This window comes from Notechis scutatus, chromosome 5, assembly GCF_049901735.1.
Source record: "Notechis scutatus isolate UNSWTSFEM ecotype Mainland chromosome 5, rNotScu1.2, whole genome shotgun sequence".
NCBI lineage: Eukaryota > Metazoa > Chordata > Lepidosauria > Squamata > Elapidae > Notechis > Notechis scutatus.
Window position 1 is genome coordinate 56,235,162 of NC_142013.1, and position 65,422 is coordinate 56,300,583.

General features: G+C 37.8%; 1 long non-coding RNA gene across 1 annotated transcript; it reads right to left on the reverse strand.

The window, feature by feature from the left end:
- Positions 1-29,577: 29,577 nt before the first annotated feature.
- On the reverse strand, positions 29,578-46,751 carry LOC148130486 (uncharacterized). Its single transcript, XR_015749943.1, has 2 exons — positions 46,327-46,751; positions 29,578-32,371 (listed from the first exon to the last, which is right to left on the reverse strand). It is a non-coding gene; the product is annotated as an uncharacterized LOC148130486 (long non-coding RNA).
- Between the last annotated feature and the right edge of the window lie 18,671 nt (positions 46,752-65,422).

Here is a 65,422-nt window from a genome sequence, read left to right on the forward strand (position 1 = left end):
CTAAATACCTGTTAGGTTGCAGTATTCCCAGGGAATGCCCTGCAGCTGCCCATTTTGGGGGGAGGAGAAGGCTTTGTTCCTGCAATCAGGTTTTTCCTTGTGATGTCTTTCTCCTGCTGTTTCCCCCTGACTTGGAAACATTAGGGTCTCCTTTGTTCAATCTACCCATGGGTTCCACCTTTTTAGCCATGATAGTCCTAAAACCAGGGGCCATTCCATGCCTGGAACCACAATAAAAGCAATAGTCTCAAAGTGGCTGTCTATGGCAAGTTCTAGGGGCTCCATGGCTAATGTGGCTGGGACTCCTCCCACGGTGGATCCATTGAGCTGACAAAATGCTATGGGGTTTTTTAACTGTCTCAGACAGGTCCTCAGATTTCTCATTAAGATTGGACTTATTAAGCACCAGGTGTATCCCAAGTCTAATAAGGCTGTCCCATGCTTGGGATTAGCAGTTCTATAGGCACAGTGAGGGGCTCGATCATCCCACTTAGCAAGGGGTCATCATCGTAGTCGCTGTTTGACAGACTCAGCTCTTCTTCTCATGGGGTCGGAATTCCATGTCCTTGCTTGGGGGAGGAATGAAACCTCACGACCTTGCCATTCTTTAGGGCAGTGTCCCTGGGTGCTGCAGGAAGTTTTTATAACTTTCCTCCAGACTGCTGTCTCCCTTTTTGGTCAGGGTCTTTGCACAGCATTTCACCGTACAGTGGCCTTTCTTCCAGCACTCAAAGCACATGGTTGAGCATGGAAAATTTGTACCCCTGCCCCTCATAAAGGACATGCTGGCCCACTTTTCAATTCAAACTGGTTCTCACTATCACACGGACAGGAATGTCTCTATTCTTCCCACTCCATCTGTTTTTTTAAATCAATGACACAGATTCTCTCCTCTTGGTCTAAATTGGATGTCGGCAACCTGTGGCTCCAGAGCCACATGCAGCTCTTTCATCCCTCTGCTACAGCTTCTGTTGTGGCAGACGGATGAAAGAGCTGTCACCCTATCATGGCGGTGGGGATGGCCGGAGTCTTAATCCAGGAGCGAAGTGCCCCTGCACTTAGTGAAACAGCATTCCACCTTCATCGCAGTGCATTTGCTGTTGCTGCCTTCAGCACACTTCACAATTTAACACACTCCACAATGGGGAACCCGCTACGACACAGAGCATCAGTGGCGACTCACTCTCCCAGATTTCAGTTGCTTTTCCTTCAGAGCCAACGGTGTTGTGATGCCCCGCCTCCCCACCAGCCAGCTGGTCTTCGGCAAGCTGTTCCTGGGCTCATTGGCCTCCGGATGTCAGATTCCCACCACCCAGCACCAGTTCAGGGGTTTCTTTCCCCCCAGGGGAGGAAGGGGGGAAGAGACAGAGAGAGAGAGAGAGAGAGAGAGACTGAGGGAGAGAAAGAGAGAAAGGGAGGGAGGGAAAGGGAGAGATGGTTTCCTCTTTTAAATTATACTTCAGTAACAAAGGGATCAGTGGCCAATTTAAAAAAAATCACATTTGGAGACCTGTACTATCTGTAAGTAAGGACCTATGGATGTGATGGATGATTGAGGATACCAATTCTAGTAGATAGGAAATTGCAGAATCTTGGATAATTCCAAATAGCTCCTAAGTCAAGATTCAGCATGATGGCTACCACAGTCTTAGATGGCAAAAATCTCAACAGATCACTAAATCCTGAGACTTGATTGATAGGAGTAATGAAATGATCAGTTTGGCAATTTCATTCATTTAAAAATCATTTATTTGTTTGTTTGTTTGTTTGGAATGCCTGTGAAATAAAAAGATTAAATCTAATATATGAAAAGACTTTTAGACAAAGAGTTCAGAAACTCAGCTCCTAAGGTCAGGCTATCTCTTCTATCCACTTCCTCTGGATATTAGGCCTCATTCTCTTCAGAGGAAGACCAGGATAAGAAATAGGCTATTTTAGAAGCAGAGTGGCCAAATCTCTGTACTAAGATTGAAAAGTTTGATTGTGACTCTGAAGCTAAGGATTTGGATCAGGAATTAAAAGTAAATCTGTTAGCCATAGCAGTAGTCTGGCTAAAGAGTAATCTCCTAACAAAGTTTGGAGAATTGAAGTTTTGCATGATGGGGGCTCACAAAAATCAAACCACTGAACTTTTGCTGCCACTGACAAAATCTGCCCCTGAACTTTTCATGAGATGGGCACTCTGGGATGCTCACAAAAGGGGCAGAATCTGATTAGAGGAAGTAGCCTGAAAGCTAACAAGAAGCTAATCTATAAGGGCTTAGAAGTTGGACTCAGAGTTGACTCAGTTTAAATTGGAATCAGCTATTGGTAAACTCACACAGTGATCATAGCAAAGGGGCTAGGCTGCTAAACTAACTTTCATGCTCTTGCTGTTAGCGTATGGACAACCCATTCTGAATGAACTGCAGTTTCCAAGTAGCCTTGAAAGACAGACCTAAATAGTGTTACAGTTATCTAACTGTGTGATGATAAGGGCACAAGTCATTTCCATTTGACTTACTAGTTTAAGAAGGGCAATTATTGGCAGACTCACCGCTGGGCAAAGGCTGCCCTGATCCCGGACTCTGTCTGTTGCTTAGTGAAGAGCTGTGAAGAGCAAACCACCAAGTTATAGACTTGCTTCTTCAAAGGGACTGTGATGTTGTCCAGATTCTCCTGACAGTTTCATACGTATGTTAACTGAATGCCGTTAGCTATTTTAAGATAGATAGTATAACACACACATTCGCCAAAGAGGCATTAATCATGTACTGAACCCAGTCACATACCCATATCCCTTGGCTTCCCAAGCAAATTAAATATGGCATGAATCCAGCCCACAGGAGGCAGAGGACATGTCACAGAGGACATTATTAGATGACATGGCAGGAAGTTGCTTCAATCATTTAGTTAGATCAGCTCAACACAGAACAAATATGAAATATTTTAACTCTAATGGATCTTACAAACATGTCTCAGTGACTAGTGAACCATCCCAATTGGTTTCCCCTAATTGGATAATCTGTCCCAGATGAGAATTTGTAAATGCAATAAGAATAAAAGATCTGACTGCTTCATCATTCTTATCAGCACAATAGAGATCTAAATATGAACATGGTAAGTCACATTCACTCTTCTTTTTCTACTACTCTAGGCAACTTGAATTCAATTGAAAAATTGAAAAATGAATTCAACCCCCAAAGCTCCTTTCAGAACTTACGATCAGAGAGAGGGCAACATCACATTCTCCACTTAGTCATTGCTAAATTCCAGAGCAGGGCAAAACTGCCCATCAGATCAATAGGAAAATTCCCAAGCCTCTTCAGAAACTTACAGTGTCTATTATGTACCATACAAGGGTAGATCATCATCCTCACCAGCCCAACATTCTTGGAAAGGTCAATATTGCAGATATTCTATACAGGTAGTTCTTGACTACCTGTATAGTGACCATTCAAAGTTACAGTAGAACTGAAAAAGTGACCTATGACAGTTTTCACACTTATGACTACTGTGGCATCCCCATGGTCAGGTGATCAAAATTCAGGTGCTGGGCAACTGACTCATATTTATGACAGTTGCTATGTCCTGGGATTATGTGGTCCCCTTTTGCAAACTTCTGACAAGTAAAGTCAATGGAGAAGCCAGGTTCACTTAACACCTGCAATGATTCACTTAACAAATATGGCAAGAAAGGTTGTAAAATTGGGCAAAACTCACTTAACACTGTCCCATTTAGCAACAGAAATTTTGGGCTCAATTGTGATCATAAATTGAGAACTACCTGTATTTTGATCAGTAAGTCATTGAACATAGTAAAAGCAGTTCAGTTTAGTTCAGTGTCCTTCATCATATCGCACCCATTTGCTCTAAGAAAAAGACCAGATCTGACATGTAAATGTCAGTCCTAAGATCACCTGGGATAAACCTCCATGGTTGCCATGGAGGTCATGAATGTCCAAATCCAGGATATGGAGATGCTATTGCTGACATTCTTTCACCTCCACTCCTTCTTCAGCTGCACATTCCACACTGTATGTAGGCACTTATATCTAGTCATCTATGCACCAATACACCTGGTCACTGCCAAGTTTTCTTCAATAATTATCACAAACCTCCCTTCTTACTGCCTTTTAACTGCTGAACCACCTGAAACCCTAGACACCTTATCTATCATTATACAACCAGATTTCAGTAAAGCATGCCAGATTTGCATTCTCATCCATGAAATCATGGATAGATTCAGTCTTATTATGCACAGACCAGGCACTAATAACAACCTGGGGCCAAGATGCCCAGGTTGTTATCTGGCCTCCCAGATCTAGGCTAGTGGAATGAACTTGGGGACAAGAAGAACCAAAGAGCTCGTCTCTTCTCCTTAAATAGCCTATCCTGTGCCTCGCCTTATACTTTTTTCTATCCATAACTGTGGAAGTTTCCTTCATAGCAGCAACATCTCCTGAGGTTTTTCATCTGTTGTCTTAACTGGACTTTTCATCATATTGAAACCACCAACACTACACAGCTAAATGATCAGCCCAGCTACCATAATGATATACTTTATCAACCAACCACTACCATCCAATTTCCTCAAAGGGTTATTCCTCCAGAAGTGCTAGGTCCCACCAGCGCTCGGTTGAAGAAGCCAATTCTTCCATTCCCTTCTGAAAAGCAAAGGTCTTCATTGACAAAGCAGGTAAAGTGAATCTGGTTGATGTTCCCCATTTGTTTCCTCATGATATTTTCACAATCCATCCAATGGATTAAAATGCTTTAAACATTTCAGTTGAAAGTATGGCTGATCTCTGCTAATTGAACTCTTGTGAGCAAGGATAGTAGCTAATTATGGATGGGTATAGGTTTTAAGCTAACTAATACGGTAAATCCTCTGACTGAGAAGGCAAATAGTATAGTTTCATTCCTAGTCCTTTGGTGTCTGATTCTGTTTTGATAAAAGAAACAGGATTACGGAATGCACTATTTGGTTCACTGATCATTGGCAAACGTTACCTCCTAATAAAGTTTTCTTCAACCCTCAGGTCATTACAGTGCAGGCCAGTCAGTGGCATAGCAAGATTACGTAAAGTTTCTTCTGAGAAATCTAGTTTCTAAGAAAGAGGAAGCAATGCATGATAAACTCTCCCTCTCTTTTTTTTCTCTCTGCACTAAAGCTGACGGAGTGCACAGTGTCCAGAAAAGATCAGCTGCCATCCCTTCAACCTTTATGCTCCCAATCCTTCACAGTACAAGGGGTTGATGTTAATCTAAAGTGGGTTGTTTACGCAGTATTTCCAACCGGACATACCTGTGTTATGTTGCTTAAAAGGGGAGGGATATACTAGGAGAAAGAGTAAAAGCACAGACTGTGAACACACGACAAGCAAAGTCTCAATTGCTCATATAGGTCTTGTGTGTGTGTGTGTGTGTGTGTGTGTGTGTGTGTGTGTGTGTGACTTATAGTGAATGGTAGATTGTGAAATGATGACAGGGAGAAGCACGATGATATCAAAGGATGCATTGCTTCTTAATGTTTTGCCAGTTTTGACTGACAAGACCATAGAGAATCAAAACTGATGACTGTGATGACTTCAAACCTGCTGCTGGCTAGAAAAGCATATAATTTGCTAACTGCAGATAAGATCTAAAAAACATTACTGAATCCAGCCGTAATGTTCTTACTAGTAGACAAATTATGAAAAAGGTCAACTTGAAATGTTCCGTGCTAAGATTTCAGACCTGGGCAAATGGCAATTTGTGTAGTTAATATACCTCATGGGTGTTTGTAACCTTCCAAATCTCTGACTATTATTTTGGTAGATCTGGAACTACTCATAAAACATGAAAATGCTCCAAGATTATTTATCCTTATATTTATCTTTGTATATGCTAAGACTTTAACTAAACTGTGAAATCTATGCAGCTGTTTTTCCTCTCTCTTTTTAGGGGGTGTTTGCTAATACTAAACATGGCAACAGGCTGATTGTCCTGATCACTGGACAACCTAAAGGCCAAGATATTCCACTACTTGTATTTGCATGTTACTGATAGTATGAGGGAAGAGCAGAGGTGGTATTCAGCAGGTTCTGACCAGTTCTGGAGAACCGGTAGCGGAAATTTTGAGTAGTTCAGAGAACTGGCAAATACCACCTCTGACTGGAGATTTTACAGTATCCTTTCCCTGCCACGCCCACCAAGCCACGCCCACAGAACCGGTAGTAAAAAAATTGAATCTCACCACTGGGGAAGAGGATATTTTTGTAAGGTAGTTTCTTGCATTCTGTGTCTAAATTATATAACCCACTGAACTATTACTAGGATGTAAAAGAGGTAATCCTGTTATATAGAAGGAAATTCTAATTGTGCATTTAAAGGCATAAGACTTAGAAAAGTACATTTGTTTTAGATCTGTTTGGACACATTTCTGTAATTTCTTCAAAATAATGGTAATTTCTATCCTCTTTTATACACACACACACACACACACACACACACACATTTGAATTTTCTTTGTTGTCTTATATTATGCTCTTGTGTTATATTCTTCATATTCCTTGAAAGCTATTTTATAGGATGTTATTATGTCACTTTCCTATGCTACCTAGGAATAAAGCCTCAAGTGCTTATACTGTGTGGTCATTGCTTCCAAATCCAAGTGAACCTGTCTTCCAACTCCGTTGTACTGAGGACAGAGCAACATAGCAAGAACATAGACACGTGTACATATCAGACTAGTGTAGCATTCCAGATTTCAATAAAATTAATATCTGCACCAAGTCTCAAAATGTTGCACCATGCTAGACCTTAGAATCATCAAATCCAGAGATTTGATAAAATCTATAACTGTTTTTTGCAGAAGTCTGTTCTCTGAGCTTGCTGTTTAGCTCCTGGACTTTTCATTACCAAACTAGGTAACAACTTCAACATGGTTTTGGATGAGGTGTCTTGTTTGTTTATATAGGTTCTGGGTAGTCAGTTGGTCTTGTGACTAGTTGAATCACCATCCACCCAAGACCTATATAAATGAACAAGACACTTCATCCAAAACCTATGCTGAAGATATTACTTAGTTTGGTAACAAAACGTCTGGGAGCTAAACAGCAAGCTCAGAGAACAGACTCCTGACAAAAGTTATAACCCAAGTTACAGATATTCTCAACAATTTTTAATCTATACCTGCTTTCCAGATTTGTGTAGTTAATGTACCTCATGGATGACTGATCTGCCTACAAAAATTAGCATGCGGGTCTTTGGTGAAAGTCAACCCAAAACTTCCATGAATCATGAGAGATTTGTTCTAGAGATAGTTGTTTTGAGTAAATACATATAAACAGAATTTTAAATTACTAAAGTTATCAAATCTTACTGATTGGTTTCTTTAATCTCCTACTACAGGGTTTTGAAATTCTAATGGATGACAAATATTTGCTGTTAAACATTATTATATTGAAAGAGTTTCTGAAGTAAGAGCATTTCTAATTCCTTACTTTAAAAACAAAGGGCCACACTTTTCCTTATTTCTTTGCCATATTAAAAAGTTATTTTATCAACTGAGGCTCTGTACAGTAAACAATACAATGTGCATAAAATTAAAACATAATATAAAGTCCAAACAAATAAAAATAAAAATGAAATCACCAGGACAATTAGGGATCAAATGCTCTTTGGAATAACAAAAAATTACTTCTCATGATATAAGGATAAGGCTTCCCTACTACCAGTTATTTACCCCACTATATCTAGTCTACAATATTGTAAGACAAACCAGATGGCAACCTTGAATTATTTTTTCAAACCTATGTAACATCCTTTTGAATTCTGTTGGAATAATCACAGAATAATTTATATTTGAGTTATTTGACAATAATTCCATTATCAGAGACTGCCACAACACTTCAGTGCATTATATTTCATGCATATCCTGACTTTCTCCCATCATAAAGAGATATGGTCTTATAAGTAACCTTCCAGCCAAACCCAAGAAAACTTTTAAGGTTGGCCACTAGCAGCTGAAAGCATACTGATATACACCACATTCTGCACCAGTTGTAGCTCCCAAATGGTCTTCAAGGACAGCCCCTTGTAGTATACACATTACAATATTTCAGTCTAGAATTCACTATATATGAGAGACAATGGAATGAGCAAATGGGAATGGACAAACCTGCAAACCGCATCAAATCGAAAGATGACAAGTCCCTGTAACCAGGTGATTCCAAACCCCAAAGTCAATTAGTCTTGCTAGATTTCAGCTGAAGCTTGGTGTGCCCTTCCAAGACCTTTGTCAAACCTTAAGGTAGACTAGGAAAGCAATGTAATATGTCAATGGTTTATTGGAAAGCTATAGTAACAGAATCTTGCAAGTCTGAGTGGCAGCTTTATTGAGTACTTATTGAGTACTGTACAAATATAGAGTTCTTCCATGTCTGTACTGGGACAATGAAGACCCCTTCATATATGGAAGAATCTGTTGTATATCCATGTCAGTCTGTTGGTTTACCCAGCCACTGAATGCTATTTCCACAGGAATCATAGGAAGAATTCATTCAGTTCTGCAATCTCTCTTCATCAGTGCATGAAAAAGTTTTGTAAACCTCCAACTATGTATAAGAATCAACCTATGCCCACGCATGCTCATGTGTACTTGTATGTATAAAAGTAAATCCTGAATGTTGGATTGAATCAAGTATAATTTACACTTTTGTTTTAAAAGCTTCAGTAAAATGTAATGCATAAAGAAAATGGACATTACACTGATAGTCTATTTAACTCCTACAATTTCAATACTCCATCAATTGATAAGAGACAATCTTTTAAAAAATGAAAAAGTTGTTAAATTATGCTTAGTCGTTTTGATTCAGGTCTCCATAGGATTTGGAGCATGGTGACATTTTCTGCTTTGCTTTCACTGTTTTCCCCATGGAACTCTCTGCAAATATGAGATAAACAAATGACCCCTGATCTATACAGTCTCACTATTTTAGAATCAATGGTGGAACTGTCCTGAATTTTGTCTTACAGTATTGTACAGAAATATGCAATTTCCTCTTTCTGTTGATTAAATTATAGATGGAAGAACAAATGGAACAAATGATTCTTTATTCTCCGGCTATTGCCTATTATTTAGTCTTCATCATCAGCTTTACCCAGAATTTATGTTTTCATTCTATCTTTGATTTTTTTAAAAATCTGCAAATTCTTTAGATAATTCTCAGCCAACTCTTCATTATAGATTAGGCAACATAAAAAATATAAACCAGCTAAGAGGAATGCTTTCAGGGATGATTCAGTAACCCTTCCCAACCCCTTGACTTTTTAAGTATAAGTACTAATAAGCTGTAAGTCAACAGAAGAATGAAAGATTAAAATAATAAAATAAATCACCTTGTTCAGAGAGAACAATATTGTTGCATATAAATACAACCATGGTTGTGAAGAAAGTTAGCACCCACCACTCTTAGAAGAATGAAATGTTTTAGGAAATATTAAAAAGGCAGAATATTATATTATCCCTAAAGGAGAAACATGTTTCTAAAGACAGAAACTCAGCCCCAGCTCCCTGCCACCAGCAGATATTTTGGTGCCAACTTATCTAACCCTAACCCTATCGCAATCACAGCTGGACCTTGCTTCCTCTGTGTGTTCTACCAAGAGAGCCTAGAAAGTATAAGAGGTCAGGCCAGAGCACAGGACCTTGTGTTAGGGAAAGGAGAAAATGGAGGGGAAAAGTGAACAAGAGAGTTGAACTGGGGCAACTAGCTGGGAAGTCACTGAGCAAAGCCCTAAAATAGGAGGGGTCCTTACCTCTGGGAAGCAACACCAGCTCCCTACTCCTAGCAGATATTTTGGTGCTAGCTTATCTAACACTAACACTAACACTAACCCATCTTATCTACAAGACAAAATACCTTCACCCTTAGGACATAATAGGATTAGCCTTCTACCCACCCACAGCAGAGCTACCACATGGCAGCTGGGGATATTACATCACCCAGCACAGTTCAACCAAGTTTATCTCAGACAAACTAGGATTTGCACATGACCCCTACAGCAGCCAATAGCATATCTGCCCTTGTCACAGGAAGAGGAAGCTCTAGGGCCGTGATGGCGAACTTATGGCACACATGCCACAGGTGGCACACATAGCCATTTGTGCCGGCACGCAAACTGCAGGCAAACTTACTTCACTGCACATGTGCGTGCCTCACACTGATTTTCTTGCGGATTTGAGGCCTTTTTCTGCCTCCCAAAGGCTTGAGGAAAGCTTCTGCAGGCTTCTGCAGGCCAAAAACTAGCCCAGTTTCATCACTTCCTGTTTTTCCAAAAAATACCGGAAGTGACGGAATGGGGCTAGTTTTCCACCTGCAAAGCCTGCTGAAGCCTTCCTCAAGCCTTTGGGAGACCGAAAAAGGCCTCAAACCGGCCTAAAATCAGCTGTGAGGCACAGTGCAGGTAAGAGGGTGGGGGGGGTGTGTGCGGGGGGATTGCATGCACATGCGTAGGGGCATGGGGGGCACGTATTGCCTTCTGAGTGCTGGCACATGAGCATAAGCGTGCAAGTGCGCACACAATTTTTGGCACAGGAGCCCAAAAAGGTTAGCCACCACTGCTCTAGGGCAAGGCCCAAGAGAGGGTATAAATATATATCTCTCCTCCATATAGTCAGCTACCCAGGACTTCAAACTCATGTGGTCCTGTTCACCATTAAACCATCCTTCCAAGCAGTCTCCATGTTTCCAATGTCTTGGAACTGAACCTAGATGGACATTTCTTCCAACAATTGCAAACAGCAGAAATATAATAAAAAGAATCCATAACCACCTTTTTTTTGTAGACTGTATTCTCTAGCCCATGATTACTTGGTACAGGAGACAAGGGCAGACTGCAGATAACTCTTAGATACCCTGTGATTTATAGTGATAATTAAATGTGCTGAGTATCTCTTTTTGATTTGTGTATCTTTCTTATGCCCTCTGTGTGAGATCCAGTTCTCTATCATTGAAAGTAACATATCAGCAGTACACAGTCTGTACTGTAAATGTCATTCTGAAATTTGAATAGTGAGATCAGCACATTCTCTACTAAGACTACTTGAGCTCATTAAAAAAATGAAAAATACCTCACTTAGATCCAAGGGAAACAATTTATCCACTGTTTTGAACACTTCTTTGTTCTCTGTGTATTCCCAGCAGAAAAATCTGGTCATAACACTTTGGGTTTCATTTGAAGTCCTTAATCATGCTCCGAGTGCTAAAGTTAAAGGCAACTACACCACCACTCACAAGATGACCAGTGATATGAAAAAGAAACCTTGTAAACATTGGTGCATTTAGTCTAGAGAAGACTACAGGGAGGGCCCATGATTATATTCAATAGGTTTCTTCTAGATTTAGTAAGTTGCATATCCATTCATTATTAGAGGAGAGCAAAGGTCTGCTCTCGTGAAGGGACTAGACCAAAAAATGAATGGGTTGCAAACTATTTCTGCTTGTGTTTTTATCATAACACATATAGTACCTAATAGCAGAAGATACTTCTGCTGGCAACAACAGAATTCAAAACTTGAATGAGTCAAAATAGCAGCAGCCATATAGCCCACTATAAAGCTGGATGATATAAGAACCAATCCATCTTTCCCATCCTATATATTACAACCCCTCAATGACGACACCACCCAAGGGGAAAGGTAGCAATGCACAAGCATCATTCAGAGCCACAAATTTACAATCAGTTTGCTTATTTATTCCTTTTTTAAGTTTTATTTGCTTTATTAGTAAAATATATAAAAATTCCATTTCAATCAACAGTGTGTTGTCTGGGTACAATTGTTTTTAGGCTATAGTAATCAGGGTGTTTACAAAAACATTTATCACAATAACATTAGTATTGTAAAACAATAATATTTAGTTTGTCCATTTTAACAGCTTTCCATTTTAACATTTATCCTTTTTATGTCCCTATCTTTCTAACTTCTGTTTTTATTGTCTAGACATTGATAAAATAAGTCCCATGTCAAAAAGTATTTAGTTTCTTCTTTGTCCTTAATAGTAAGCATTAGGCTATCCATTTCTGCACATTCTAATATTTTCTTAATTACATTCTCATCTGTCGGGATCTCATCACATTTCCATTATTGAGCATATACAATTCTAGCTGCAGTTAGTGCATGTAAAATCAAATATATAGTCTCTTTATCATATTTTTCCTGCAGAATGCCCAATAAAAATATTTCAGGTTTCATTATTTCTGGTTTCATGTTGCTGTTTTATCATTTTATTAAAGCCAACATCTTTAACACATTCTTCGGCTCAGTATTTGTAAACAGCAATGGATCATGCCCAGTATTTCCTAGCCGTACCACAGATAACAACAATGATCTAATACATATCGATTTTACAGAAGACAATGTTGAAAAAGCACTACGCAATCTAAAACCATCTCTATCTATTGCACCGGATGGAATATGTGCCTACTTCTTAAAAAAGCTATCCACTGCCATAGCCAAACCTCTAAGCATAATCTTTGAAAAATCTTTCAGGGGGGTTTCCGGTTTGTCGGCTTCGCGAGCGGCAGGGATTTGCGAAGCTGCGCGATCCCTGCCGTGCTAGCCGTTTTTGGGGCTCCGACCCAGACGGGGCATGGAGCTAGGCTGCCCTGCAGGGGCAGCTGAAGGTAGGGGGATCCGGAGAAGGGTTTGGGGTGTTGCAGACCCCCCCGGCCGGCAGAACCCCCTTTTCCCAGGACGGTGTAGCGGCGGGTCCGTAATGGCCGCCACAAAGAAGCTGGCAGCCGGGTAAGAATGCGCAGGAGGAAGTGGAGAAAGTGCTTGAGAGGAGAAAGTTTTTCTTGGTTCCCAGGACTCTAAGACATATTTAACAAAATTCCTGAAAAGTATGACTTTCTGAATGATACCTTCGAGAAGAGGAAAAAGCGGCAGTTTAATGGTGCTGAAAGGATAGCTTACCCTTTTTTTTTACGGAATAAAAAGTGAATATTAAGAAACCTGTTTTTTTAGGTGAAAACTGGCTTTAAGCGATGAGTGGGAAAAGAGAGGACTAAAAAAAAAAAATTTGTATGCTAAGACTTTGTTGGAGGAGATGCCTTAAGGATTGAAAGACTAAAATATATTGCAATAAGATTTTAAGAAACAGATTTGGACTTTCTTTTTCTCTAATTGATACTACCCTAGGAGGAGAGAGTGGGAACTCTGTCTTGGTTTGGACTGACTGATAACTTTGGGATTGTCTTATTTTTCCTTTGGAATATTCTGGCTGTTGTAAGAGAAAAGAAAAGAAAAGATTTATAATGGCTTCTTCTATCGAGGAACTGAGAAAAGATTATGAGCAAGATGAGCAACAAAATGGTAAAGCTGGTTTGAAAGAAGCCTGCCTTTTTTTGGAAATGGCGTTTATTAACTATCAACAAACATTGCAACAGATGAAGACAGCAGAAGAAGAACAAAGAGAGGAAGCCATCTTTAATAAATCTCAGAACTCACCAAGAGGGAAGGAAGAGGGAAAAGAAGAGAAATAAAGGACTTAAGATTTAAAAACATTTAAGAAAGTGAAAAACAAGGTGCAAAATCAATATAAGGATGGTAAACAAAAGGGAAGAGGAATACGACAGAGAAGGGAAGCCAGTAAGGCAGAGGCTAGAAGAAGGGGGCTAGAAAGGTTTGTTGGGGGAAGAAAGAAAGGGAAAAGGTGGAGAAAAGCTACAAAGTTTTGAAATTAAATGGGAAAAAAGAAATTTTTTTAGGGATAAAGGATAAGTATAATTTCTTCAAAGAGATTTTGCAAGGTACATAAGATGATATTGTAGTATTGTATTAGAAATAGAAAATTTAAATGGTTTGAGAGTTGATAAGAGATTAAAATGTTGAAATGTTAATAATGATTGGTTTGAAAATATAATATGAGGGGAGATTTAGAATATTAAACTTTAATTAAAGAGTTTAATAAGATTATGGTATTGATGTTATTATAAAATTTTTATTATAGTATTTTGTTTTTAATATTTAGATCTATTGTTTAACTATGTATTTAATTGTTTTAGATGTATTATTCAGTTAGAATGTACCAAGCAAAATCGGATTGGGTATTTTAAAGATTAATTTGATTAATTTAGTGGGGAGATAGAAAGGCATCATACTCTGATTAGTGATTTCAGGAGAAATTTCTTTCTTTTTAAAAGGAATGAGACAAAGGTACAATAGAGAATGGACAAAAGATATAAATATAATGACTCAAATTAAGATGATTAATTAAGATAGAATTAAGAAGAGTGAAATATCTGGAGAAGTTAATATGGAAGACTTAGAATGGTAAATAAAATAAGTAATGATATGTAAGATGAGCATGAATATAATTGAAGTCCATGAAAAGAGAGATACCTGGGTCTAAGTTACTTTCCAAAAATATCTTTTTTATGTTTTGTGTGTTGTGTGTATATGGTTTTTTTGGGGGGGGAGAATTAATAAAACCTTGTAGAAATATAGAATGAGAATAAGGGTAACTAAGTCAGAAAGAAATAGATGAAATAATAATAATAAAATTGAATAAGAGTAAAGAGAAATAAAGGGAAATTGGATAAGAGGTTTTTGTATGTTTATGTGGAAATGGTTTAAAACAGAATTATAGTTTATCTGACTTGTTAAATTTATAATGAAAAAAGGTTTAAACATGTAATGGATAATGATGACTTGTGTGTTTTGAAAATTAATAAAACTTGTTTTTTTTAAAAAAAAGAAAAATCTTTCAGGACCAGCTCCTTGCCTAACCTATGGTCACAAGCCACAGTCATCCCCATCTTCAAAAAGGGAGACCCAAGCCTAGTTGAAAATTACAGACCAATCTCCTTATGCTGCGTCACCTGTAAAGTCATGGAATCAATTATTAACCAATCCATCATCCTCCACTTAGAGACAAACAACCTACTCTCCAATAAACAATTTGGTTTCAGAAAAAAACTATCCTGTAATCTGCAACTCTTACACTGCAAAAACATATGGACGACACAACTCGACCAGGGCAAAGCAATAGATGCAATCTACATAGACTTCTGTAAAGCCTTTGATTCAGTGGTACACGACAAACTACTCCTAAAAATAAAATCCTATGGTATCTCTGGACAACTGAATAACTGGATAGAAGCATTCCTGGCAAACAGACAACAAATGGTCAAAATTGGGAGCGTCCTATCAAATTCTGTACCTGTCAATAGTGGTGTCCCCAAGGCAGTGTTCTAGGACCAACTCTCTTCATACTCTACATAAATGACCTCTGTGATCATATTAAGAGCAATTGCGTTCTTTTCGCTGATGATGTAAAGCTGTTCAATACCACAGACAATACTGCTACCCTACAAAAGATCTTGACTATGTATCAGAATGGTCAAACAAATGGCAACTTCAAATCTCAACAAATAAATGCTCTGTCTTACATATTGGCAAAAAAATCAGAAAATAAAATACAAGCTGAATAGTCAAGATCTTGTTGATGACCCAAGCTCTGTAAAGGACCTTGGAATACTCACCTCTAATGATCTAAGTGCTAGAGCACACTGCAACTACATAGCCAAAAAGGCATTAAGAGTTGTTAACCTAATCCTACGTAGCTTTTTCTCTGGTAATATCACACTACTAACCAGAGCATACAAAACATTTGCTAGACCAATACTCGAATACAGTTCATCAGTCTGGAACCCACATTACGTATCTGATATTAGCACAATTGAGAAAGTCCAGAAATATTTCACAAGAAGAGTTCTCCACTCCTCTACTCGTTGTAGAATACCTTATGCCACCAGACTTGAAATTCTAGAACTAGAAAACCTTGAATTACGCCGTCTTCGGTCTGATTTAAGCATGGTATATAAAATCATACATTGCAATGTCCTACCTGTCAATGAATACTTCAGCTTCAACCATAACAACACAAGAGCACACAATAGATACAAACTCAAAGTTAACCGCACCAAACTTGATTGCAGGAAATACGACTTCAGCAATAGAGTGGTCAATGTCTGGAATACTCTACCCGACTCTGTAGTTTCTTCCCCAAACCCCAAAAACTTTAACCTTAGACTGTCTACTATTGACCTCACCCCTTTTCTAAGAGGTCTGTAGGGGGCGTGCATAAGCGCACCAACGTGCCTACCATCCCTGTCCTATTGTTTCTCTTATTCTTCTTTTATTTTTCTTATATGTACCCATTTCATGTATTCACAACTATGTATACACTTATACTTATTATCTTGTAAACAATTGGCAAATCAAATAAATAAATAAATAAAATAAATAAATAAATAAATAAATATTTTTCCAACCAGGTATGTATTTTCATCCAATATTTTTTGGCTTTTGGACTTGTCTACCACATATGGTAATATGAACCAGGTGTTTGATTACATTTCCAACATTTAGTAGATCTATCCTTATACATTTTCGCCAATCCTGTTGGTGCAAAAAAAAGCCATCTATAGAATATTTATAAAATTATCTTTATATGCAGTTGACATAGTCAGTTTTATTTCTATACCACAGTTTCTGCCATTTGTCTAATTCTATTGCATATTCAAAAATTTTAGCCTGAACAATCATGTCTCCTTTACCTGCTCACTTTTAAGTTTAATACCTAATAAATAACAATATATTTTCTTTATCAATTTTTCATCCATTCCAGTTAATATCTGGTCCAATTCTGTTAATTCTTTATTAAAACCATACATTTTAGCATCTTTCTGATATCAAGATTGTATCTCACATTGTGGCCACCATGCAGTGTCCATCCCTTGACTACTAAGTTCCTGCTTGGTTTTTAATCCCCCTTTTTCATTCAAAATATCTTTATATCTTACAATTTTCCATATTAATAACATTAGGATGTACCAATGCTTCCACTGTGGAAAGCCAGACTGGTGTTTTCAAGTAATGTTGTTCTTTAATTTTAAGCCATACTGATAACAGTGCATTTCTAAACATAATGTCTTTGAAAATAACAATGTATCTTATTCTTTCCCCACATAAAAAAGCATGTCAGCCTAGTTGAAGGTCGTGCCCTTCATAGTGCCCTTGATAGTTTTTTATGCCTCAAATAGATCCATTCTTCCACCCAAGTAAATACCAAGGCCTGGTAGTACAATTCCCAATCTGGCAGTCCAAAGTCCCACTCTGTTTTTTGGAGTCTTGCAATATTTTCAAACCTATTCTTGCTTTTTTCCCTAGCCAAATATATCTTAATATTATTTTATTTAATTCCTCAAAATATGTTTCCCCAATTTTATTGGAATCATTTGGAATAAATATAATAGCCTTGGTAGAATATTCATTTTTATGGTAGCTATTCTTCCTGTTAATGACAGTTGCAAATCTTTCCATTTCTCCAAATCTAGTTTAATTTGTTACGTCAGTTTCATATAATTGTCCTCTTTAATTGTTGCACATTTTGCTATTAGCTGTATTCCTAAATACTTCACTTTTTTGACTATCTGCATATCAATTCTTTCCATCAACATTCTTTTGTGTATCTGTGAGATTCTTAACTAAAATCTTTGTCTTATCTTTGTTTATTTTCAATCCAGCAACTTCCGCATACTCTTCTATCTTTCTAATTAACTTCGGTCCAGTTTCTAATGTTTCTTTTTATTTTTCTTATATGTATCCATGTATTCATAACTATGTTTTTACTTATACCTATTATCTTGTAAGCAATTGACAAACCAAATAAAATAAATAAAAATGAAATAATGGGTCTTCTAATATAAAGAACCAAGTCATCTGCAAATGTCTGTAGCTTGTATTTCTCTTTTTTTATTTCCATTCCTTTTATTTCTTCATCTTGTCGAATATTTCTGGATAATATTTCCAGAGTCAATATAAATAGCAGAGGGGATAGTGGACATCCCTGCCTAATGCCTTTTTTTATATCAAAATACTCCATCATGTCTCCATTTACCATCACCTTGGCTGATTGTTTGTGATATATTGCTTTAATCATATTAATAAATCTCTCCCCAAAGTCCATATATTTTAATTGTAATAACATAAATTGCCAATTAACGTTATCAAATGCTTTCTTTGCATCTAGAAAAATCAATGCCATTTGTTTTCCAGGATTTGTTTCATAGTACTCCAATGTATTCAAAATCATTCTCATATTGTTTTTAATCGGTCTCTTTGGCAATAATCCATTCTGATCTGGATGTATAAATTCATTCAAAAACCTTTTTAATCTCTCTATTATTGGAGGATATATTTTATAATCTGCTTTCAATAGAGATATTGGCCTACAGTTCTTTATCTGCATTAAATCTGACTCATCTTTCAGTGTAAGAGTCATATTTACTTCCATCCATGAGTTAGGTATTTTTGCTTCTAGCAGAACTTCATTATAAACTTCCAACATCATTGGGCCTAATATATCTTGTAACTTTTTATAAAATTCTGCCGGTAACCCATCAGGCCTTGGTGCTTTTTTTTAAAATATAAACTTTATTCAGTTTTCCAACAATTTAAAAACATAAAAAAAGCAATTGCATCAAGGAAAAGTGAGAAATGAGGAAGGGAAAGGGAGGGAGGGAGGAAAGAAGGGAGAGAGGGGGGTAAAGGAAAAGAGAAATGAGGGAGGGAGGGAGGAAAGAAGGGAAGGAGGGAGAAAAGAAGGGAGGGGGGAAAGGGAAAGAGAAATGAGGAAGGGAAAGGGAGGGAGGAAAGGAATCAACATTGAAGACATCATTTACATTTCTTAACCATATTCTTATACTTAATTTTCTATTACATTGCAATTATTACATATTACTTTTTCTATTAATTCTCTATTCCTTACTCCTTGCTTATACCACTTGTTACTTGAATAAGTGCTTCCCTAATTTGATGCCTTTGAAAGTAGGCGTGTTGTTTGTTTTTCCCTTCCCATAGAAAGCTATGCCACCCTCTTTGCAGGTCACGTCCTTCTATTAGTAATATCCTTTTATTCTCTAGGTTGATCCAATCTTTTATCCTTACCATAGCTGCCGCCTAGTAATATGTCTCCCAATCTGGAAGTCCAAAGCCACCCCTTTCTCTTTTATCCTGCAACAGTTTCTTTTTAATTCTAGCTTTTTCCCCGGCCCAAACAAATTTAGCTATTATTTTATTTCATTTCCCCCCCCAAAAAAATTATCTAATTTTACTGGTACAGTTTGGAATAAATATAGTATTTTTGGTAGTAGTCATTTTAACTGCTGCAATTCTTCCCATTAATGAAATTTGGAATTTCCCCCATATTTCCAATTCCTTTTTTATCTGCATCATTAATTTATTATAATTATTTTCTTTAATTGTGGAATGTCTTGATGTTAGCCAAATACCAAGATATATTACCTTTTTAACCATTTGCATTCCCAAATTTTCCTCTAATTCCATTTTTATTTGTCCTTATTTTTGGTTAATATCTTCATTTTGTTTTTATTTATTTTAAGTCCCGCTACTTTACTGAATTCTTCAATTTTTCTTATTAAAGCAATCCCAGTTTCATCCAGTTCCTCTAGAAAAAATACTATATTCTCAGCAAATGCTTGTATTTTATACTCTTCTTTTCAATTGTTACCCCTTTAACTTCTTTATTTCTTCTAATGTTTGTTAATAATATTTATAAGGAGAGGATAAAGAGTAGGGGTGACAATGGACATCCTTGTCTCACTTCTTGTTGTGGTTAGCCAGCAGCAGGTGTGGACGGCTGAGGAGAGCGAGGACTCAGATGAGGGGCCAGGACCATTAGGGAGTGGACTGCTGCCTTCAGAGATTGTGGGGGCTGCAGCAGCGATGAGGAGGTTCCTGAGGAGCCTGTGCCAAGTGCGTGTGTGCACAGGATCGCTCACAGGAAAGAGCAGCTGCAACAGCATGGGCAACTCGGGAGTAAGGCTGCAAGGTAATGGCTCATGCTTCAAGAAGATAAAAGCCAGCTGTGAAGCAAACATTCTTTGCAGGAAGCAAAGACATTTCGAAACTCAGCCTCGTAGACATTACAGTATCTTAAGTTGGTATTTGAAGACTCTTGTGTTGTGAAATATTTCTTATTTGTGATTCTTGGCAGTCTCACAGAGTTTTGGAGAGGTTTGTGCTTATCAAAGTTAATTAGTTAAAAGGTTTCTGTTTCCTTTGGTTATTGTTTGTTTTATTGGAAAAGGGTTTGGGTCAGAACATTCCTTTATTTATATTAAATGTTTTGGTTCTGTCCCCATTGAGTAGCACATTGGCAGTCTGGGTTGAATAGATTGCCGATATCATCCTAATAAATTTGTCCCCGAAATCCGTGTCTTTTAGTTGTTTTATAAAGAACTGCCAATTTACATTATCAAACACTTTTTGTGAGTCCAAGTACACCAGTGCTGCTTGTTTTCCGGAGTGTGTCTCATAGTATTCTAGAACATTTATTATTGTTCTGGTATTTTTAATTTGTCTATTCAGTAAAAATCCATTTTGGTCTATCTATAATTTTATTCAATATTCTCTTAAGCCTTTCCGCAATTATAGTCATAAGTATTTTGTAATCAACATTCAGCAATTATATAGGCCTATAATTTTGAATTCGCTGGTGGTCTGTATCTTCTTTTGGGATTAATGTAATGTAAGTTTCCTCCCATGATTTGGGTAGTTTCACTATCGCTAGAGCTTCGTTGTATACTTCTAACATTTGTGTTTCTAATATTTCTTGTAGTGTTTTATATAACTGCCCCGGGAAGCCATCTGGTCCTAGTGTCTTATTGTTTTTCTGTTTCTGAATTGCCTCCTGTAGTTCCATTAGTGTTATTTCCTTATTCATCATTTCCGAAATTTTAGCTAACCCTTTCCTTTTTAAATGTTGGAGGTTTTCTTCTATTATACCTTCCCACCTGTATAATTCCTCAAATAAGGTTTTAACAATGTTTTTTCTTTTCCATCTGGTGTTGTAATATGCTGTTAACATCTTTCAGTTGCTGTATTGATCTGCTCTCTTTCTCTTTAACTTATACAATAACCATCTTCCTGGCTTATTTGTGTGTTCAAAAAGGTTTTGTTTCACTTCCTGCATCAGCATGTCCAATTTATGTCTAACCATAGCTCTTTCTTCATTTATTGTCTTATTTTGTGGTTCTTTTTGTAATGCTATTTCCAAACCTGTAAGCATATTTTGAATCTAGTTTGGTTTCTTTCTTTTTGTTTATTTCTTTGTGCTGTGTATAATATTATTAAACCTCTTATGTATGCCTTTGTAGTATCCCATAAGTTCTGAACTGACATTTGTTGTTTTCTATTTTCTCTTAAGAAGATCTCTAATTCCTTTGTCATCATTTTGGCATATTCTTTTTCTTTCAGGATTCCTTGGTTTAACATCCATCTCTTTTTGCTTTTTTTGTCCTTTCCAACTTATTTTAATAGGGTTATGATCTGCCCATGTGTTTGTCTCAATTTCTACTTTCTTTATATTTTGTTCTAATTCCCCATTCATCCATATCATATCGATTCTCAACCATTATTTTTGTGGTGCCAAATAGAAAGTAGCTTTTTATCTGGGTTCATTTCCCTCAATATATCTCTCAATCCCAATTCGTTTGTCATTTCATAAAATACCTTCGGTAGCATTCTTCTTTTCTTCTTGCCTACACTATTACTCACATGATCTTTTTTGGGCTTCACTACTGTGTTAAAATCGCCTACCAGACATATATTTTCATACTCCATCTCTATCAGTTACCTATATAGCTTATGGAAAAATCCCTTCTGTTTTACATTTGGTGCTTATATAACTGTAACACTTTCTTATAATGTATTATTATTTCAAGCATTAGAATTCTGCCCTCCTCAACTGCATAAACCTGTTTGACTGTAACTGTTTTCTAACATTTATTTATTTTTATTTATTTGATTTGCCAATTGTTTACAAGATAATAAGTATAAGTGTATACATAGTTGTGAATACATGAAATGGGTACATATAAGAAAAATAAAAGAAGAATAAGAGAAACAATAGGACAGGGACGGTAGGCACGTTGGTGCGCTTATGCACGCCCCCTACAGACCTCTTAGGAAAGGGGTGAGGTCAATAGTAGACAGTCTAAGGTTAAAGTTTTTGGGGTTTGGGGAAGAAACTACAGAGTCGGGTAGAGTATTCCAGACATTGACCACTCTATTGCTGAAGTCGTATTTCCTGCAATCAAGTTTGGTGCGGTTAACTTTGAGTTTGTATCTATTGTGTGCTCTTGTGTTGTTATGGTTGAAGCTGAAGTATTCATTGACAGGTAGGACATTGCAATGTATGATTTTATATACCATGCTTAAATCAGACCGAAGACGGCGTAATTCAAGGTTTTCTAGTTCTAGAATTTCAAGTCTGGTGGCATAAGGTATTCTACAACGAGTAGAGGAGTGGAGAACTCTTCTTGTGAAATATTTCTGGACTTTCTCAATTGTGCTAATATCAGATACGTAATGTGGGTTCCAGACTGATGAACTGTATTCGAGTATTGGTCTAGCAAATGTTTTGTATGCTCTGGTTAGTAGTGTGATATTACCAGAGAAAAAGCTACGTAGGATTAGGTTAACAACTCTTAATGCCTTTTTGGCTATGTAGTTGCAGTGGGCTCTAGCACTTAGATCATTAGAGGTGAGTATTCCAAGGTCCTTTACAGAGCTTGGGTCATCAACAAGATCTTGACTATTCAGCTTGTATTTTATTTTCTGATTTTTTTTGCCAATATGTAAGACAGAGCATTTATTTGTTGAGATTTGAAGTTGCCATTTGTTTGACCATTCTGATACATAGTCAAGATCTTTTTGTAGGGTAGCAGTATTGTCTGTGGTATTGAACAGCTTTACATCATCAGCGAAAAGAACGCAATTGCTCTTAATATGATCACAGAGGTCATTTATGTAGAGTATGAAGAGAGTTGGTCCTAGAACACTGCCTTGGGGGACACCACTATTGACAGGTACAGAATTTGATAGACGCTCCCAATTTTGACCATTTGTTGTCTGTTTGCCAGGAATGCTTCTATCCAGTTATTCAGTTGTCCAGAGATACCATAGGATTTTATTTTTAGGAGTAGTTTGTCGTGTACCACTGAATCAAAGGCTTTACAGAAGTCTATGTAGATTGCGTCTATTGCTTTGCCCTGGTCGAGTTGTGTCGTCCATATGTTTTTGCAGTGTAAGAGTTGCAGATTACAGGATAGTTTTTTTCTGAAACCAAATTGTTTATTGGAGAGTAGGTTGTTTGTCTCTAAGTGGAGGATGATGGATTGGTTAATAATTGATTCCATGACTTTAAAGGTGACGCAGCATAAGGAGATTGGTCTGTAATTTTCAACTAGGCTTGGGTCTCCCTTTTTGAAGATGGGGATGACTGTGGCTTGTGACCATAGGTTAGGCAAGGAGCTGGTCCTGAAAGATTTTTCAAAGATTATGCTTAGAGGTTTGGCTATGGCAGTGGATAGCTTTTTTAAGAAGTAGGCACATATTCCATCCGGTCCAATAGATAGAGATGGTTTTAGATTGCGTAGTGCTTTTTCAACATTGTCTTCTGTAAAATCGATATGTATTAGATCATTGTTGTTATCTGTGGTACGGCTAGGAAATACTGGGCATGATCCATTGCTGTTTACAAATACTGAGCTGAAGAATGTGTTAAAGATGTTGGCTTTAATGGTGTCGTCGTTGCAGTCTTTACCATCAGGTCCTATCAGGGGTGGGATAGACCTTGAGTCTTTTAGTTTGTTGTTTACAAAATTGTAAAAAGCACGGGTGGAATTGGTGCTTAGAAGGTTTTCCTCTTGTTTAATGTGATAATTGATGCATTCGGTCTTTATCTGGTGGTATAAATTTTTGTATCGGCTTTTGAAATTGGCAACGTGACCAGATTTGTTTTTCCGCCAGAGTGATCTCTTTTGGATTGAAGTTTCCTTATTGTTATGGGTAATCTGCTTTTTGTTTTGTTTTGGGAGTTGTTGTTGGTACATATAGTTTGATGACTCTTTGACTTCAAGTAAAAATATGTTGTAATGGTCTTCAACAGTATTGAATCCAGTGAATAGAGATTGCCAATCAAGGGATGAGAGATCGTTGTCTATAAGATCATAGTTGCCTTTTTGAAGTTACAATTGGGGATTACATCATTGTGGTGATTTTTGTGTGGGCGTATGTTGAGACAAAAGTCAATCATATTGTGGTCACTGCTGAAAAGGGTTCTTTAGTTTGTATTCGTAAATTAAATTCAAACTATTGCAGAAGATGAGATCGAGGCAGTTATTTAGTCTAGTGTTGTTGGTTACTAGTTGTTCCAGTCCCAGATTTGTAATAGCATTGTAGAAGGTTGTGTGTATGATTTCAGTTGTACATTCATTTAGGGTCCAGTCAATATGAGGTAGATTGAATATATACAACTATCCCTCTTTTTTTGTTGAGCCAAGGATGAATATAAATTTCCCAATTTTGCTGATTCTAAAATTTTACCATAGTGTTTTTGTATATGTGTTTCCTGAAGGCATATGATGTCTATGTTTTGTTTCTATAGTTAATATTTTTTTTTCTTTTTGCTGGTGAATTTAATCCATTGACATTTATGGAGATTGGCTTGATTTCTTCTTCCATCCTACTCTTGGTATGTTACTTATTGGCATCTGTTTGCTCTTACTTCTCTCTGGTTGTCTTGTTCTTATACCCTCTCTTTCCTGTTGTTCAATTTCCTCTTGTTCTCTGTCTTCTTGTTCTATTTCTCTTTCCTCTGACTGTTGTTCTTCCTGGCTTCTACTCTCAATTTCTTCTTTGCTGCCTTGATCTTCCTCTGTTGCTACATAAAGGTCAAATAATTCCTGTGCTTTCTCTATGCTGTCCATTTTAAATTTCTTATCCTGCCACAATATCAACATCCCTTCTGGGATGAGCCACCTGAATAGGATATTAGGTTTATTCAATTGTGATGCCAGAAAACGGTAGTTCTTACTATGTTCTCTTATTCTCCTTGGGATTTGCTTTAATGTCATGATTTCTTTTCCCTTAAAGACCAATGGCTCGTCCCCCATTATTTTATATATTTCATCCCTGGTAAGTTTCTTTGAGAATCTTATGTGGACCTCTCGTGGCAACTTAAAGTGTCTCGCATAATTGGTGTGTATTCTATATACCTCATCGATTTCTCTCTGGATCTCTTGTCCACTTTGCAATATCTCTGCCAATAAGTCTGACATTATTTTTGGTAAGTCTTCACCTCTATCTTCCGTCACATTTTGAAACCTAAGGAGAAAAAAAATCAGCTCTCTCCATCTCCAGATGGGCAATTGCCTCTTCTAGCTTTCTATTTCCCAATCAGTTTCTGCTCGACTGTATCCACCTTATCTGTCTGTTCAACTTTTGTTTCCACCACCTTTATTTTTTGTTCCATCTTATCTATCGCCTGCGGCATTGTCCCTATTCTATCATCTAATTTCCATATTTCTCCCTTCATCTCTCCCACCTCACTTTTAAAATCTTCATGATTCCTTGATATTGTTACTTGGGTTTTCATCATTGTTTCTCGTATCATCATAAGTGTTGATTGTATTGTCTGCATATTTGGGGCAGGGTTCATTTTTTCAGAGCTCAGCATACCCTCGATTGAATGTTGTCCTGATGGTGATGCTGTTGTCAATGCTGCGCTAGATGTAGTTTCCCCCGATCTTTGTGATAGTTGTAGTGGTTGACATTTTGAACTTTCTAAAGATATCTTTCAATACTATCATCAATTATATCAATCAATCTCCAAAGAGTGTCAATTTATATCAAATATTTCAATTTCAATAACATATATCAATCTATGTTTTGTTATCTATATAGCACTACAGTTCTAGTATAAACTAATTAAAAGTATATATAAAGAATCTATATAAATGTAATATAAAAATATTATCCAAAATGATATCAATGATAAGTCCGTCTATACACTGTATTCCACCTTATCTTTGCTTGATTATATAATTCTAGAATAGGCTAAATAAAAGTAAAAATCTAAAGTACCTATATATAACTGTAAATAATTATCAAATAAACATCAGGAAAATATAGCTAATATGGATAGAATGAATAGCTTATATAGTTAATAGTTTTAGTATATGTAATATAAATAGAGTAAATGTATAAGTAAACATATAAATATATATAATTATATTTATTTTTATTTATTTATTTTTATTTGTCAATTGCTTACAAGATAATAGGTATAAGTAAAAACATAGTTATGAATACATGGATACATATAAGAAAAATAAAAAATATATAAAAGAAACAATAGGACAGGGACGGTAGGCAGGTTGGTGCACTTATGCATGCCCCCTACAGACCTCTTAGGAAAGGGGTGAGGTCAATAGTAGACAGTCTAAAGTTAAAGTTTTTGGGGTTTGGGGAAAAAAACCACAAGAGTCAGGTAGAGTATTCCAGACATTGACCACTCTGTTGCTGAAGTCGTATTTCCTGCAATCAAGTTTGGTGTGATTAATCTTGAATTTGTATCTATTGTTTGCTCTAGTGTTGTTATGGTTGAAGCTGAAGTATTCATTGACAGGTAGGGCATTGCAATGTATGATTTTACATACTATACTTAGATCGGACCGAAGGCGACATAGTTCTAGATTTTCTAGGTCTAGAATTTCGAGTCTGGTGGCATAAGGTATTCTGCAACGAGTAGAGGAGTGGAGAACTCTTCTTGTGAAATATTTCTGGACTTTCTCAACTCTGCTAATATCAGATACATAATGTGGGTTCCAGACTGATGAGCTGTATTCGAGTATTGGTCTAGCAAATATTTTGTATGCTCTAGTTATTAGTGTAATATTACCAGAGAAAAAGCTACGTAAGATTAGGTTAACAACTTTTAATGCCTTTTTGGCTATGTAGTTACAGTGGCCTCTAGCACTTAGGTCATTTGAGATGAATACTCCAAGATTCTTGACAGAGTTTGGCTCATCAACAAGGTCTTGACTATTCAGCTTGTATTTTATTTTGTGATTTTTTTTTGCCAATATGTAGGACAGAGCATTTATTTGTTGAGATTTGAAGTTGCCATTTGTTTGACCATTCTGATACATAGTGAAGGTCTTTTTGAAGGGTAGCAGTATTGCCTGTGGTGTTGAATAGCTTTACATCATCAGCGAAGAGAACGCAGTTGCTCTTGATATGATCACAGAGGTCATTTATGTAGAGTATGAAGAGAGTTGGTCCTAGAACACTGCCTTGGGGGACACCACTGTTGACAGGTACAGAATTTGATAGGACACTCCCAATTTTGATCATTTGTTGTCTGTTTGACAGGAATGCTTCTATCCAGTAAAGCAGGTGTCCAGAGATACCATAAGATTTTAGTTTTAGTAGTAGTTTGTCGTGTATCACTGAATCAAAGGCTTTACAGAAGTCTATGTGGATTGCGTCTATTGCTTTGCCCTGATCGAGTTGTGTAGTCCATATGTTTTTGCAGTGTAAGAGTTGCAGTTACATGATAGTTTTTTCCTAAAACCAAATTGTTTATTAGAGAGTAGGTTGTTTGTTTCTAAGTGGAGGATGATGGTTTGGTTAATACAGTAATTGATTCCATGACTTTACAGGTGACGCAGCATAAAGAGATTGGATATATAAATCAGTTAATCAGATATAAGATATAGAATATATAATTATGTGATTTGCTTGAGTATTTAATTAATTTGCCAGTATTTAATCAGTTCTCACTTCTTTCCTTACTCATCGTCAAACTACTCTCCGCACTTCTTCTGCTTCATCACTTTATTTAACTGTTTAGTCTCTTTCTCTATCAATTTACACAGCCACTGGCCTCCTTCAAAATGGTTCCTCTTGTCTGTTTCCTCCCCTCAGAAGAACTCTTATCTGGTGTTTCTCTGTGTATTAGTGTCTATTTAATATTTGTTCAAGATTTTCAAATTATAGAGTTCAATCTTCTTCTGTTCTTCCAAGCCTCCACCTCTCTCCAACTGCCAAAATACATGCTTTGTCAATCTCCACTCTGCTCTCACACCAATTCGGTGACGCCACAGTCTATTTTCCCTGGAGGCTTTCTGTTAGACATGCTTCTCAGGACTCTCTTCTCTTACCTCTCCAAGCTGTTGAAGTCCGCTGTTTCTCCTCCGATGTCTTCACATTGATCCTCACTCTCCTGCTTCCCAATCACAGCTGCTGTCACAGCTTTGGACCCCCCCTAATCGCCGGGTTTCTAACATGCCAGTTTCAAGGGGTTTCCTTTCGCCGTAGCAGGAGGTTGCTTTCCTCCTCGCTACCCTCGAGGCTTCCCCTCTAGTTCGCGCTTCTCTCCAGGATCCACGATGCCCTAATGGGCTCCCAGTCATGAAAAATCGGATAAAAATGCTCTTTGCTCTGCTCCACTGCACTGTCAACACCAGAAGTCCCAGGCCTTGGTGTTTTATTGCTCTTTTGTCTCTTAATCGCTTCTGTAAATTCCATTATATTTATTCTTTCATTCAACATGACTTTAACTGTTTCAGGTACTTTAGGGAGTCCAGATTGTTCCAAATATTGTTGTATTTTATTTTTTGGAACTTTCTCCTGATCATACAGTCTCCCATAATACTCTTCTATTATTATTATTTTTATCCTCATTCTGATAATAAAAAATCCCTTTCTCATCTATTAACCAATGTATCATTTTCCCCCTTTCCTTTTTCCAGGATGCCAATCATCTTCTTGGTTTGTTCTCATTTTCAAAAAGTTTTGTTTTGCATTTTTAATTTTTTGTGCCAGTTTAACTTTTTCTAACAGACTCATGCTGTGTTTTATTAAATCCATTTGATTTTATAATTTCTTTTTTGTGGTTCTTTCGATAATTCCGTTTCTACTCTTTTATATTCTTCCTCTAGCATTTTCTTATTTTGTTTCTTCTTATTTTTCTTCCCCGTGTAAGTTATAGCTAATCCCCAGATATACGCTCTAACAGTATCCATACAGTTTGCAGTGAAGTCTCTCCTTTCCTGTTCTCTTTGAAGAAAAAGTCCAATTCTTTTTCCATATTTTGTATAAATTCTTTATCTTTCAATATCACTTGATTCAATGTCTACCTGTTTTCTTTTTTGTCCCTTCCATACAACTTTTATTGGATTGTGATCTGCCCATACATTAGGTTCTGTTTCTCTCTCTTGTACACATTTTCAAATCTGAGGTCATCCATATCATATTTATTCTAGACCAGGATTACTACTCTTATAGTCAAGATCTGTACCTACAATTGCATTGACGTCTCCTACCACACAAATATTTTCATATTCCAATTCTATAGTTTTCTTATAAAGTTTTCCATACAACTCATCTTGTGTATATTACTATTAACAATATATGTTTTTGGTTCATTGTTACCTCCATCATCAATATTCTCCCATCTTCATCTGCAAAAATTTGTCTAGCCTTTATTGTTTCTTTAATATATAGAACCACCTCCCTTTTCTTTTCGTGTGCTAATAAAAAATATAGTTTCCCAATTTTGGGATACTCTAATAGTTTACTATATTGTTTTTTAATATGTACCTCTTGGAGACAGATCAAATCTAATTTCAGTTTTTCTAATTCTAATAGCTCAAATAGTTCAAATTTCTTTAAAAAAAAAAAAAACTTTGATTACAAAACCAAAATATCAAACAAACACAACACACAGAAGAAGAAAATAAATAAAAAAAAGAAAATGATTAAAAAACTAACAATTCTACTATCGACAGTCTATGGTTCCTTGTTTGTTATCAATATTGGTGATACATTTACAAATACATCTTATTGCGAATATATAATTATGATTTACATTTTACGTTATTTACTAATATATTTTCTGTTTTTGTTCTATCCAATCATACCAGCATTCCCAGCTTCTATAATATTCTGATGTTTCTTTTTCCTTAAGTGCTAAGGTTAACTTGTCCATCTCTGCACAGGCTGTTATCTTCTGTATAACCATCTCCTCTGTTGGAATATCTGCTTTTTTCCAACACTGTGCAAAGGTTATTCTGGCTGTGGTAAGAATATGCAGTATTATATATTTAACATTTTTAGCCCTTGTATTCTTGGATGCACAGAAGGCCTTTGACAATTTAAATTGGCAATTCCTAATTCAACAAATTTACAATATGAATCTAGGCACTAAGTTTGAAAACATCATGACTACAATTTATGATTCACAAAAGGCGAATATTATAATTAATGGAGAGTACACGCGCTCAATAAAAATAGAGAAAGGAGTCAGGCAGGGATGTCCATTATCCCCCCTGCTCTTCATATTATCTTTGGAAACATTGCTTACACGAATTAGACAGAACCCAGGAATAAAAGGACTAAAAATTAAAAAAGAAGAATATAAACTCCAGTCATTTGCGGATGATATGGTATTTTTCATAGAGGCACCAATTGAAACAGGTCAAGAATTACTGAAAGAGTTAGATCAATTTGGGGAAGTTGCAGGGCTTAAAATTAATAGGGAAAAAACGAAATTAATAACTAAAAATTTAACAGAAAAACAAAAACTAAAATTGGAAAGGATAATGGGATTACAAATAGTAAAAAAAGTTAAATACCTAGGAATTTGGTTGACGGCTCAATGCAGAACTCTAATGGAAAATAATTATAATAAATTATTACAACAAGTTAAAAAAGATTTAGAGATATGGGTTAAATTGCAAATCTCATTAGGGAGGATTGCCACTATAAAAATGAATATTCTGCCCAAATTTATTTACTTATTCCAAACAATACTAGTACTACTGAACTACAGTTGGGTCCTGTTTTCTGAACATGATGGTGATTGAACTGCATCATCTCCCTCATATCTCCTATTAACACAAATTATTCCTTGTGATATAATTATTATATAGTGTCTTCTAATAATCTTTTGGCTCAAATTTGGATCCTATAATAATGCCTTTTAAACTATCATTCTGTAAGCAAGGAAATATTCTACTTAGGATATCAGGCATTCATATAACATATGCAAGGTGTCAGGATCCCGGCACTTAACCCCATTTAAATCATGAGTCTCAAGCCAAACTTCCAAAACTTCAAAAAGATTTATTAGGAGTTAAAAAGTCTGGCATTGCCTGGGTGTAGCCGACTCTGAGACACATCATTCATTGTCACCCTTGACCCTGGTTTTCCCCCACCCCATGGGTGTATCGTAATTCATATGCTCCAATGGGACACATCCATAGCCAAGAGTCATCAATCATGTTCTCCAGTTAGAATTTTGCATGGCAGAAACTTTGGTCACCTTGTTACTATCTTTGAAAACATTTATGGAATGCAGATGCTGCACTGCTCTCCCCCTCTTTCTGTTAGCAACTCTAAAAGACCATAGAAATATTTTATGAGTTGACATTCAGCTCCCCTCACTTCTTGAAGGTGACCTGTACAACACAAAAAGAAAACAAATTTATTGCAGGTCGGACTTAGGGTTGCAAACCACCCTCAAGCTTGTTTGGGTTTTCTGTATGGAACCTTGTCACAAGGTGATTGGCTTGGACGTTCCTACTCTTTACCCAAAATGCCTCTGATAAGGGGTAGCCCTTCTCTTGTGGAAGGTTACTAGCTATCCTCTTGCTTCTCCCTCCAACCCCTCAGAAATGGCATTCACCATGGCTCTAGGGGAGGTGTAGAGCTTTCTAGGTGGATAGCTTTCTAGGTGGATCTCAGCTTAGTCAAGGAATAGAGCTAGCTGGTCTGGGTCCCCATCAAATTTTCCCCTGAATCAGGGCAGTTTGTAGAGCTCTGCTCTGCCCTCTTCCTGTCGCCCTCTGTAAATCTGTGCTTGAGGTGGCTGACCTTCCTCCCCGGCTCTAGTTCGCACAAGAGGAGGGGGCTGCCTGCTGCATGGGTGAGGCACTGGTTGCTGTTGTGGGCTCTTTTTTCTTTTCCTGGGTAGAAGAGGGAGGCTGTGATCTCACCGGCTTCTCCTCACTTCAGAAGGCTCTGTGGAAACTCGTCTCTGTTTTGGGCAGCATGATGGGCCATCATCTCTAATGGTAGCCCAGTCAAATTCCTCTCTCAATTGCTCTATGGATCTCCCCAGGGATCCTGTCAGAAGCTTTGGGGCTGTGGCTTGTTCCCAGTCCCACATCCATTCCACTCTTCCCAACTCGCTCAGGGGCCTTCCTCCCTTTTTGGGATAGGGGAGCTCAACTTCCGAAATTTTAGGGAGTTTTGTTTCCCATTAGTACTTATCTGTTTTTCTTGCCTTCACTGGATCAGGTTTCTCCACTTCGGCTGTAGTTACATCATCAGCTTCTGTTTGCATTTGGGTAGTTTGGAGCAAATCCTCCTCTGACACTGCCCCCTTCTGCCGTGGCTGCCTGACTTTCTCTCCACACATTCCAGATGTCAGGAAGCAATGGAAGAGGCCGGGCGTCAGTTGTCCTGGTAATGATGATGAATTATGAGAGTCGGCTAGTTGTCAGGATCCTGACACTTAACCCCATTTAAATCATGAGTCTCAAGCCAAACTTCCAAAACTTCAAAAGGATTTGTTGGGAGTTAAACGGTCTGGCATTGCCTGGGTGTAGCCGACTCTGAGACACATCATTCATTGTCACCCTTGACCCTAGTTTTCCCCCACCCCATGGGTGTATCATAATTCATATTCTCCAATGGGACACATCCATAGCCCAACCATGCTCTCCAGTTAGAATTTTGCGCAGTAGAAACTTCGATCACCTAGTTACTATCTTTGAAAACATTTATGGAATGCAGCTGCCGCACTGCTCTCCCCCTGCCTTTCTGTTGGCAACTCTAAAAGACCATAGAAATATTTTATGAATTGACACAAGGTAGATTAGGAATAAGTTGGAATCTAGTACTTAGATCTGTCAATAGGGAACAGGAACTGGAGAAGTGGACAGTCACAGGTCAATTTTACATGTTTTCTATAAAAATGTTAAATCATACTTCCAGTTTAGATACAAATTAGAAGATAGATAATATACAGATATAAAATGATCAATTGGTTGTATCAGTGGTCCCCAACCTTTACAGCTTGGTGGCCTGGGGGAGGAGAGAGGGGAACTGACCTGCGCAAGTGGAAGGCTGGTGCATTTGTGCACACACCAGTCCGCCGCTTGCGCAAGTTGCGCTGCGCATGTATGCACTGACCCTTCACTAGAGCAAGCCTGTGTAGCCCGGTTCCCCTGATGTCCCCAACCTGGTGTATGTGCTTATTTGTGCCTTAATATCTGGAAATGATGTATTATAAATATATGTATACATTAAATATGTATAGTTATTTGACAGAAAACTACACAATATATTGGATAGGCTGCTAAGCCACGTGGAAACAAAATGCACTTGGCTAAGAAATGTTCAGATAATTCAATTCAATGTATTTCCGTATGTTCCACTTGCCATGCTGTTTCATATGTAATTTTAATAAACCTAGAAAATCTGTAATTGATTGGCTCTAATATGCATAATGCAATGAAAGTATAGGTGTGATGTTCTGTGTTTTACCATTAGGAAGCAGTCTTACAATATATCATTCTTATGAGAATAACCATCTTTCAGAATAGCAAAGCTTGGCTAAAGAACTAGAATACAGCTCAGACAAGGTTAAGAAAACAGTAAGAGCAATAACCAAGTAATTTTAATTATTACAGAATGATTTATGGAAGTGACAACTGCAAGGAACTGTAGTGGTATAACATAGCTGAGGAGTCAAAATTATTTCTATAACTCATTTTGTAAGTAGATCTACATGTAGCCAAAACATGTGACCAACGCTATCATACTTGTTATGTGCAGAAGCCTGTCTGATATATTTACCAGAACTATATTCAGTGCACAAATTAATGTGTGTTGTTTTATGTACCTAATATTAATTTACCATCTCATGAATTCAAGTCTTACTTTGATCCATGCAGATAGTTATAAGTTATAGGAAGGCAGATTCTGATTAAAGATTAGTAAAAAGCATCCTCACATCCAGGGGTCTCCAAACTTGGCAACTTTTAGACTTGTGGACTTCAGCTCCCAGAATGCCACAGCCAGCATGGGAGTTGAAATCCACAAGTCTTAAAGTTTGGAGACCCCTGCTCTAGAGCAATCTTTCTCAACTTTGACCACTTGAAGATGTATGGACATTTAACTCTCAGAATTTTAGCTGGCTGGGGAATTCTGGGAGTTCAAGTCTGCACATCTTTCAAGTGGCTAAGGCTGAGAAACACTGCTCCAGACAGCATCTACGGGATTCTCCTAAGTTTGAATTCTTGCACTTAGCAGAGAATTGGATTTTATGGTCTCAAAGGCCACTTCCAGTGATCGCATGATAGCAAAAACAAAATATAAGACACTGTAATTTTGAAATTAAATTATAATTATAAAATTTTAAATATAGTTCCAACATTATTTTAATGCATTGTTTCCCACAGCCACATGGTACAAACAAGAGAGGCACTTTGGGATTGAGTAGTTGCATATATTTATGTGTAGAAAGCCAAATGCTGTGTAAGGAACTGCAGAATGAAGTATGCTTTTCCTGAGAATTTATTCTGCCCAAGGGTTTTTCTATTGCATGTTTACACTGATGTTACAAGTTTGGAAACACTGCTAAAATGGAACAGTGTGAATGAAATTGCTGAGAAATGACTCCTGTCCATTCAGTAGAGCTACAATCCTTTTCAAGTGTGTTTGAAAGGTACTCTTTCTGAGTTTTTTCCTGAATGTTTTCTCTACTTTTACAAAATTTGGGATGCCTATCACCCAGATGTGCCAAATACTGATATCTCACCTGGGCCCGGATGATGCCATCTGGCTTTTGAAGGATTAATGTTTTAAAATTTAGGGCAGCTCAGTTGCTTTTGCCTTGTTCTCATATGAATTCTGTGCCTTTGTGATTCCACTATAGACTACACTAACATTGTTGGGCAAGGGAGATGTTGCAAGTCAACAGGCAACTGTTTTCTCAATTAAAGCAATTAAAAATGGAGGCAGTATCCCGAGTTTGATAATAGTACCTCCCTTTTCTCTCCATAAATGCACTATTTCTACCGCAACAGAACTAAACCAGAGGTGGTATTCAGCAGGTTCTGACCAGTTCTGGAGAACTGGTAGCGGAAATTTTGAGTAGTTCGGAGAACCAGCAAATACCATCTCTGACTGGAGATTTTACAGTATCCTTCCCCTGCCACATCCACCAAGCCATGCCCACAGAACCGGTAGTAAAAAAAATTGAATCCCACCACTGAACTAAATTCATTAAAATTTCTTACCTAGATAAGCAAATATAAAAGGGATGGAATGGAAGAGAAGCCAGCTCACCTGCATTCTATATTCGGATGCTTATCCCAGGTTTTTATGACAAATCACATTTGCTCTCAGAATGAATGTACTTGCTTTTTCTGATTATGGAGCCCTGGTGCATGAAAGATGTGAGCTAAAAGAAAGTGGTGCAATCCCTAGGGAATGGGACGTGATTGATAGCTTCAGCTTGCATATTGCACATATTTCTTTATGACCAACTATATAAGTAGCAAAACAAACAAATAATTTGGGGATATGGAAGATTCCCATTCTGTGGGATGCCAAAAAAAAAGTGCATGCATATGGAGCCAGCATTTGGAAAAATTTGTTCCTTTGGTTTGCTTTTGCTCTTCTTCCCCCTCCCCCCCTCTCCCCGCTGCCACTTCTTTTTCTTCCATTTGGCAGGAAACAAAAACCCTTGACTTCCCGTAAACTGCAAATGCCTTATTCTTTGTATTCCCCAAGTAGGAAATGTTGAAATCTTTCCAAGAAGTATATGGAAATATACTTTTATTTTGTGCAACATTAATGGATAGGAAATTATGCTATTGTTTCCGAATTGCTACTCGGACCCTTTTTAGTTAATAATGTTGTTGAAGTCTTTAATAAACATAGATACTAATGCAAACTAAACTAGAAGAAAAAAGAAAGGTAAAAGTTTAGAAATTACAAAAAAAGATCAAGACTAAAAAACAAAAGAAAAGAAAAATGGAAAGATAAAGGCAACTAAGACAATAATAAAGAAATGGCTTCCAGTCTTCATCATATTGAACATAAGCTAATATACTTATACTAACCATCTTTTAAAGTTACAAATCAAAAAGCTCTTCTCCCAATAGTCTTGTCTTTTCATCTATATGCAATCCAGAAATCATAATCCTTAAAATCCTAATTCAGTCAAAAGTTCATTAGGAATTCCCATCAATATGTAAATATACCATGGAGAAGATTGATATGTAAGGATAAAAGATATTGATTTATAGCAAGAGTAAGATGCAATGGTAAAAGAATAAATAAATATATATACTGAAAAATGTGAGGAGATGCAAAAGATGTCTTGATGTTGATAACAATATATAAAGTTTTATGTTTTTAAAATTTGAAAACGTAATAAAATTTATTTTAAAAAAGGAATTCCCATCCATATCAAACAGTTTATCCCTGGTCAAATAGTCCAATTTTATATTATTTTTGCTTGGCTTGGCCTTTGAATCGTTCTTATAGCATCACAGGATTTGATCTTTCATCATTCTCTGGCATTTAAAAGGAGTTTTCAAAGCTTTCACCAACCTACTTTGTAAATCCTATAAAGAGACATCATTCAGAATTTCTTGTTGCAGCTGTTCCATGTCTAAATTCTTTTCTTGATGAATCCTTTGTATATTACCATTTTTCTAATTTCAATTTTGTTGCCTTCAAACTCTATAATATGTATGCCAGTTAAAATAGTTTTAAAGTTTTTTCACATCATCCTCTAAAATTTTGTTAATTTAAATTTGTATCCTTTCTGAATCATTTGTTATTAATATTTCAGTCCAGGTTTAGTTTCAAAAAGCTCTTTAAAATAAGAAAGCTTAGCTTAGTCATTTAACTCTTTTCTGCCTGGTCTTTTAGTTCCCTCTAGTGTCCATTTGGAACCTTCATCAAGTCTAAATTGCTAATATGGGTTCTGCTTCATTCCTTTCCTATGAGTATATTATTTGATTATATATTTATTTTACAATCTATAGCAATATTAACCAATCTCTCTGGTTTCCCAATCTGCTTAACACTATTTAACACTCTCTTAAATCAAAAGCCCAAATCAAAAATTAATGCTTTTTGCCAATTACTTTAAATTAAGTCTGTTTACATTTTTTTTAACTCTGAAAAGGTAACATTCACCAGTTGTCACACTGAGCTCACCATTTTGAAAATCTCTAATATCTATCAAGTGGAACATTTCCAAATGTGATTAGAAAGTGAATTTACTGACTTCATGTCCTTATGAAAGGTTCTGCTACTCCTGAGAGCAAAGGTGTGATTTCCCTCAGCTCTTTATGCTCAAATTCCTCTGACATCACTGATGTATGGTCTTCTTGTGAACTGCTGCCATTCAAAGTGGGTGATCTCCCAAATGCCCCTTCTGTGGGAAGAAATGTGGGGCTGGAGCTTATCAGTCTGTTTCACAGTTGTTGTCATCTCTGCTTGTTCAAGGAAACATCTTCAATCAGCCATGACTCAAACTAGAAACTCTAAAATTCTGCGGACCCTTCTAACTGCTGCAAACACCAAGGATTTATTAAGATATCTACACCATAATCTCTTTTTACTTTCAGTTCCCTGTTGCTTTCTCTTCTAGGTTTGGTCCTCACTTCCCATAGTTTCCTCTCTGAAAAAACAAGCTAACAAACACAATCTAGGACACTAAACAGACCTGAAATAATACTGATGAACAGATAGCAAATACTCTCAAAAGCATAATTTTATAGTCCCCAGAGAAACAACTTGGGAATTGTTAAGTAAAATGTATGAAGAGCTCAATGACAGGAGGACCACAGCTTAACTATTTTTGTTTTTATGTTTTTTCCAACATACCTCGTGCTCTCACATAGGACTGATTATATATTTTAATTATACTAGAACACTTCTTTGTTTATCAGGCGAGTTACCTATTTGATTTTGAAGCATATATTTCAGTGCTATTAAATATAATCCAATATGCAAGATAGGCATTTCCACAACAAATCCAACAAACTACTCATTTAGATAGGATTGACTATTGATAAGCAGCTTCTCATTGTCAGCTAATCCTAAATTAGTTTTCTGTTCAGCTATTATTGAGCCACACTCCGCCGAGAGCAGGAATTGTGGAATCAGCACATATATCCGATTCATACAATTCATAAATATCATTAAAAACTCAAGACTTTTACTTCTATATTCATTAGCCACAACTAGCAAACATATTTTATTAGGACCTGCATTTATTAAATTAAATATTCTTCAATAATATTTAGAATTGTGAACAATTATTGAATGAAAGGTCTGTGACCTTGACTTCTTTGGTTTGAGGCTTAGTGATCAAAATGTATTTGACAAACTATGGTTATTATGACTCACTGAAAGAAAATCAAACAGTAGTTTCTGCTTCTGGTTTGTTCTACAAAACAGCTTCCAGAGCAAATAGAACAACAAACTTCAGTATTATGTTGCGGCATAAATAGCAATCTGGGATAGACTAGGAATTAAGACAGAATGTTCGACTGCTCCTTAGTACAAATGTTATGGGCTGCCATAAACCACTATTTATTGTCATCCTGTGTGTTAATTATCCCCTACATCAGTGATGGCTAACTTTTTCCGCATTGCATGCCCAAAGTGCGCTCGCATGCCTGCACCCATGATGCAATGTGCACGCGACTCCCCCTGCCCCCTGCGCATGCGCTCCCCCACTGCACACCTCTGTGCCTGCGCACACAACACCCCCCCGCATGCTGCATGCCTCTGCACATGCACGCGTGTCTCCCATGCACACATCTCCCCCCACGCATGTGCAGCAGATACCTGACAATCAGCTGGCTGGCGGTGGCGCGTGCACATGTACAGTGGGGCTCTTCCCGGCTACCTCTTGCATCTGGCAGAAGTGGCTCTGCGTGCCACTTCTGGCATATGTGCCATAGGTTCGCCATCACAGCCCTACATCAAGATGCTTATGATGCTCAGCTCTATTTCTCAATAATTTTAAGACTAAAAAGACAATCTACAGTGTCCGGATGTAGTAATGGTGTAGAAAAGGACCAATAAACAGACTGAATCACATCCCTTGTTGGTAGGTGTTTTCTGAATTTGGAAATTGGGTAGTCTATCTGTTCTAAATGAAACTTCTCTCAGAAAGAACAAATATGTAGTCAGGGAATGCTCCGAGTGTTATCACTAGCATTGAAACCTAAATAGCCTCTCTGCTTAGGGTAGTTTGTTGCCAGCAGAGTTGTCACATTAATTTTGTTGGACAAGAACAATCTAACTACAGTGGTTCCCCACAGATTACAACTGCTATAATGTGCTTTATGTGAAATTAATCTTGCATTTGGTCTGGAAGCCACAACTAGTGCAGGTCACAGTGATTGTTAAAGGAGACACATGACCATGTCACACACTAGCAACTGATTATTGGCTGCAAATTTACTATCAAGATTGTTTTTTGTTTGTCTGTTTTTGACCTACACCTTTCCTATTATAAACCTGACTGATCACTTAGTTAACAGAGATTCTGTTGCATTTGCCATACAACTGTTTAATTTTGTGATTCCTCACAATCTCCCCAGCCATCTAGAATTTTCCATGAAATCTCTCAGGTACCCATGAATACATCTTATTTAATATCTGAGAAGGTACATTATCTTCATTCCCATCTTCCTTATATAAGTGTTCTGGATGAGTTGCTTCACTTTATTTTTTTCATTTCTGACCTGAGGGGCAAATAACATGGGTTTTGTTATTTGTTAACTAGCATAGTTACCTTGTATTTTAATTTGATTTATTTTCTCTCTTTTAAAATGATGTTCAGATTTATTAGCTATTAACATTCCTAAACTGATAAACAAGCTTTTTCCTAACAACTACGCCCTTTCTGATGTCAGATCTCATTTTAATGAATATGGTGTGATATTATGGGATACAAATATGTAACATGTTTGATTACATGTAACTGATTTCCTATGGAAAGGGGAGGCTACTTTTATTCCGTCCAATCAACTTTCCTCTTGCATTTTCTTTGTTGGTGTTAACTATAAACAGAAGGAAAACATGGGGCTCAAGATTCTCTCCTCCTTTTTCATAGAGAGACCCACTTTATCAGGGTACCCTAATAAACTGCTTTTAAATGATCTCCCAACTCAGTTGCTTATTGGAAAGGTAAACTGAGGCAGAACCTAGAGTCAAATTTGGCTTTCACACCCCACCATTTACATTCATCTATTTTATATTGTTTTGTTATATTCTATCAAAGCAACATTCATTTTTACTAGTTTCACTGTAAACTGCCTCAAGATGCAACTGCATTGGAAGTGATATGCAAGAACCTTATAGATTTAAATGCATGAGTCTTTCAAATCCTCTACAGTATTGTAGAGCCAATTTCAATTATGAAAGAGACTAAAAATTAAAGAACAAAACTCTTTTCCGCAAGACTACAGACTCAATCTGGATTAGATCTGCTCACAGACAATTACCATCCAGTGACGTACTATCAAACCACATCTGGGCACATTATCAAATGTAGCATCTAGCTCTGCTGTTAGTTTTGCAAAATTAATATATTTCATAAGCATATAATGAAAAGTTTTCAGTGTGCAAATAGTATTGCCCAATGTGATTGTGTTTTGTTTTTCAAATCATGTTGTGCAAGCATAATCTAGAACAATAGTGATGCCCTCTAGATATGTTGAATAAGCTTTCATCATCTTCTCCTCATCAAATGCTAAAAAATGCTGAGAAAGAAGGAAAATTAACAAAATATTCCATTCCCATATCACGGCAAACAAAATAATTAGAATAACAATGCCATTCTAACATGAAACAAATCAAAGCAGAATCAAAATCACAACAGTTAAAACTGGAGATCATGTTTCAGCTTCTCTCTATAAACAGTATGAAGCAATTGCAGTGGGATAGAGATTTTAAAACTTTTATGCTGCTCCTTAGCACATTAGTTGATCTATGACTGAAGCCACAATAAGTGCCCTCTGTCAGAAATGGTGTAGGGCAGGGATGTCAAACTCAATTTCACTGAGGACTGCATCAGGTTTGTGTCTGACCTTGTGGGGCCAGAGTGGGCATAGCCAGGGTAACGTCACTTGTGTTGGGGGGTACTTGTGGTGGCCCAAGTGCTCTGCCAGCGAAAATGGGCTCCCAAATTCCGTTTTCAGCTGGGAAGGCCTCCTGCAACCTTCTACCAGCAAAAACTGAGCTTGGGAGAGCCATGTGTGGCCCACAAGAGTTCCATTTTCACTGGCAGAGGCACCACAGGCCTGTCCTTCACTATTTCCAGAGCAGCCCCATGGGCCATATCTAGCGCACCCAAAGGGCCAGATCCAGCCCCAGGTCTTGAGTTTGATACCCCTGGTATAGGGTCTCCTACTTGGGCAGTGTTGTGGTCCGCCGTCAGCCTGCAGAGACGACAGCAAAATCGGACAGTGGGGTAGAACATGGGCCAGTCTGGGAGTCTCGGAAGGACTCAGACAAGAATCCTGCATCGGATATAGAGATGGGGCCAGGGCCATCTGGGGAGTTATGTGCTGACTCCGGAGCCTCCAGAATCTGACAACAGCGAGGCAGAGGAATAAGAGGAGCCTGGGCCCAGTGTGCGTGTGCGCAGAGCTGCCAGAAGGCAAGAGCAGCTAAGACAAAAGGTGTGACTCGGGAGTAAGGCTTGGAGGTGATTGCCCCTCCCATAACATATAAAGGAAGTGCAAAGCGACAGGAACCTTTGCAGGAAGCAATGTTCACTCTGTTTGGATTAAACCTTGAAGCTCTGTGTGGACTTTGTACTTCGTTTGGCTTTTTACAGTTAATTTGGCACTTTAGTTCAAAGGAGATAAAGGTGGGTGCTTATCTCGAGAGACTGTTTGGGACTCAAATTAACATAATTTCCAGTGTTGAAATAAAACAAGAGTTGTTTGGACTAATCATGTGCTTAATTATGGTCTCAGGAAGCCTTGGTCAGAACAGGCAGGGGGTTGGACTAGATGACTCCAAGGTCCCTTCCAACTCTGTTAATTTGTTAAAGTCATGTGGGAACTACATAGCAGCTTAGCACTCAACAGTATTCACAGTTCCTTACCCAGTCATGTCATTTACACTTAAATCTCACTTATGACCATAATGCAGCCCGGAATTTCCATCATTAAGTCATAGGTCAAGGCACTCATGTGGCTGACCTGTTTTGACAAAAAAAAAATGGTGATTGGTAAACAAATACTGTCATTAAACAAATCCTTGTATTTCTATAGCTGCATTTTGCCAGAAACTGGCCAAAAAGGCTGGAAATAGGCAAAAAAAAGCCAGAAATTGGCAAAAAAAAGTTGTAAATCACAGTGATATCAATGCAGAATGCGGCAACTAGCCTAAAGATGATTTGATTGCCAAGTGACCAAAATGCAGTCATGTGATTGGGTGGGGAGGTTATAGTGGTCACAACTCCAGAACTAGATTGTAAATATCATTTGGGGAGTCTGTCGAAAGTTCCATTGTAACAAATGACTAGTCATCAAGCAAAGACTACCTGTAACATAAAGAAAAGTGATTCTAGTATTTGCCTAAAACAAACAATACGAGAATGATGTGCTAATACTATTAATTAGATGCAAGGAAGCCAATTTAAGCTTGATCTGAAAAAGTGCCAAACATCCCCATAGGATGTGCATATTAAAAAAATGAACTGAGAACTCAAATAGGCCTAGAGGACAAATCGGCCTTTCGTCTTTAAAATCATCTGTTACAACACTTTCAACCTCAGCAACTTTAAGATGTGAGAACTTCTAATTCCCAGGATTCTCCAGCCAACATAGAAAGAGTGTTCCATTGGTGGGATGACCACTTATCTCTAGTTTATCCTCTTTGAAGAGCTATATCTTCTACCTGAAGGGTAATGAGTGAAAGACCAAAAACTATGTAAAATAAAGAGAAGTTTGAAGCCACTCATCAACAGAGAAGGGACTAAGCAGCTTAAAGTAGATGCATGATTCACTTGTTCACAACTTTTCCCATTATAGTGACATCAAACCTAATTTGGTTTGATCCAGTTCATTTTCATTGACAATTCTTAATCTGCAAATCATCCACTTTTTAGCAAAAGTATTTGAAATTCAAACTTTGTTTGTTCTTCAAGACTCAGTTTATTAAAAGATGCCAATTCATATGGATTCCAAATGGAAGTGGGCACCAAAAGAAATCATAGAATCAAGTTCTCAATAAAGATAATTTGATAAAACTCTTCCCAAACTAGGTTTTATTTTTACATGCATTGTCCATCTTAAAAAAGAATTAAAAGAAATAAAGTTTAGAAATATCTGTGTTTGTAATTCATGTAAAGAAATGAACATTAATATATAGCTTTCAGGGTGAACTCTCCTAATGGACAGCAACATTTGCAGAAAAAGACAAAAGTCTAAAAATAAATGTGCACTGCTCTTGTATACCCAGAAATACCAAGGGGCAAATTTTCACTTTGCATATTTTGAAATGATGCGTTCACCCTTCTCTTCCACCTCCACAGAATGATTCATTATGATGGCCACTGGGTTACCAGCTAGCCTGGACCTAAGGCATTGAATAATGATGTAAAGACCCAGAGATTTAGAAGGCGCCAACTATATGGAGACTTATTACAACAAGCATTATCAGCCAGTTTTCCTCTTATATCCTCCACTGGCTTGGCAGATAGTAAAGAAGATGTAGAAGCCTACATTTTTCTAGAATTGCATGGTTTGGAAAGTGGAACAAAGCTAATACAACTGCCTAGTTTTTTTTTATTTATAAGCAGGGAAGATGATAAATTTTGGATAAGCAGATTCCTGCATTTTGGAACTCCAGATATGGCATATGATGCCCCCCTCCGAAGTCTTTTACCTACCTACAAACAAATGTATAGTGAGCAGACTAATGTATCATTTTAAAGTGTTAATTAAATTAATTAAGTACCTGTTTCCCTGACTGGGTCTTATTTTCTTTTAGGCCTCAAAATAAGTAGTAGGGCTTATAGAATAACAGAGTTGGAAAGTGTCAGAGCATTTGCAGTGACTGCTATTATGAGACAACCCAGGAGCAAAACACAGCGCACAGAGACTTAAACATTAAACAGTGGTGGTTTATCTACAACAGTTGTATACCGAAATATATGTGATAGGCAAAATACCTTTACAAGCAATCTTTCTTCTTAACTCTGCTCAGAGAACCTCTTACAAAGAATACTAGACACAAGGAGAGAGAACATGCCCTCAATAATGGCTGCCTTATATAGAACCCATCCCCAGTCTTAAAGGGAAATACCCATGCTATGCCGATTCATTCTTATTGCATCAGCCACATCTGGTAAGCTTCACTGCTGTTCGGCTCTTAAATCCCAAGACCTTAACAGAAGGAACCTTGGAGGTCTTCTAGTCCAACCCTCTGCCTAGGCAGGAAACCCTACACCACTTCAGACAAATGGTTATCAACATCTTTTTAAAAACTTCCAGTGTTGGAGCATTCACAACTTCTGGAGGCAAGTTGTTCCACTGATTAATTGTTCTAACTGTCTCTCCTTGATTAGTTTCCATCCATTGCTTCTTGTCCTGCCCTCAGGTGCTTTGGAGAATAGCTTGACTCCCTCTTCTTTGTGGCAGCCCCTGAGATATTGGAAGACTGCTATCATGTCTCCCCTAGTCCTTCTTTCATTAGACTAGACATACCCAGTTCCTGCAGCTGTTCTTCATATGTTTTAGCCAGGGGTGGGATTCAAATTTCTTAATAACCAGTTCTGTAGGCGTGGCTTAATTTATGGGTGTGGCTTGGTCATGTGACTGGCTGGGCATGACCAACTCAATGTCACTCACGTCAAAGGGTGCCTCACCTGGCCCCTCCTCTTCCAGCCATTCCTTGTCACACCCAGCTTCAACTTATCTATAGTTTTGTAAAAATGTTGTTCACCCTTTTTGGACTTTATTATCTACATACTACAGATGTACTTTCATGGACCACTGAAAGGAGGAAATGGCTCACATGCTTTGCCCAAGAGTGTGATAGGCAACAGGCTTTTAAGGGGCTGCCTCAAAGAAGTGGTGGGGGGCAATGTATTTTCCATAGAAGCAGAAGGCAAAACAAGAAGCAATGGATGGAAACTGAACAAAGAGAGAAGCAACCTAAAACTAAGGAGAAATTTCTTGACAGTGAGAACAATTAACCAGTGGACCTGCTTGTCTCCAGAAGTTCTGGGTGCTCCAACACTGGAGGATTTTAAGAAAAGACTGGACAGCCATTTATCTGAAATGGTATAGGTGCCCCACCCCAAAGTCCCTTCTAAATGTTATTCTGACACCTTTCCCAGGACCTCCACTCAGATCCAAAATGTGGTTGTGATACTTGATCAGAGCTCCTCTGTTTTTTTATATGCAACAGCGTTAGCATTTAGGACAGAGGTCTTCAAACTTGGCAATTTTATGACTTGTGGACTTCAACTCCCAGAAATCCTCAGCCAGGTTTAGGATCAGAGCTAAGTTAATTACTTTTCTATTAATACATAATCCCTTAAAAGGGCTCTCCTGCATGGTCTAATTCAGAGGTCCCCAATCTTTCTGGCACCAGGGACTGGTTTCATGGAAGACAATTTTACCATGGACATATGTGTGTGTGTGTGTGTGAGAGAGAGAGAGAGAGAGAGGAGGGGGAGGGAGTAAAGTATACAGTTTGGGAAAGAAGCACAAACAGAAGTGGTAAATTAAATAGTGGGTGGGCCATGCATGGAGTAAAATAAGTGTGGGGTTGTTACTTAAAGCCTGCCACCAGATAATTTTGTTCCAGTCCAGGGGGAAATCATAATAAACACACAGGGAAGACTTCACTAGAAAGGGCTTTATTTTGCTCCTGGAGAAAATCAGAATAAAGAACAGGAAAAGCTTTCACAGGAAGAAGCTTTTTTGTTCTGCTCTGGAAGAAAATTAGAAGACACAAAGAAATCTTCACTGGAAGAGGCTCTCTGCTTTTGCTCCAGAGGAAACCCCCAAAGACCCAGGAAAGCAGGAAGAGGGTAAATGACCACCACCTGCACTTTTCAGTGATTCAGCACAGTGATTCTCTTCCAGATTAGACCTGTAACTTTCTTCTAAGAAAGTGGGAAGAAAGGGGGGAGGAGAAGAGACAATTCTTACTCACCCTTCCAGCAAAACAAACTGAAGATCCAGCACGTTGATGAAGTGCTGACAAAGCCATTCAAAAGAGAAAAGGAGGGGGAGAGGCAGAGACACGGGTCAGCAGTCTTGGTGCAAACGAGAGAGTTTCCCTTGGAGACCCAGCACTTAAGGTGACATTACCCCCCCCACACACACACACACATACACACATACCTTGTTTCCGTCCAAAAAGGTTTTGGGAAAGCACTTGGTTGCAAGTTGGGCTGTTGCATGTTTGTCTTGCAAACTTGGAAAGGTGCAGGAAGGGAATCCATACCCAGTTGCAATGCTGGGAGAAGGAGAGGAGAAAAGTGGGGAAGAAGCAGAGGAATGAAGAAGAGGTAGCAGGAGACACAGGAAGCAGGAGGAGGAAGAGGAGGAGACGGCAGAAGCAGGCATAGCAAAAGGAGCAGGAGGAGGAAGGACCTGGAACTCAGTTGTTTCAAGCCAATTGCAAGCCCAGCTGCCGGAGAACCTTTACTGTGAGGGCAGGAACAAACTGAATGAAGCCCTTACATTCCAGCCAGTGGGAGGGAGAGCAGGCAGCCCTCGGGTGAGAGAGGCAAACTAATCACCTAATCGAGCAGCCTGTTCTCTGCCCTAATCACCGGCTGGATGGGCGTGGCCTGGGGTGTGTGACAGGCAGCACTCCTCCTGCACCCACCCCCCAAGCAAAAAAAGGCCGTTTTTAGCATAGCAAGCCTCCCTGGAGCCTCAGGAGACCCAAAATGGCGCATGGGGGGAGGGCACGGGGGTGCCCCCCCATGTCCACCCCCACCCCATTTTTGCGTTTGCAAGCCTCCCTACACTTACCTGGGAGCCAGAACCAGGCGCATGGTGACTTTTGGGAGGGGAGGGGTGGGCGGGGCCAGCTGGGCTTCGGAACTACCGTAGGCCAAACTGGATGTACAATTAACATCCGGTTCTCCTGAACCAGCCCGAACCAGTAGAATCCCTCCCCCCTGGTTTTAGCCTCCAGTCCCCTAATCATCTTTGTTGTTGTCTGCACTCTTTCTAGAGTCTCAGCATCTTTTTTACAACGTGGGGACCAAAACTGAATGCATTATAAAGTGATATTAACACTTCATGTGATCTTGAGTCTATCCCTCTGTTTATGCTGCCTAGAACTGTGTTGGCTTTTTTGGCAGCTGCTGCACACTGCTGACTCATATTTAAATGGTTGTCCACTAGCACTCCGAGATCCCTCTCACATTTACTACTATTGAGCAAGGGACCATATACACTGTACCTGTGCATTTGATTTTTCTTGCCTAAATGTAGAACCTTACTTTTTCACCATTGAATTTCATTTTGTTAGATAGTGCTCAATATTAAGTCTGTCAAGATCCTTCTGTATCCTAAGCCTATCTTCTGGAGTGTTGGCTATTCCTGCCAGCTTGGTGTCGTCTGCAAATTTTATGAGTTCCCCATCTATCCCCTTGTCCAAGTCATTGATGAAGATGTTGAAGAGTACTGGGCCTAAAACAGAGCCTTGGAGTACTCCACTGCATACTTCCCTCCATGTAGATGCAGTTCCATTGAGGACTACACATTGAGTTGGTCAGCCAGTTACAAATCCATCTAGTGGTGATGCTGTAACTCACATTTTTCTACTTTATCTAGTAGTAGGTTATGCTCTACTTTATCAAATGCCTTACTGAAGTCCAAATAAATTATATCAACAGCATTCCTCTGGTCAACTAATTTTGTCACTTTGTCAAAGAATGCAATAAGATTAGTCTGGCATGACCTGTTTTTAACAAACCTATGTTGGCTTTTGGTTATTACTTTGTTTGCTTCTAGGTGTTCACTGATTCGTTGCTTGATTATCTTTTCCAGAATCTTCCCTGGTATTGAGGTCAGGCTGTTAGGTCTGTAGTTTCCTGGATCTAATTTTTCCCCCTTTTTTGAAGATGGGAAGTATATCAGCTCTTTTCCAGTCCTCTGGCAGTTCCCCAGTGCTGCAGGATCTTTGAAAGATATAATTCAGTGGTTCTGGGTTCTCATCTGCCAGTTCCTTCAGAACCTTGGGGTGTAATCCATCCAGTCCTGGTGATTTGAACTCGTCTATGGTAGACAGGTGTTCACTTACCATTTTCTTCCCTATTTTAACTTGTAACTTCCTATTCTGTTTTTTGTGGTGCTGTTTTTGATAGGTTGGACTGTTTTTTCCCTTTGTGTAAAGACAGATGTAGTTCTGCTTTCTCCCTGTTGCAATCCCACCTCTGGCTGGCCCACTCACCCCACCACGCCACTCCTAGGACTTCCCCTGCGTGCCCCATTTTGTCTTCCAGATTGGTGCAGGAGGCCATCCAGATCCAAAATGGAGCACGGGGGTGTCATGTGGTCCCCCCATGCCCGTTTGGCTTCCAGGATGGTGCAGATCTTCCAGGCCCCAAACCCCTGCTCTAGGATGAGTTGGGAAGGGGGATTTTGCATGATCATTACTGTGGGGTGAGTTGGGAATGGGGATTTTGTATTATGATTGCTCATAAGTAAGTAGGACCTAGTAAAAGAGGAATGGAAAAATCCCTATCTGTAGATCAGCATTTTTCAGTCTTGGCAAGTTTAAGATGGGAGATCTTCATGCTGCCTAGGGAATTCTGGGAATTGAACTCCATGCACCTTAAAGTTGTCAAAGATTAGAATCATGGGTCTACACTAGAGTTTAGGATTTTCCATTTCTGCTTTATTTAAAGTTTGGTGCAATTAAATAAATCAGTTATGGTTTTGTCAACAAATAGTGATTAAAGTGATATGAACCATTACTGGACTTTTTGTGAGAAACTGAAATTAAAAATTGATCTGGACTTTGATTATTAAATAAGGGATTATGGAAATAATGTAGACAAATGTTAATCTTAGAGTAAGAGTTTGATATATTTTTTTACTTTTATCTGTACTAAAGAAAGTTGGAAGTCATTCTTTTTCAGTTTTCCTTCTTTTCCTCTTTCTTTCTTACCCTTTCACTTTTTTTCCCCAGAGCCTTTTCTTTTTTCAAATCTGTTTTTTATTTGTTTATCCCTTTGTATTTTTTTGATGCATGAAGGATCAAATACTCAGCGATTATAATTCTACATTCCTTATTTACAGAAATCATATCAAATTTTAGAATGAAATCCATTGGGAGTCGTCTCATATAACGCAGGCTCTGAGCCCTTCTAACTAAAAAGCGTTTGATAGAAAAGAATATTTGTAGCTCAGGCTTGAACTCTGGGTTCCTTGGTGCTGTCTGAGCTTGATGGTTGTCTTGCAGATGTTTTGTTACCAAGCTAGGTATAACCTCATCAATATTAGAAGGGAGTGGAGTTTGCTCTTATTTTAATATACTAACTATAGTGTTGATCAGTTGCTTCACAAAAAGTGTTTTGATTGGTGCCGGGACTCTACATCCTCAGGAAGAGAAGGGCTATTCTGCACCCATCCCTCAAATGTTCTTTAAAATAGAGTTTAGGAACCTCCAACATGCAAACTGTGGTTACTCATCCTAAAACAAGTCCTCTTTTTACCTGGAGCTTCAAAATTTGCTGTTTGCTGAGGAGGTGTGTCAGTTTACATTTAGTCTACAGCTGACTTTTGGGATATTTCTTCATAACCAAAGAAAAGTTTATTTTCCGTGCAGTTCACACCCCTTGCTCGCTGGATCTGGATGTCACAAAGCAAAGCCCACATTTTGTAATTAACCCCTGCACCCCATTTTGGCTGGCAAAGTGCTGCAGGAGGTGAGTGCTGTCAAGTCCCGCTGGCCTCGCCCACACCCTGGCCATGCCCACACAGCCACAGCCACCCAGCTGGTCATTAGGGCAAAGAACCAGTTGTTAAATTATTTAAATCCCACCACTGGTTATGATCAGTCATTTTCTTTTGAGATCTGTATTCAGAATTATTCTCACTTCTGCAAAAAATGGGACATGGGTAAAAAATATGGGTATATTTTGGGTGATATGGATATTGAAGCTCTGGGTGATCATAGGTCACGTTGACATCAGTGGTGGGACTCTACCAGTTTCCCTACCGGTTCGGTGATCACGCATTTTGTGTATGCACGCACCTAACGCACGCACGCAGCTTTCCAAACACTAGCTAAGGTTCTGCTGCGCCAATCCGCTGAGACAATAAAAAACAGAAAAGCGTAAGGGCAGGTGGGAGGGCCAACCCTGCGTTTTTCTCTTCTTTCTCCTCTCAGCTGATCGTCAGAGCTTTTTTTTTTTACTGCTGATACTACAATTTTTGCTACTGGTTCGGGTGAACCGGGCCAAAGCGGTAGCATTTCACCACTGGTTGACATATAATAAGGGCAGTTAACATCACGCCTTGGCAACTGCTTAGTAAATCCTCTGCAGCTTCTTTAGTTCTTTGAGAAGTGAAGCAGTTTGATATATTCTGAATACAGGTTGGGGAAAATCTGATTTGGGTTCTGCAATGGAATGCATTAGTGGCCTTGAGGAAAGAGGAAGAGACAGGTTGCCTAGGAAACAATCAGACAGGAAGGGCAGAAGCCTACAGTTGCTTAACAGTCACAGAAAGAAATTGAGAAAGGATCTGCCCTAATGAACCAGGTAGTTAAAAGGGGTGGGCAGGAAATTTGTACTTTCAAACTTGCAAGATTCTGTTAATTTAGTCTGACAATAAAGTAGAATTAGTTCATCTAGTCCTAGTTCCTGTCTGATTTACCAGGGAGGACTGACACAATCTAATATTAACACTATTGTTGAACCTACTTTTTGGGTAGTGATGACAATAAATAAGCATGCTTTTCTCCAGTTTTCTTCTCTTTTGTACAGCTTTCCCCCCCGCTTATTTAAATGGTTGCAATGTTCAGCTTGCTTGCCATAACTGGTGCAACACAATTCTCATTTCATTTAACTGGGAGAAAACACGTATTGCAATCTATCCAATGTTTAATCATAGCATTAAATTGTTGATATCCAAATCTATCTCTATTCAGAAATGATCACAGGATATCAGAAGAATTTGATGTGAATAATTTGCATTTAGCACAAACCATATAGAATCTTTCTGTAATTTTGTACAGATAGTCCTTGATTTATGACAATTGAGCCCAAATTTCTGTTGCTAAGTGAGACAGTTAAGTGAATTTTGCCCCATTTTATGACCTTCTTGCTACCGTTAAGTGAATCACTATAGTTGTTAAGTTAGTAATAGGGTTGTTAAGTGAAACTGACTTCCTCATTAACTTTGCTTGTCAGAAGGTTGCAAAAGGTGACCACATGATTCTTGGATACTACAACTATCATAAATATGAATCAATTGCCAAGTGTCTGAATTTTGAGCATGTGACCATGGGGATGCTGAAACTATTGTAAGTGTGAAAAACAGTCATAAGTTACTTTTTTCAGTGCAGTTGTAACTTAGAACTAAGTCACTAAATGAATTGTTTTAAGTTGAAACTATCTGTACATCTCATATCTGGGTCTCAATTTTCAGATAGTATAAAATTGGTGATTTGGAATTATCACTTGGATCTTAGTTCAGAAATGTTTTTATTTTGGCTAAGCTGCTTTATTCAGAAACATTAACAACTAGCCAATCTTGCACATTTGATTAAAATATAAAATATTGCAGGGTTGGAAATAATATGGAGACCTTTTCACATATACTGTATGTAAGAATCCCACTCCAAATACTTAATAAAGACCTAACAAAACTATCTTAAAATCTCTCTTAGTCTCTACATGCTTTGCCCTCATTTTTCACAGAAGTTCCATGCAGCACAGCTCTTATTCACCCATTCAACCCAATTATGCCCAGAAAAGAACATGTATGCAGAGTTAGGGTACTCTCTAGGCTGCTAAATTGAAATTAATTACACTCAGCTTGTAAAGTGCATTTATAACAAACATCTGGAACTTCTTAGACACTGCACAGGGAATTCCTCCTACATTAAAAAAAGGTCCAAAATTCTTAGTACAATTGAGCCTCATGTTAGCAAGAAACACAAAGATCACTATTTGTAGATTAAAAAATAAGTCAGTTTCTGCAGCTGTTGTGTAAGTACCCATATTTCTTATTGATTTTTTTTTCATGGTGTTATGGTGAATGATTGACATGTTGGTGTCAAAATAAGAATACAGTGTTTTCTATTTGAACAGCTGTATGTTTCCATCTGTTTAGGATTCCTTCATTCTGGATATCCAGGGGCCACCAGTTTCTTTCTGGCAAGGTTCCTATGTTCTTAACAGCTGTATGGACAAACAGAAATTCAACAGGTGGAACTTTCTTCATTCTCAAAGTTTGGAAAACCTGTCCTATTAAATTCATAAGAGCAAAAATAAGGAGAAATGGGATGCCCTAAATTTTAGCATATAGCCTAATTTTGATTTTCCTGATTTGTCATGAAGAAGTAAACAATCTATCTTAGAACTTAATGTTCACTCATTCTTCAAATTACGCATAAAGTAATTCTTTCTCATTCAGGTCAATTGGAATGTGTGGTTCACTGCAAAATTCCAGTTAAACATTCTGCAAAGCACAGCCATGCAGAAAACATGGTATCCGGTCAACAAGTTCACATAGTGAAAAAGTGAAGGGGGCAAGCAAAGTCATGGTGAAGATATATTAACTTACAAGGTGAAATTAAAATACATAAATACCAGAGGAAAAGCAAGTTAAAGAATGTATGGTAAAATGAGCCAAAAATGTTGGTTATAATATTCAAATTGATCATTGGGAATGTGGTTAAACGATCTGAAATTCAGTGTCTTATAATTTAAAAGTAAACTTTTTAAAAATGATGTAAAACTGCCTAAGATGCATAAAGGCACTTCTAATCACTGTTGAAAATATGAAAAACATGACGGGACATTTTATCATGCATTGTGGACGTGTGAAAAAGTGAAAATATACTGGATACAAATATGTATGGTGATGCAGAGAGTTTTAAAAATTAACACTCAGATAAAAATGGAACTATTCTTACTAAGACATATCGAGACTCAACTTAAAAATGCTCATGAATGATTGGTTTTATATATGATAATTGCAGCAGAGCCATTATATGCACAAAATGGAAAAACTACAGAAACAACAATGGAGGAAGGGCTGAATTGCAGAAATGACTAAACTGAATTGTTTGATCAAGGAAAGAAATACTTTTTAAAAAATAAAATACTGGAAAGACTTTATAGACACTTTATGAAAATAGATTAAAATGCTGATTTTGGATTTTATTGATTAAAAGATTTATGAAATACAATATGGGAGGGTAACTGCTGTTTGAAACAGCTGCAAATAAGATTCGATGTAGCTTTTTAAAATACTTTTTTCTTGCTTATTATTATTCTTTATTTTCTTTTATTCTTATATCTTTTTCTGTTTCTTCTGTTTCCATATTTTTTAATCTTTATAAAATCTCCTTTTAATAAAAATATTTTTTTTAAAAAACACATTACCCTCTCACATTATCCCTGAACCTTCCAATGAATACATGGAACAAATGTATTTATTTCTTATTTTCTTATTTCCTAAAATAAGAAACTGCTACTATACAAAGACTGAATCAGGCTTGTCAGCATATTATTTAAACAGCAAAGGCAGCATGCTCTAAAATGCTAGCTTGTTTTAACTGACATTTTTTATGTTACGTAGATCTTGCAGTAAATAATTGTATATTTTTAATCAATTTTTCATCCATCCCCATTAAAATTTTATCTAATGTAGGTTCTTTATTTATACCCCATGCTCTAACATCTTTCTCAAATCTTGACTGAATTAGAAAATACGGCCACCAAGCTAGATTAACCCCTTGGTCCTGTAGTGGTTGCCTTAATTTAAGCTCACCCGTCTCATTTAAGATATCTTCATATAGTACAATTTTTTCCAGATTAATGAGATTTGGATATATGAGTGCCTCTATTGGGGAGAGCCAGACTGGTATTTCCCTATATTGTTGTGGTTTAATTTTTTCTCATACACTAAGCAATGCATTCCTCACATAATGCCTCTGAAAGTATTTACGCACTGTGTTTCTACCATACCCAAGAAAAGCATGCCAGCCTAATTGCAAGTCGTATCCTTCTAATAATAATAACCTTGTGTTTCAAATTTACCCAGTCTTTTAGCCATGTAAGAGCTGCTGCATGATGGTATAGTTCCCAGTCTAGAAGTCCAAAGCCCCCATTATTTCCAGATTCTTGTAACATTTTCAATTTTATTCTCAATTTTTTACCTTGCCAAATATACTTCAGTCATTTTATTTAATTCATCAAAAAATTATTTTCTAATTTTATTGGTACTGTTTGAAATAAAAAGAGTAGTTTTGGTAGTATGTTCATTTTTACAGCTGCTATTCTCCCTATTATAGTGAACTGTAAATTATTCCACCTTTCCAGGTCCAATTTAATTTGGTGTATCATTTTTATATAATTATCATCTTTGATCGTCACACACCTTGCTGTTAGATAGATACCAAGATATTTGACCTTCTTTGTTATTTGTAAACAAATTTTCTCTGTCAATTCCTTTTTTTGTTTATCTGTAAGGTTTTTGACTAATACCTTAATTTTATCTTTATTTATTTTCATCCCCGCCACCTCTCAGTTATCTTTATCAGTTTGAGGCCAGTTTCTCAAGGTTCTTCTAATATAAAAACTAAATCATCAGCAAATGACTGTGATTTATACTTTTGATTTTTAATTTCTGTTCTATTTATCTCTAGATCTAATCTAATATTCCTGGTTAAAACTTCTACTGTTAGAATAAATAATAATGGTGAGAGTGGATGTCCTTGTCTTGTTCCTTTTTTTTATACTGAAACTTTCTATCACGTCTCCATTTACCAATACCTTAGCTTTCTGTTGAGAATAAATTACCTTTATCATATTTAAGAATTTCCCCCTGAAGTCCATACATTTTAGTTGCTGCAACATAAATTGCCAGTTTACGTTATCAAACGTCTTTTGTGTATCCAAAAAGATTAACACTAATTGTTTTTCATTGTGGGTTTCATAATATTCTAGTGTATCCAGAATTATTCTCACATTATTTCTTAATTGTCTCTTGGGTAAAAACCCATTTTGGTCTGGATGGATAAAGTCAACTAGAAATCTTTTTAATCTTTCAGCCATTATTGATGCAAAAATGTTGTAGTCTATGTTTAATAATGAGATTGGTCTATAATTTTTTTATTTGTGTTATATCTGAGTCTTCTTTTGGAATCAGGGTGATATAGCCCTCTTTCCATGTATCCTGGATTTTAGTTTCCAGTAACACTTCGTTATACACTTCTAACATTGCCCAGCTCAGGGTATCTTGTAGATCTTTATAAATTTCGACTGGAAGACCATCCGGTCCTGGAGTTTTGTTATTTTTTTGTTTTTTAATTGCTTCTGTAAGTTCTGTCATTGATATTCTTTCATCCAGCATATTCTTCACAGTTTCTGGAACTTTGGGTAGGTTGGCCTTGTCCAAGTACTGTGTTATTCTTTCTTTTGGTATTTCATTGTTGTCATATAAGGTCTTATAAAAATTATGTATTATATCTTTATTCTTTTCAGTATAACTGTATAATGTGTCTTTCTCATCTTGCAGTTTTGTTATCCACTTCTCTTTTTCTTTCTTCAGTCTGTAGGCTAGCCACCTTCCTGGTTTGTTGGCATTTTTGAAAAAGTTTTGCTTTATTCTTTTTATTTGTTGTGCCAGTTCATCTTTGTCTATGATATTTATGTTTAATCAGCTCCATTTGATTTCTTAAGCTTTCTTACAAGAATCCTTTTGTAATTCTAATTCCACTCCTTTGTATCCTTCTTCCAGCGTTTTTTGATACTGTTTTTTTTTCTGTTTTTCTGTGCTGGGTAGGTTATAGCTAGACCTCTAATAACTGCTTTTGCAATATCCCACACGTTCTGTAAGGAGGTCTGTTCCTTTCTATTCTCTTTAAAGAAAAAACCCACTTCTCTTTCCATCATCTGTATAAATTCTTTATCTTTTGTTATTGATTGATTTAGAGTCCGCCTTATTTTCCTCTTTTGCCCCTTCCAGCTAATTTTTATTGGGTTGTGGTCTGCCCAAAAATTTGTTTCGATTTCAATCTCTTGCACATTCTCACTCAGTTCCAAATTCATTCAAAGCATGTCTATTCTTGACCAAGATTGGTGCATGTTGACCTCACCCCATTCCTAAGAGGTCTGTAAGGGGCGTGCATAAGTGCACCACCATGCCTCCCGTCCCTGTCCTATTGTCACCATTTAATCGTACCTATTTTCTGTATTCTTACTCATGTTTATACTTATATCTATTATTTTGTAAGCAATTGACAAATCAAATAAATAAAAATAAAAAAATAAAATGTTAGAGTAGAATGTATATTTTTTTTTCTGTGTTTATTTCTCTCCAAATGTCATGTATTGCTAATTCTTCTATAATTTTTATAAGAGTTCTAGGTTAGGTTTTTCTTATTTTATTTGTTTTACTACTTTTGTAATCCAATTTTATATCAACTATTGTGTTAAAGTCTCCCGTGATGCAAATATTTTCATATTCTACTTCTAATATTTTTTGTGAAGTTTCTTGTAGAATTCCTCCTGGCCCATGTTTGGTGCATATATAATGACCAGGAGAGTCCATTTTTTATTCAAAGCCACGTCCACCATCAAAATTCTCCCTTCTACATCATTAAAAATTGGTTTGGAATTTATTGTCTCCTTAACATATGGTACCACCCCCCTTTTTTTTTGCTGTGATAGTGAATAATTTCCCGTTTGGGGTATTTCAATAATTTATGTTGTTTCTTAAGGTGCACTTCTTGCAGTGCTTGTCAGCGTTCCAGAAAACCTCACATCCAATCAATAACTCCGAGACAGACTTCTCAAAGGTTCCTTTTATTAGAATAGTAAACTGGCACATCTGGGAAATCCCAAATCTGAAAGTTCAGGGTTTCCATCCAATAAGTAAAAAATTACAAATCCACTCCCTGCATCCCTTGTTGCATTACATACCCCAATCACCAGCCGTCCCAACTTGAGATATCTCCTCAACCACTCCTCAGCCAGGTGCAGAAATAACATGACCTTGACTTAAAAGAAGAATGCTATTATGTCTAACCACATACACTCCAAGAAATTCTCCCCTCCCATTTTCCCAGGTTCAAGAATATGGCAGTGTGGAAGCTTCTGGTGCTAATATGGCTTCTAAAACTGACAGTGCTATTATGTCGTTTTAATTTTTGTAGTTTTGAAGAAGTTTTCTTCCTTTTTGTAGGTGAGTTCAGCCTGTTAATGTTGACCGAGAGCATCTTTACTTCTTCTTGCATTGGCTTACTTATATCTAGGTCTTATAGTCCTGGTTGCTCTTACTTCTTTCGGGTTGTTTTATTCTTGCTCCTTCTCATTCTGAACATTCTTCTTTCTCCTTGCCATTCTGCACTTGTTGTAGATATCTTTCTTCTATTATTGGCATTTCTTGGCCTTTGTGTACTAATTCATCCCTTGCTTCTTGCTCCTCTTCTGAAATAAAATAGTTTTCATAGAAATCTGTTGCTTTATCAAGTGAATCTAAGCGGTGTGTTTTTTCTTGCCAGGTGACTACAATTTCTTCTGGGATCAGCCACCTAAAGCTTACATTATGTCTAATCAATACTGTGGTCAGAAAGTGATCCCATGAATGGGGAAGAGCAATTGCTTGATAAAAGTGTTATCTGGAAGCACTCTGGATTGCATCTGATGGTGAAGAAACAGTAAAAGTTGTAAAAGGAAGACAGGATGAATGAATGCTACATCCTAAAGTAACTGAGATCTGGAAGGAACATTTACTTTTTCGGGTGTATTTCTATAGCCATCCATCACACATACTGTATGTAATTCTGAACAATATATAGTTAACACAAAAAAACAGTACAACAAATAACTCAGACTAACAAAAATAATTTTTAAAACCCTATAATCCACAAGATTATAATCAGTTTTCCTTATTAAAATAGCCACTTTATGGGCTTCGTACCTCCATTCTCAAGACTCTCAGCCAGATGGCAAAGCCCTGTCCTCAGGCCCTTTTGGAAGGCCAGTGACATCAGGGCCAATCCCCTGATGCTGTGGTAGAAAACCTAGTGCTGTGATTTATGTCCTGACAAAGGACATTATTTCGTGGACTCAACTTGCAAAATGCCCTTCCTGTCTGGCATGATGGGATAGGTAGATGTGATTGGGGAAATGCAGCCTGCCCCCCCCCCAAATAACCCAATCTATGTTTTCCACGTGAGACAATTGTAATATGAGAATTGTTCTGCCTTTCCTTTTAGAATATGACCGAACTCTCTTCTGTGAGCTATCCAAAGCTCATTATTAGGCTTATCATTACAGCATGCTACTCTAAAGGCTCTTCCTCATAGCCACATGAATATGTTTTCCTTCTGTCTTTAAGTCAAGAGGAAAATATATTAACATTAATTATGCTGCTCATCACAGATTACCGTTACCATGTCTCAGCAATGAAGCCAAGCAATGTTGCTCCCTCATACAATCCCATTTCCTCCCACCTAGCATCGCTACCAATGGAAAACCACCCTCTTCTGAACCTGGAAAGCAGTTAAAAGTTCAAGCCAAATTTTATTCTTTATTTGTTCTTCATTTATTTTATTTTTTACTCTGTGCTTTTTTCTAGCAATACTACTGATTTCCTAGGACTACCAGTTTTCTAGTCCTATGAAATCATTTAAAGGAAACTGCCATCTATTGGTAGTGATCATATGGATTACCACTGTATCAGATGTTATGCCATAGGCAGAAATGATTTGCTCTTCCTTATTCCACATCACATCCTTATGCTGTTCCTTTGTCATGTTGATGTCTAATGGACACAAAAATGATTTAAGAAAATTATATCCAAACTGGGATATTTTGGAAGCAATTCATTCAGCTCAAAATGTTAGTTAGTCTCTTAATAGCTAAATCCTGTAGGCCAGGAAATAATTGCCAATTTATTTCCTTTCTGTGGATGGATCTTACTAGGCATATACAGTTTTTTACCTATTAGGTCATTCTTTCAGAGATATTTCCTTAGCAAATGTTTCCAGCAATGACAGAACTTCTAATGTACTTCCACAACTGGAAAAGTTGGGATACATTCAGAGATGTATCTGCCTTGAAAATAACATACAGGTGAAACTTAAAAAATTAGAATATCGTGCAAAAGTTCATTTATTTCAGTAATGCACCTTAAAAGGTGAAACTAATATATGAGATAGACTCATTATATGCAAAGCAAGATAGTTCAAGCTGTGATTTGTCATAATTGAGATGATTATGGCTTACAGCTCATGTAAACCCTAAATCCACAATTGCAGAAAATTAGAATATTACATGCAATCAATTAAACAAGGATTGTACATAGAACAATACTGGACCTCTGAAAAGTATAAGCATGCATATGTACTCAGTACTTGGTTTGGGCCCCTTTTGCAGCAATTACTGCCTCAATGCGGCGTGGCATGGAAGCTATCAGCCTGTGGCACTGCTGAGGTGTTATGGAAGACCAGGATGCTTCAATAGCGGCCTTCAGCTCTTCTGCATTGTTCGGTCTCATGTCTCTCATCTTTCTCTTGGCAATGCCCCATAGATTCAACGGCTGCGTTGACCCTGGACTTAATGAAGCACAGCAGACCAACACCAGATGACATGGCTCCCCAAATCAACACAGACTGTGGAAACTTCACACTGGATTTCAAGCATCTTGCAGTGTGTGCCTTTCCATTCTTCCTCCAAACTCTGGGTCTTTGGTTTCCAAATGAGATGCAAAAGTTGCTCTCATCAGAAAAGAGGACTTTGGACCACTGAGCAACAGACTAGTTCTGTTTTTCTTTAGCCCAGGTAAGACGCTTCTGACATTGTTTGTTGTTCAGGAGCAGCTTGACAAGAGGAATATGACATTTGAAGCCCATGTCCAGGATCCGTCTGTGTGTGGTGGCTCTTGATGCACTGACTCAGTCCACTCCTTGTGAAAGTCCCCAACACTTTTGAATGGCCTTTTCCTGACAATCCTCTCCAGGCTGTGGTCATCCCTGTTGCTTGTGCACCTTTTTCTTCCATACTTTTCCCTTCCACATAACTTTCTATTAATGTGCTTTGATACAGCACTTTGGGAATGTCCAACTTCTTTTGCAATTACCTTTTGAGGCTTTCCCTCCTTATGGAGGGTGTCAATGATGGTTTTCTGCACAACTGTCAGGTCAGCAGTCTTTCCCATGATTGTGATTCCTACTGAACCAGACTGAGAGACCATTTAAAGTCTCGGGAACTCTTTGCAGGTGTTATGGCTTAATTAGCTGATTAGAGTGGGACACTTTGAGCCTAGAATATTGAACCTTTTCACAATATTCTAATTTTCTGAGATTGTGGATTTGGGGTGAGCTGTAAGCCATAATCATCTCAATTATGACAAATCACAGCTTGAACTATCTTGATTTGCATATAATGAGCCTATCTCATATATTAGGTTCACCTTTTAAGTTGCATTATTGAAATAAATGAACTTTTGCACGATATTCTAATTTTTTGAGTTTCACCTGTAGACCTTTTTAGCAAACAGTAGCACAGGAAATGTTTTACAACATTTTGTATTATGTCATACATTATTTTATGTTAAAATGTTATATTTGTATAGTGATTATAAAATTTATATAATGACTATTAGATTGTATAGTGATTATAAAAAGCACAGGGTCACTGATTAAAAACCCATCAGAACTTTTTAAAAATACTATTTTTTTTCCTGAACTATTCACTTTAATATTTTTTTTTAGGTATGTCCATCAATATACTAGCTCAGCATTTTTTCCAGCCATTGCTGGAAAGTGTTTCCAAACAGCTGGAAAAAAACAAAAAGGCCCAACAAAAAAAGTATTTAAAAATATCCTACCAGGTTTCTAACCAATATTCCTCTGCCTGTCAAACAAGATTTATAACCACTATATTACTGCAATAGCTGCAGTCAATATTAAAGTGTAGGCAGATCTGGGTAAAGGGGTGGCTCTGTGCAATAGCCAATCAAAATATATGTTTATTTTAAAAGAACTAAAATGCAGCAGTGCTTGAGCCAGCTTAGGGTAGAAAACACTTCTTTTAATATAGAACAGGAAAATATGGGAGGTCTCATATCTATAGCCTAGAGATTAACTGAGAGTAACAACATCGATTCCTGTGCCCCAGATACAGCAGATGGACTATACTCATGATGGTGCAACTTGGTTGTGCAGATATACCATATCCACAAGGAAACTCACATGAAATCCAAGCTAGGAAATATTTACTTAATAAACATAGAAGCCATACCAACTACATATCATATGTAAGGTATTTGAAGTTTCATCCCCCCTTTCCCTAAAAGAATACTCAATATTCTCTTTTAGCAGAGTGGCTTGTTTCTATCCGTTAATATAGGCAGGTTTGTTTTTAATCTTGTTTTTCACTGACTCCATGAAAAAGACTTGCATAAGCAGGTTCTGTAAAATGCAACCCTCTGGAAGCAGCATTTTTCAAATCATTTCATAGGACTATGGTCTGAGAGATCAGTAGCCTTGACAAAGAAAGGTATCCTGTCATATATCTACATCAAACAGCCCCATGAAAAATTCTGCCTGAGGGATCATGAGTTGTTGATCTCAGAAATACAAATACCTTGTTCGAAATAGAATGCAGACAACCCTAAGCCAGAGACTTATCAACACCATTATGCCTCTGGATCCTTTTTCCATTCTTCCTTCTGAAGCCAATTTTCTCTGCTAACCAGTTTTGCTCCTCAAAAATACACTGCTCAAAAAAATAAATAAAGGAAACACAAAAATAAGACATCCTAGATCTGAATGAATGAAATATTCTTATTAAATATGTTGTTCATTACATAGTTTAATGTGCTGACAACAAAATCACACAAAAATTATCAATGGAAATCAAATTTAGCAACCCATGGAGGTCTGGATTTGTACTTACACTCAAAATTAAAGTGGAAAAAAACACTATAGGTTGATCCAACTTTGATGTAATGTCCTTAAAACAAGTCAAAATGAGGCTCAGTAGTGTGTGTGGCCTCCATGTGCTTGTATGACCTCCCTACAATGCCTTGGCATGCTCCTGATGAGGTGGCGGATGGTCTCCTGAGGGATCTCCTCCCACACCTGGACTAAAGCATCCCCCAACTCCTGGACAGTCTGTGATGCAACGTGGCGTTGGTGGATGGAGCGAGAGAAGATGTCCCAGATGTGCTCAATTGGATTCAGGTCTGGGGAACGGGCGGGCCAGTCCATAGCATCAATGCGTTCGTCTTGCAGAAACTGCTGACACACTCCAGCCACATGAGGTCTAGCATTGTCGTGCATTAGGAGGAACCCAGGGCCAACTGCACCAGCATATGATCTCACAAGGGGTCTGAGGATCTCATCTCGGTACCAAATGGCAGTCAGGCTACCTCTGGCGAGCACATGGAGGGCTGTGCAGCCCCCTAAAGAAATGCTACCCCACACCATTACTGACCCACTGACAAACCGGTCATGCTGGAGGATGTTGCAGGCAGCAGAACATTCTCCACGGCGTCTCCAGACCCTGTCACGTCTGTCACATGTGCTCAGTGTGAACCTGCTTTCATCTGTGAAGAGCACAGGGCGCCAGTGGCAAATTTGCCAATCTTGGTGTTCTCTGGCAAATGCCAAATGTCCTGCAGTGTTGGGCTGTAAGCACAACCCCCACCTGTGGACATTGGGCCCTCATACCACCTTCATGGAGTCTGTTTCTGACCGTTTGAGCAGCCACATGCACATTTGTGGCCCGCTGGAGGTCATTTTGCAGGGCTCTGGCAGTGCTCCTCCTGTCCCTCCTTGCACAAAGGCGGAGGTAGCAGTCCTAATGCTGGGTTGTTGCCCTCCTACGGCCTCCTCCATGTCTCCTGATGTACTGGCCTGTCTCCTGGTAGCGCCTCCATGCTCTGGACACTACACTGACAGACACAGCAAACCTTCTTGCCACAGTTCGCATTGATGTGCCATCCTGGATGAGCTGCACTACCTGAGCCACTTGTGTGGGTTGTAGACTCCATCTCATGCTACCACTAGAGTGAAAGCACCACCAGCATTCAAAAGTGACCAAACCATCAGCCAGAAAGCATAGGAACTGAGAAGTGATCTCTCGTCACCACCTGCAGAACCACTCCTTTATTGGGGATGTCTTGCTAACTGCCTATGCTTTCCACCTGTTGTCTATTCCCTTTGCACAACAGCATGTGAAATTGATTGTCAATCAGTGTTGCTACCTAAGTGGACAGTTTGATTTCACAGAAGTGTGATTGACTTGGAGTTACATTGTGTTATTTAAGTGTTCCCTTTATTTTTTTTGAGCAGTGTATTTTCTCTTAACCATCCATTTTCACTTTTGTCTGTTGTGCATATTATGCACATTAACTATTTTGTTTAAAAAAATCTTATTATGGCCTTCTTTATGGCATATAAGCAGGCTCCATATGGCTCTTAGCCATGAAGCCACTGGCACATAACTTGAATAGAATAGAATACTTTATTGGTCAAGTGTGATTGGACACATAAGGAATTTGTCTTGGTGCAAATGCTCTCAGTATACATAAAAAAAGATACATTCATCAAGAATCATAAGGTACAACACTTAATAATAGTCATAGGATACAATAAGCAATCAAATCATACTAGGAAACAGTCAATATAAATCGTAAGGATACAAATGACAAAGTTATAGGGGAGGGGGCGATAAGGAGTGATGAGAAGATTAATAGTAATAGTAGTGCAGACTTTGTAAATAGTTGGACAGTGTTGAGGGAATTATTTGTTGATGGTGTTCGGGGGAAAACTGTACTTGTGTCTAGTTGTTCTCACATGCAGTGTTCTGTAGCGTTGTTCTGAGGGTAGGAGTTGAAACAATTTATGTCCAGGATATGATGGGTCTGTAAATATTTTCACAGCCCTCTTTTTGATTCATGCATATACAGGTCCTCGATTGAAGGCAGGTTGGTAGTAATTGTTTTTTCTGCAGTCCTAATTATCCTCTGAAGTCTTTGTCCTGTTGGGTTGCAGAACCAAACCAGACAGTTATAGAGGTGCAGATGATAGATTCAATAATTCCTCTGTAGAACTGTATCAGCAGCTCCTTGGGCAGTTTGAGCTTTCTTAATTGGTACAGAAAGAACATTCTTTAATGTGCTTTTTTTGATGATGTTTTTGATATTAGGTGTCCATTTTAGGTCTTGTGATATGATAGAACCTAGGAATTTGTAAATCTCTGTTGATACTGTTGTCTAGTATCGTAAGAGGTGGTAGTATAGGAGGGTTTCTTCTAAAGTCTACCACCATTTCTACAGTTTTGAGTGTGTTCAGTTCCAGATTGTTCCAGTTACTCCATGAGGCAAGTTGTACAACCTTCTGTCTGTATGCGGATTCATCGTTTTCTCGAATGAGACCAATCACTGTTGTACCATCTGCAAACTTATAGTATTTTAACAGATGGATCATTTGAGATGCAGTCATTGGTGTATAGGGAGAAGAGAAATGGAGAAAGCACACAGCCTTGGGGGAGGGGGCCCTGTGCTAATTGTACAGGTATCAGATGTGATTCTGCCTAGCTTCACCTGCTGCTTCCTGTCTGTTAGGAAGCTTATGATCCACTTACAAGTGTGTTCAGGTACCGCTAGCTTGTTTATTTTAGTTAGAAGAATGTATTGGATGATGGTATGGAATGCTGAACTGAAGTCCACAAAGACGACCCTTGCATAGGTATTTGAGATTCAAGGTGTTGTAGGATGTAGTGCAGAGCCATATTAACAGCATCATCTGTTGATCTATTTGGTGGGTATACAAACCTGTATGGGATCTAACAGCGGATTCGTGATGGTTTTCAGGTGGGACAGCACTAGTCTTTCAAAGGTTTTCATAACTACAGATGTTAGAGAAACTGGTCTGCAGTCATTCAGTTGCATGATGGAGGGCTTCTTTGGCACTGGGATGATAGTGTAGAATAGACGTCAAAGCTGCCTACTATAAATATCTACTGGCTGCTGTTACATGTCTTTAAACTCCAGAATGATTTGAATCTTAGCATACAATTCAAGAAAGCATGCACACAAATGGCAGAAGTCATCCCAATTCTGTTAAATTTGATTATTTCATAGTATTTACTGACAGAGTTTTTCAATGAAATTATTCCCAAATGCTTCAAATCATAACAGGAATTAAACTTCATGTCTACAGACTTCCATTTGAATGTTAGGAACTTACAGTACTTTTACACCTTTAGTGTAACCTTAGTTG